The 72,089-nt window shown below is 41.3% G+C and overlaps 2 protein-coding genes and 1 long non-coding RNA gene across 52 annotated transcripts; 2 read left to right on the top strand and 1 right to left on the bottom strand.

Annotated features, from left to right (window-relative positions):
• The first annotated feature begins 14,614 nt into the window (after positions 1-14,614).
• LOC112187712 (putative disease resistance protein RGA3) lies at positions 14,615-28,470 on the top strand. Of its 50 annotated transcripts, none has more exons than XM_040514407.1 (21): positions 14,676-14,977; positions 15,331-15,476; positions 15,589-15,655; positions 15,753-16,552; positions 16,815-16,915; positions 17,012-17,632; positions 17,786-17,869; positions 18,030-18,105; positions 18,195-18,318; positions 18,826-19,012; positions 19,188-23,659; positions 24,545-24,788; positions 25,024-25,117; positions 25,464-25,908; positions 25,992-26,107; positions 26,488-26,668; positions 26,801-26,888; positions 27,053-27,137; positions 27,226-27,348; positions 27,546-27,677; positions 27,938-28,470. In XM_040514407.1, exon 11 carries the CDS (start codon positions 20,715-20,717, stop codon positions 23,604-23,606), a length of 2,892 nt encoding a protein of 963 aa, XP_040370341.1. In that variant the 5' UTR covers positions 14,676-14,977; positions 15,331-15,476; positions 15,589-15,655; positions 15,753-16,552; positions 16,815-16,915; positions 17,012-17,632; positions 17,786-17,869; positions 18,030-18,105; positions 18,195-18,318; positions 18,826-19,012; positions 19,188-20,714; the 3' UTR covers positions 23,607-23,659; positions 24,545-24,788; positions 25,024-25,117; positions 25,464-25,908; positions 25,992-26,107; positions 26,488-26,668; positions 26,801-26,888; positions 27,053-27,137; positions 27,226-27,348; positions 27,546-27,677; positions 27,938-28,470. The 50 variants fall into 50 exon arrangements, with proteins under 50 accessions (XP_040370330.1, XP_040370341.1, XP_040370340.1 ...); XM_040514406.1 differs by having other exon boundaries at positions 17,777-17,869; XM_040514417.1 differs by having other exon boundaries at positions 17,012-18,318; positions 19,188-19,305; positions 19,418-19,452; positions 19,581-19,634; positions 19,769-23,659.
• Positions 28,471-29,642: 1,172 nt separating this feature from the next.
• LOC112187711 lies at positions 29,643-32,668 on the top strand. Its single transcript, XR_005806358.1, has 3 exons — positions 29,643-30,547; positions 31,696-31,850; positions 32,105-32,668. It is a non-coding gene; the product is annotated as an uncharacterized LOC112187711 (long non-coding RNA).
• Positions 32,669-33,092: 424 nt separating this feature from the next.
• On the bottom strand, positions 33,093-38,636 carry LOC112187710 (ubiquitin receptor RAD23b). The gene is made up of 12 exons (XM_024326601.2): positions 38,444-38,636; positions 38,066-38,227; positions 35,910-35,948; positions 35,733-35,809; positions 35,617-35,655; positions 35,065-35,242; positions 34,859-34,993; positions 34,711-34,782; positions 34,255-34,302; positions 34,070-34,179; positions 33,549-33,627; positions 33,093-33,465 (listed from the first exon to the last, which is right to left on the bottom strand). Exons 1-12 carry the CDS (start codon positions 38,507-38,509, stop codon positions 33,349-33,351), a joined length of 1,122 nt encoding a protein of 373 aa, XP_024182369.1. The 5' UTR covers positions 38,510-38,636; the 3' UTR covers positions 33,093-33,348.
• Positions 38,637-72,089: the final 33,453 nt, after the last annotated feature.

Below are 72,089 nucleotides of genomic sequence, written 5' to 3'. Positions count from 1 at the left end.
ATCTCTTCCCCCACACTTAAATATTGCATTATCCTCAATGTAATCAATTAAAAGCATGCAATGTAATAAGTAAGCATAGATAGAAGACATTTACGAAAACAAATCCTAAAATAAAAACTAAAGAGAAAAATTGAAAAATAAAAAGAAATAGGGAAAGAGAAAGCAAATCTGATTATATTCTGAATTGGGTTGCCTCCCAAGTAGCGCTTGTATTTTACGTCTTGCAACCAGACGGTACCTACATTAAATAAAGTCAGTAACTATAATTAACAAAGAAATACAAAATAAAAACAAGTATAACTATTAATTACAAACTACAAGTATAATTAACAAGTATATTGTACATAAGACACAAGTTAAGTACACAAGTGAGTATAAAACGTGAAAAGTATTTTTACAAGTTTAAAGTGTGAAACAACAAAATAATTTACACGTATAGAGTATTCACAAGTATTTCTTTTGTTATAAACATTATTGATATCGAATCAAATTCCAAGCGGTAAATCAAGTGAACGTGCGGCCCAAGTATAGTCGCCTAGACACAAACTCCCTTTCAAATCGTTTGGGCAACCTTACTGAAATGGCCAGGTGGGGGAGGACGAACACGAGAGGAAAAATCCATTTTGGCATGAGCTACTCCCACATAGTGGTTTAGGCCCATTTGCAAGCACTTTTGGATTCAAAAACCCGTCATGAACGTTGTCCCCTTCCTAGACACCATTTCACATAGGCTTTCTTACTAAGATGAGAAAGTTCATAAGTGTGAAGACAGTTCAACAAGTGTTAATAAAGGCCGCCCTCAACCTCAAGGGACCTAGCTAGGTACCAATAAGGGGTTTAGGCCAATATTAACAAAAGAGACTTCACCTATTCCTCTCAATTTACAACCTACAATTAAAATTCGTGTTCAATAATATAAATAACATCCTAGTTAATTTAAACTAAGTTTCAAACAATTTATATACAACAAATATATACAATAAATGACACAATTTAGCAAGTGATTTTTCAATCCCCGGCAACGGCGCCAAAAATTGATGTCGCTCAAAGCAAGCGCATAATTTAACCCTAAAAATATCGTTAGTAGTATAAGTAAGTAGGGATCGTTCTATTCCGGGGATTGAGGGTACACCTGTAATTGTGTAACAAATAAAGAAAAGTATTATTTACAAAAATAAAATAAAGAATAAATATATACAAGTGAACAAAAATAAGGGGGGAGGGTTTTAAGAATTATAGAATTGAAAATTAAAATAAACAAAATAAAGAAAATATAAAAACACATGTACAAGAATGAAACATAAGAAACAAAGATTAAAACCACATCCATATGCAAGAAATCCAATTACAATTCCTATAGTTGATTTTAAATGTCATGAGAGAGGAGTTGATCATGTGAAACATTCGAAAGCAAATGATTTCCCATATTTTACTTTTCAATGCTAATTAACCTAAGCGAAAGCACCTAGATTAATCCTATCAAACATGCAATCAAGCCCTAGAAAGCTAGTCAATCATGACATGTTCAACGCATTAGACATAGAGAAAGGCTATCAACTCAAGTGTATAACTTAGTATGGAAAAGTCCACCTAATTGCAATCCTCTTTAATTAAATTCGGTCTTTGCACAAAACCTTTACTACTTTGATTCAAGTTTACACAAAACGAAAAGTCGATTTCATGTTCTTAAACCTAGCACCAATTATATCAAAACCCTAAGTGTTTGCAACCACATAAGATTAAAATACAAAAGTTTTCTATCATGCAAATTTAATTAAACAAACCCACATAAGCAACATAAAAATCAACATATAGAAATCACAACTTTATCTCAAAACATATAAACGGGCTTTAAACTTTGCCCTTAACATTATTTGTTAACTAGAATTCATAGTTCTACAAATCTAAACGAAGAAAACAAAAGATCATTATAAGGAAAAAGAATGAATTACACCGTGAGGGGAGATGGAGATGGAGAGCTTGAACGTTGGAATCTTGAATCTTGGAAGCAAGTCTTCAAGGTGGACGATGGAGGCTATGTCCTCACGGCTTCTTCTTCTTCTCTTTACTTGAAAATGCAAAACTAAGAACTAGAGAATGGAAAAGGAAAATGGAAAGGAAATGGAGAGACAAAGAAGATGAGATGGATGAAGGAATTTGTCTCTAAGGAAAATGGAGAGGAAATGGTGAGACAAGGAGATGAAATGGATGAAGGAATTGGTGATTGAGAGTGAGAAGAGAAGGTGTTTAAATAGGGAGGAAAAAGAAGAGTGAAATGATGAGATGAAGAAAAATAATGAAAGTGGAGTATGAGAGTGGTTTGTAAAATATGTAAAAGATGAGGTAATGATGAAAGCAAAGCATGAAGGTGAAGAAATGTGGAAGTGATGATGATCTTTTAGAGTAGAAAAATGTATCAAAGGAAAAAGAAATGCTTTCTTCATGTGGGTGGGAAACATGAATATGTGGTGTTGAGCTGTTTTCAAGTCAGTTTCTGCCCCTTTATTCCTTCAATTATTTCTCCAACAAGACTTCATTATATGCCTTCGACTTCTTCATATGAAATTATCCACCATGAGTGTAGATTACTGTGGTAAAATTTCAGAATTTCTTGCCATGTGGTTGGGCCGGAAATGCTGCTGGACCTCTTACAGGTCCAGTTTTCCGGTTTTGCTTCTGTAGAGAATTGGGCTGATTGTTTGAAGGCCTTCCACTCATATTTTTCTCTGGCACTCTTCATAAGAAATGATCATTTGGGTGTCTAGAATGGATCTGGAAGGTTTCAGCTCATTTGAAGTTCATTTGGTCAGGCGGCCGCTCCTTCTTCTTTGCTTGGCTTGGTTTCTCCTAGCCGGAGTAGGAATATGTGTAAAATTGATCTTTTAGTACATTTCCATTTTTCTCCATCATTTCCAGGTAATTATGGACCTAACACTCATTTCACTTTCATTTACTCCAATGTACCTAAAAATAGAAATTGAATTAAAAATCGATTCAGTTAAGGAATTAACTAAGCAAAATGTGAGGAATTAACTATTAAAATATCACATTAAAATGCTCCTATCACTCAGCGGAGAGCTCGTCACTTGGAAGATGACAAGGGAGAAGTTCCGCTGGCGGGGTTTCGCTCAGCTGAGACTTCGTCTCCTGGAGGATGACAAGGGAGAAGTTCCGCTGGCGGGGTTTCGCTCAGCAGAGACTTCGTCACTTGGACAAGGGAGGAGTTCCGCTGGCGGTGTTTCGCTCAGCGGAGACCTCGTCACTTGGAAGATGACAAGGGAGAGGTTCCGCTGGCGGGGTTTCGCTCAGCGGAGACTTCGTCACTTGGACAAGGGAGGAGTTCCGTTGGCGGTGTTTCGCTCAGCGGAGACTTCGTCACTTGGACAAGGGAGGAGTTCCGCTGGCGGTGTTTCGCTCAGCAGAGACCTCGTCATTTGGACAAGGGAGGAGTTCTGCTGGCGGTGTTTCGCTCAGCGGAGACCTCGTCACTTGGAAGATGACAAGGGAGAAGTTCCGCTGGCGGGGTTTCCGAAGTTGCCCCTTCGGTGGTTAACACGTGTCGAGCCTATAGCGGGTTAGCGTTATAGAGATTTCGAGCAGTGAGGATTCCGGGTCTGACGTGTCGTTCAGCGCGGCGGATAGGATTTTTATTGATTCGTTGCGTCCGTCTGCCCCTGCAGGAACCTCACTGCCAGAAGCGTTAGACATTGAGCCGCTACAGACCATCCCCTGGGAAGTAGTTATGGGTCGTGGTTCGCGTCCGGAGAGTTCTAAGGCGGGTGAGGCCGCTGCTGCCAAAGCTAGGCGCGACGAGCGTTTGGCGAGCAATAGTGCTGTTAGCAGCTCTGCTGGGGAAGAAGACGTAGCGGGGCAGAATGCGGAATCGGCGTGGTTCCTCTCAGATGGCACCGCCGTCGACGAGGCAGGTGGGCGGATGACAGCCGCTGCGGTTAACCGACTGAAACAGACGTTTCGGTTGCCGGGGTCGGTGAAGTTGCGTCCGCCGACAGCGGATGAGAAGGCGTCGATTCTCCCGGCGGGATCTGCTGCCGTTCACGAGGCGATATTCCGCCAAGGAGTGACATTCCTGCTGGTGCCCAACCTCCAGATCCTGGTGTGCGAATTTGGCCTTGCGTTGGGTCAGATTTGCCCCAATATGTGGCGGTTGTTGCTCGCCGTGAACTCCCTTTGGCGGTTATCCGGGTGCGAGGGGCCTACCGTGGCGGAAATGCTTCACTTCTACGAGTTGGTGTACGTGAAGCGCCGAGGCTGCCAAGGGCAAGTGAACTTGAGTCGCCGGCAAGGAGCGCCCAAGCTGATCGAGAATCTAAGGGACTCAATGTCCTACTGGCGGGGGACCTTCTGCGTGGCTACCGACGGTTGGGAGTACCACGCCAGATCGAATGCGGAAGGGCCGACATTTAGGATTAAGTCTGAGTTCCAACCTATTCGAGGTTGGTGTCCGGTTTCCGCTGAAAGTACTTGGCGTGCCCACGTGCTTGCACTTGTATTCCGACTAACGATGTGTTTTTTTTTTTTTTTTTGTGCAGCGGGACTTCGGTACACGCTAACGCGCGAAGAAGAGTGCCGCGTGGCGAGGATCAGGGGTTGCTGGCGGAACCGAAACTTGCTTGATTTCCGCCTGCTGACTGGTTGGGAGTTGCTGGTCGACCTGCGACTAACACGCTCCGTTGGTGAGGAGTCTACCCTGTCGTTTCGTATTATACTTTTGAATTGTGTCTGACTGGTGGCTGTCGTTTTTTTTTTTTTTAGAAACTCCGCCGGGCAACAAATCGAGTCGCGACGCATTTGAGAAGGCGATGGATCGGGCGGAGATAGAAAATTTTTTGGAGGCCATGTACGCCGAGGGTCTAGCGGCCCAGCAAACTGTAGTGAACCCCGAGACGTTGGCGCTGAGCCCGTCCGAGGTTCCGGTGGTGATGCCGATGCCGCACCAGTCTCATCTTGGTGAGGATGGTCTGCCCACAGTGCAGGCGGGGACTCAGACGGCCGGCGGGGATCAGAGGGGAAGCGCTGCGGTCGGGCCACAGAAGGAGCGGATGCCTGCCCAGAGGCGCGGTCCTCAAAAGGTGGTTCAACCGGCGGAAGAAGTCATTGTGACCAGGGAGGAACCGCCAGTAAGGGAGACGAGGACCGCCGCTGGGAGCCAGAGGGCGCTGGAGAGAAAGCGCCGGACGGCTGAGTCTCCTGACGAGGAAGAGGGAGATGAGGTGGAGGTGGTCGGGGCCCGCCGACAGAAGAAGGCCCGCCAGGCTCCTGCGAAAACTGCGGCGGTGGAGGGAGAGGCGCCCGCCGTCAGTGATCTGGACTCTTTCGCCGAGTATGCGCCATTCATGACAGAAGGGGAGCGGGAGTTCCTTTTCCATCTGTGCGAGCGGCTGGGGTTCGGCGGTCTGGCGGGCATATCGCGCCCGACGGCAATTGACCAATCGCCCTTCAGCTCGGCGTTTGGTCAAATATCGGCGGGATTACACGATATGTTCGTGGCGGCGTCGAAGCAGCCCCGGGTTGAGGAAGAGCTCAGGGGAGAAATCGGAGGTCTCCAGAGGGAGTTGGCGGAGGCAAAGGAGAGACTGGCGGAGGTCGAGCGGGGGCTGGTCAAGGCGGAGTGTGATTATGCGGACGCCCGCGGCAAACTTAATGCGGCCATCCGGCGGGACCTGGAGAGGAATGAGCACGTCTCCAAGTTGGAGCAGGAGATCGCGCTGCTGCAGGAGCGGATAGCCGCCAAAGATAAGAAGCTCATTATAGTGCAGCGGGAGTCCGCCGACAGGATGGCCGAAATGAAGCGGCTGGGGGGTGAGGTTACCCGCCTGAGAGCTGAGGGGAGTACCGTTGCGGCCGCTGCTGTTGAAGCGTTCAAGCAGTCGGCGGAGTTTAAGAAGACATTGACCGAAGCGGCGAAGTCTGGGGCCCGGGCCAATATAGACATGTTGAAGCGGAAGGGTGCCATTGACTTTGTAAAGGCGTCACAGCCTGACGTGCCGCCGGTCGAGAGTGTCCCGGCGGAGACAGAAGTCGTGCCTGCCCCAACTGTAGGTACTCATTCGGGCAGCGGGGAAAGTGGCCCACATCCGACGGAAGGGTCCCAACAAACTCCCCAGCAGACCCCGTCGGAGGTGTCACGTGCCGGATTTCTGGAGGCACACACCCGGGCGGACGGCACCATAGAGACCCCCAGTCCGACAGCTCGAGGGTCCGATCAAGCGAGCCGATCGGTCGCGCCGCCGCCTGTTGAAGCAGCAGAGGTCGAAGCCAACCGCTGAAGCTATCTGAGACCTCCATGGTTTTTTTTTTTTTTTGTAGCCGCTGAGGCACATTAGTTTGTAAAGAATTTTGGGGAGTAAAATAAATTTCTGACTTGGTTTGCCATGATGTGTGTGTAGTATTTTTGAGTTATATTTTTTCTTTTGTCGATCAATGGAACATTAAAGGAATTAAGATTGGTCCAAGTGCACCACGTAGCGGACGGGGTCCGCCGACGATTGCTGGCGTTGCCAGTTGCCCTCAGTGCTAGACTTGGTAACAATGGTTTGAATAATTCCTCGTTTCATTGATGGCTGACTGATCAGCGTACAAAAGTGGGGTAGTACCCGTTGGGTAGCTTCCCTTAGCTAAACATTTGAACAAAAATTTAGCTAAGTCAAGATGCGCATGGGTAGCGGTCTGACTATTTGTAATAATACCGAAGGTGTTCAGTATTCCACGGGCGGGGCGTCGTGACGCCGTCCTTGTCCATTAAGTAGAAGGTGCCTGGGCTAACGACTTCCACAATTTTGTATGGGCCTTCCCAAGTTGGGCGGAGTTTTGTCGGTGGCGGGATGACTTCCCTCATGACCGAGTCCCCCAACTGGAGGTTCCAGGCCTTGACTCTGGCGTTGTAGAAACGTGATACCCGTTGTTTGTTTTGTAGATTGTGTAAATGGGCCTTGCGTCTTTTCTCTTCTAAGAGGTCCTTGTCCAAGTTGACGCCGGCGCTGTTGGTCTCTGGGCGGTAGCCTTCGACTCTAGCGGTAGGTTGAGTAACCTCAATGGGTAAGACAGCTTCTGTGCCGAACATCATACAAAAAGGAGTTTCTCCGGTGGCGGAGGTCGGAGTTGTTCGGATGGCCCACAGGACCTCTGGGAGCCTCTCCGCCCATAAACCCTTGGCGTTGTCGAGCTTCTTTTTTAACAACTTTTTGATTATCTTATTTGCCGCCTCGACCTGGCCGTTGGTCTGGGGGTGGGCGACAGACGCAAACCTCAACTTGGTGCCTAAGTTGGTGGTGAAGGAGATGAGCTCGTCATTGTTGAACTGTGTACCGTTGTCTGTGATGATTGTGTGTGGGACACCGTAGCGGCAGTAGATATTCTTCCAAAGGAAGCGAATTACCTTGGCGGTGGTTATTGCCGTCAGTGGTTCCGCCTCTATCCACTTGTTGTTGTAATCGATGGCAACAATGATGTATTTGAACTGACCCTTGGCAGTTTGGAATTTTCCCATCAGATCAAGGCCCCACGTGGAATGAATCCATGGGCCCACGATGATTGACAATGGTTCCGCTGGTGCGTGTGGGAGATCTGCAAACTGTTGGCATTTGTGGCAAGACCTCGAGATCCGCCGGGCGTCATCACCCAGTGTGGGCCAGAAGTACCCTTGGCGCATTGTGCGGTTGGCCAGGGATCTGGCACCCGAGTGGTTTCCGCATTCCCCGCCATGGATTTCCGCTAAGACAACCCTTCCTTCCTCTGGGGTTAGACAGCGGAGGTTAGGATGGGTGAATCCCTGGCGGTAAAGCTTGCCGTGCTGGATGTTGTAGCGGGTTGCTCTTCGCTGGAGCTGCCTTGCCTGGACCTTATCTTCTGGCAATGTTCCGTTGCGTTTATATGTAATGATCTCGTCCATCCAGCTGGTGTTGACTTGAACGTTGAAAATTTCCGCCAGGGTTTTTGTGATACTTGGCCTGTCAAGATACTCCACCCTTGTGTCCGCTGGACTCTGATGTGGTTGGGCGGTTGCCAGTCTCGCTAGTGAATCAGCCTTGGCGTTCTTTTCCCTGGGGATTTGTGTGATTGTGTGAAACTTGAACTTCTTTAGCAACGTTTTTACGTACCCCAAATATGCCGCTAGCTGCTGGTCCTTCGCTTGGAAGCTGTCATTGACCTGATTGACGACTAGTTGGGAGTCGCTGAATATGTTGACGTTGTCAGCTCCGGAGTCAATGGCGAGGAGTAGACCGGCAATGAGCGCCTCGTACTCCGCCATATTGTTTGAAGCTTTGAAGTTGAATTTCAGCGCTTACTCTGCGTTCAGTCCCCCGGGTCCGGTTAAGATGATTCCGGCGCCGCTGGCCTTAGCACAGGCGGAGCAGTCTACGTGCAGGTTCCAATCAGACTGTGGGAGAGTTGTCTCTGCACTGGCTACTATTTCTGTTGCGGACTTTGTTTGAGTACTGGGTTCCGGCTGACGCTCAGTAAGTTCAGCGATGAAGTCCGCTACTGCCTGGCCCTTCATGGCGGTTCTTGGCTTGTATTCTATGTCAAATTCGCTGAGCTCAATCGCCCACTTACTGAGGCGCCCCGAGTGTTCAGGGTTTTGCATCACCTGCCTCAGCGGTTGATTGGTTAGCACATGGATCGTGTGAGCCTGGAAATATTGCCGGAGGCGTCTGGCGGCAACGATAAGTGCGAGGGCCAGCTGTTCCAATGGTGAGTACCTTGTTTCTGCTCCGTTCATACCTCTGCCGGCGTAGAACACCGGGAGTTCATCCTGGCCTTCCCGCCGAACGATGGCGCAACTTATTGCCGTTGCCGAGACCGCCAGATATATGAATAGTATTTCTCCTTGGACAGGGACAGAAAGGAGAGGGACTGCCGCCAGATATTCCTTTAGGCCCTGGAACGCCGCCTGACATTCTGGGTTCCAGTCAATGACCTTCTTGTGAGTTGTTTTGAGAAGTTTGAAGAATGGGGCGCACTTGTCAGTAAGTCGAGAGATGAATCGAGAAAGGGCGGTCAATTTGCCCTGGAGGCACTGGACGTCCGCCTTATACTTGGGGTCCGACAGGTTAAGGATGGCCTGTACCTTATTTGGGTTAGCCTCGATTCCTCGCTCGCTGACGATGTAACCCAGGAATTTGCTAGCGGTGACTGCAAAAAAACATTTTTCTGGGTTGAGGCGCATACCATAGGCCAGGAGGATGGTTACTATGATCCTGAGGTTTGCCACATGTCCACTGGCTTTTATGCTTTTGACTAGCATGTCATCCACATAGACCTCGATGATTTTTCCCAGGTGCTCGGCGAACCTGGCGTTCATCAACCGCTGATAAGTTGCTCCGGCTTTCTTTAGACCAAAAGGCATGACATTGTAGCAGTAGAGGCCTTTGTCGGTGGTGAAGGTGGTGCATTCTTGGTCGCTGGGGTGCATCTTGATCTGATTGTACCCGGAGAAGGCATCCATCATGCTGAAGAGTTCGTCTCCGGCAGTTGCATCGACCAACTGGTCGATACGAGGTAGTGGGAAACTATCCTTTGGGCATGCCTTGTTGAGATTTTTGAAGTCGACGCACATCCGCCACTTGCCGCTGGGCTTTTTTACCATTACCAGATTTGAGATCCACTGGGGGTAGATGACTTGGCGGATGAATCCAATGTCCCGTAGTTTGGCGACCTCCTGTCCGATTGCCTGGTACTTTTCCTCGTCAAAAGCCCTCCGCTTCTGCTTGATGGGATAAAAGGAAGGTTTGATGGTCAACTTATGAGTGATTATTTCAGTAGAGATGCCTGGCATGTCCGCATAGGACCATGCAAAGACGGCTACGTTATCACGTAAGAATTGAGTGAGCTCTGCCTCCACTTCTGGATCTAGTTGGGTGCCTATGCGGACTGTCCTCTCAGGATGCTCGTCTGAGATGCAGACGACCTTCAGCGACGTGTCCGGGTTGACCGACTCCTTCTTTACATATTTCTTCTCCTCATCTCTAGGATCCTCAAAGATATTCGGTGGTGGTGGGTCACTACCCACTGTCAGGATTTCATGGCGGCGCGTTGACCGTGCCATAGTCGTTGAATAACATTCTCGTGCCAGCTGTTGGCTTCCCCTTACACAGCCTGTGCCGTTGGGCGTGGGGAACTTCATGAGGAGCATGTATCCGGCAATGATGCACTTGAGCTTATTGAGCGCTGGTCGACCAATGATGGCGTTGTACGAACTGAAACAGTCGACAATAATGAACTCCGTGTGCACCTCCGCCATACAGGGACTAGTGCCAATAACCAGTCGCATGTAATCCGACCCTAGTGGTTGTGTGACGTCACCGGAGAAGCTGAGCAATGGTTCGTGATCCTGGAGTAGTTTCTTGTTCCGCTTGAGATGGTCGTAGCAACCGCTGAAGATGACGTTGACAGCGGACCCGCTGTCCACCAAGATTCTCCCCACCGAGAATTTGCCAAGAATGGCATCGACTAAGAATAGGTCGTCATGGGGTAAATGTACTCCACGCTCCTCCTCCTCCGAAAAGGTAATAGGCTCCCATCCTGATCTTGGGAGTTTGGCAGATCTTTCGTAGCGGATGTTGCAAACTTCCTTTGGGTGGTTGGCGCGTTGATAGCGCTTTCTTGCCCTGTGAGACATGTTGGTGATTGGAGCACCGCCATCGATGGTGTTGATGCAGCCCAAGGTCTCAACGTTGGCCATCACTGGCGGTGGTTGGCTTACCTTGAACTGCTCCAGCTTGCCGTCGCGGTACAAAGTCTCAATGGCCGTTTTGAGAGCATTGCAGCTGTTTGTATTGTGGCCGGTGTCCGCGTGGTATTTGCACCACTTGCCAGTGTTCCTGGGTTTGCCTGTTTTTGGGTACTTTGGGGGGGTGGCGGTGGGATCTGATCTTTACACTGATTATAGATATCTTCATATGAGGCCTTTAGGACCGTGAAAACTGCGTACCGCTGCGAGGACTCCGCCTGCTTGTTGTGGTTATCCCCATGAGTTGGGCGGTTTCCTTTGTAATAATGCTGCCCCTTCTGCCGCTTGGTTTGGTGGTGGCCCTGCTGCCACTCCCTTTTCTTGTCAGTTGGCGGTGCTGAGGGGGGCTTGTCAGCGGTTTCCTGGTGGCTGGAAGATGGTTGGGTTGACCTTGCTGGCGTTGCTGGTGGTGGGGTCTCTCCATAGGTGATGAATTCCGCCTGGGCATGAATGACCGCCTCACTCATGACGTGGTCGTACGTCGCATTGGGATGATTGTAATTGAGGTGATAGAGGAACGGTCCCCTGAGGAGTCCTTTCCTGAAGGCCGCCGATGCCATGGTCTTGTCTAGGTGGCGGCATTGAGATGCTGCCGCCCGCCACCTTGTGACAAAGGCCTTCAGTGATTCGTCCTCCCCCTGTTTAACGCCGAAAAGCTGACTTGTATTGTGATGTCCGGCGGACAGTAAGATGAAGCGGGAGAGGAAAGCATGCGACAGTGCATGGAATGAGCCGACAGATCCTGGCGGACATTCAAAAAACCAGTTCATTGCCTCGCCGTCCAGCGTTTCGCTGAACAGATGGCATAAGGTGGCGTCGTCGAACCCCTTGTTGTTGGTGACCTTCTTGAAGGTGTCCATGTGGACAAAGGGATCGGTCATTCCGCCATACTGTGACATCTTTGGGGTTTTTGCATATGTCGGTCTGACAGCCTGCAGGATTGCGGCGGAAAAGGGGCCGGGTCTGGAAGTGAATAGTGGGTTCCGAGTTGACGTCGGGACGCCCGTCTCCGCCCGGTTCAACCTCTGCTCCAGTTGGTGCATCCTTTCCAATAGCTGGGCTGTTGTATCGCCGGCGGAATCGGCCTGACTGACCTGCCGAGTTGGCTTGCGCCTAGGTATGGGCGGAGCACCCTCAGTCCTCGCCCTGACATTCAAGCGGTTGGCGTGCGGAAGGGATTCCGCCACCTGTTCTAACATTGATTGGGGTATGGGCGGTGGTCCCATTCCCGACAACCCAGGTGGGTTCAGCGGTACGTGCATTTGTATGACCGGCCCTGGCGCCATTGTGCCGGCGCTGGGTCGACTACGCCTGGTGCTGCGTGACTGCTCGCTTTGTGCCGGGCGGTTGGTGGCCGCCAAGGTGTTTTTTAGTTCCTCGAAACGTGCCATGAGCGCAGCCATCTGTCCTTGGGCTTCAGCCTTCTCCTTGCGCTCCTCCTCACGCTCTCTGTTTGCCTTATGAAGATCCGCCAGTGCTATCTCGTACATGGTGACGAGATCCTGGCCTGACGGGCGGCTGCCGCCTGGATTTGCCTCACCGCTGGATTGGCCGGGGTTGTGAATAGTGCGCGGTTAACGCCGATCGCGGGGTCGGAGGGTTGGGGAATGGCGGGGAGCTCCGCCTGCTCTTCAGCGTTTCCCCCGCTACCGTTAGTCATGGTGATTGTAGTGGGATGATCTTTAGTTCAAGAATTCCCACAGACGGCGCCAATGTTAATGTCTGAAAGTCTAGCGGTAGCTAGACTTTAGTTAACGCTGATCCGGTGGGCGGATCGATACTTGTGTTGTTATTGTAATTCCCGTTACCTGTCAAATAAAATACAATGGGCGTCAGAGGGAGACCGCGTTGGGCGGTCTTCAACTCTCCGATGCCTAAGTTAATCAATGTATTTATGTTGACAAAGTAACAGTAGGTAAGTATTGAATGCGTAATTAATGAGGAGAGAGGAGAGAACCTTTTATAGGTGAGGAAGAGACTGATCTTGTCTTTGTTTTCGATGTGGGACTGATCTGCTTCAGTTCCCAGCTTCAGAAGCTTCTGATGCTATTTTGGCGCGGCGCGTGGCGGCGCGTCGATGGCGATCGGGCGGTGGTCCGATGCTGAGGTTGTAACCTGTCTGGCGGTGTGTCTGCATGTCATTCCTTTGGTTGGAATTAGTACCTTTGGCGGTACAATGAGCATGGCTCATTATAGCTAATTATGCTTGCAAATGTACATGTATGTACACTGATATATGTACTGTGGTAAGCTACACAGATCTAAATCTCTAATCATAACTTTTCCTTGGTTTCTAATTTTGATTGTCATGTGGATGGAGTAGTGGAACTGCATTTTTTGAGGTAAATTTAAAATTGGAAGCAGCTTATTTTTTTGAAGATGTATGTATTCAAGACTATTTGTTCTTTTATATACATCCACTATCTTTTACCATACTAGATAAGGACTTCTTCATATTCTTGTTTTAATAGTGGGTTTATATTGTATTCAAATGGTTAACTTTCAAGTTTCAAGCACTCTATACATTGTTTATAGGTAAATTAGATATTGTCTGTCTTCGAAGAGTTAATATCACATAATTCCTTATTCTTCAAAAAAAAAAAAAGGAAAAAAAGGTACTCTATGTATAGTTAGACGGTGAAGAAAAAATACATATACTGAGATATACACATTTCAGATTATGAAATATATTCAAAAATTGAGAGCAATTAATAACCTCACTACTAATCCAACAAAAACTATAAAATTATGAAACTAAAACTTCAAGATAAGATCTTGATAATTTTTCATCGATCACTCTACCCATAACCCACACCTGCATTCATGGCGGTGGGGAAATTACCGGCACTAAAAGTCAAACATGTGTGTGTGTGTGTGTGTGTGTACAGACGACAAGTAAACAAACAAACGAACAAAAAACTAGGACCAAAAGACGAAACCTTTAAAGCTAAGTAGTTTAATTTTGATTTAATGGATTTTGTACAAAAAGACGAGATCTTTCAAATTTAAGTAGCTGACTAATCCACATGGGGGCATGAGGTGAAGACCTAAATCATGATCCTTTTCTAAAAACAAGCACGCTTTAGTTGCTTTCATGGCCGTGTGATTAGATCTCATCGTCCGCCGCTTCGTCTACTCTATCCTCCACAAAGCCATCGACGGTCTTCTTTTGTTCAAGAGCCTTGTTACTCCTTGGGCTTCTGTAGCCTTTGGTGCTGGATTGGGGATTGGATATGCGTAAACAAATTGTTCTCGTTTATCTGAGCGATCTCCTGGAAGTGCAAAGTTGGCATCTTGTAAGAGTGTTGAGACTCCTGTTTCTCAGGATGGACATGATTGAGGTTATGCGAGTGAAGCTAACACACTTTTGGGATTCAAACCAGTGTGTTCCTTTTAAGATTGTTCAACAAAGATTTAACCTGATCTACTATGAAGGAGATATAGAAGACAGAGAAGTGAGAATATATTGAAGACGAAGATGAGAGAGAAACCGAGGTAGAAGAGGTGGAGAGAATCAATTTTTTTTTTTTTTTTTGAAATTTTACTTTCCATATAGACCCCCACATGTATTGAGTTGGCATGACAGGTTAGCTGCTTAATCGCTCAATTTAACGGAAATTATGACGGAGTGATCTATAGGATGAAAAATGATAGTGTGAGGGTGTTTTTGATGAAATTAAAAATACAGAAACTAATTGATTTTAGATCCAAACCACAAAGATAAAAAACCGTATTTAGCTATTGTCTCTTCTTTTTTCTCTTTTCGACACCCAGATTTGTCATGGGTAACCATAAGAAGCCTTCTTGGAGGCCCAGAACTGATAAGGACACCCGGCTGCAATTTTAATTTTTTTTTCACTTTTACTTTTCCTTTGTTTCTTATTCTCTTTTGTCTCCCAGCTGTTGTGCTTCGTTTTATCCCAAACCAGGTACAGCACGACTACACGAGCTCGGCTTTGATCTTCTGTCAGGTCGAATTACAGAAAAATTTTGTGTAAGACCTTTCTTCACTTAGCTCTTGCTTACCTCATTCGGAAACTCCTTTAATCTGTGGGTGAGCCCAAATTTACTTCAATCAAGCTTTGTGTGCTGCACTCTGAATTTATTGTCTTGATGTTCTTCCTCTCTGTGTTCACAAGCCCACTACGAAAGCATTTTGCTTTTGTCAATTTCTGGGATTGGCTTAATCTCATTTGTTTAATATAGAGCCACCACCAAATGATCAAGGTGAGGGAAGAGAACAAGGCTTAATTAAACTTTAGCACCTGGGCAATTTTGGTTCCGATATATGCTTTGATAATACTGTGCTCCAACAAAGGTGTGCCATTGCACACTAGATTGTCAAAGATTAAACTTTTATGATTGAATTAGAATGCCACCGTCAACACTTTCTCCTTTGATCTTTCTATGTCTGGCACCTCTTCAAAGCGTTGTCTTTTGTTGGCCACGCTTTGATACCAAGCACATATTCATAATTAAGTTTCCTTCAATCTACGACACTAGCACCGCATTCACTTTTTCTTTGTGCTTTGTCAACTCCTACCGCTGCAACTTTAATTTTGGTGAACCCTTTTGTGCAGGTATAAGGCAAGGACAGCAGCAGCTGCAGTCAAAAGTTCCAGAGTTCCAATTTGAGAGTGAGCCTCTGGTTCGGTCTTTGTTGTGGGGTTGTGTACAAGGTTTATGTTTGGTTCCGGCAACTTTCGGATGGTCATGTTGTAACAAGGTAACCAGAAGTAACCATAGTAACCAGTAATCAAAGTAAACATAGTATTTGTTCTACTGCGACTTGTCTGCTTTGTAATTTTATTTATTTATTTATTTTTTTAATCAAACAGCTACATGTACAGGCTCAAATAATGCAGCTTAAAGCATTTCAAATGGAAGCTGATGTGATTCACTCTGGTAAGCTACATATATCTGTAATAACTAAACTCTTATTTTATTATGTAGTATGTTGATTGATCTGTTTATCTCTTACTCGTATCTTCTAATTTTACAGTCACTACTAGCTGGGCGTGATGTTACCAAGGAAGTAATCCAAGAGGTGATCTGCAAAGTTGCAAGGCAGGCAGCGTACTTACTTTCTGTATTATTTATCCTCTTTGAAATCTTCTATGGATATTAAAGGGTATTTGCTTTCACTGCATTAATGGTCATCTGCAGTTTGTGATCATATTTCCCAGTTTAACTTGCTATTATGAATTTATTTTAGAATTTTGCAATGAGATTGAAAGCACACCTCTCGCAGGGATTGGGGAGGTCAACCCTCGAAGTTTTATTCATTCCCTGCAAATTCTTCTATGACATTAAAGGGCATTTGCTTTCAATTTTTACTTAATCTGGATGTGTAATATTTCATTTATAATTATTTCAATTATTCCGGGCTCCTTTTTTCAATTCTCTTGGAACAAGAGAAATATGCCAAGAAGATGGGCCTAGTGGACAGCTCATGGTAATACAACTCATTTTGTAACATGATGAGCTTAATGTATAAGAGCTTCTTAAGTACTTTTCAAAATTAAAAATTATGGAACTTTATTTGTCTACCTAATTAGATACTTGCAGGTTATATATCCTAGGGAATAGGGATGCATATCTTCTATCATGAACATTTGGTTTTTTTCATGGCTTCAGGCTGAGTCCTTGCAGAATATTTTTGTCTCTTTCCGCAGAATTGATATAATAATCGATGCAGTTACTGCAGGCTCAAAGATCCCATGCTTCCTCTGATGCTGGAACCCAGCTCCCTATCTAGTGGAGATGTCTTCACTCTGTTGGCTTTATTTCTTCAAAATTTGGGTAAGTACAAATCAGTGTAATTATAAGAACTAGGAAATTCAATGATAACTATAGTACCTTTTCCAACATCTAATTCTTTCAACCATTCACTTGAAATACTTGAAGTTCAAAAAGGAGGTTCTGTGAATAGTAAAATTATGCAAGTCTGTAGTGGGTTTAGTGTCTCTATTGTTTAAAGCTATTAACAAAATGAAGTTGCTTGCATGAGATGAGATTGAGAATTAAATGCAATATATGATAATATTTGGTTATGGAAATGCAGAAAGGATTCCAAGCAAAGTCTTATGTGGAGGGACTAGGGAGGTCAGGTCCTTTAAGTTCTGATAATTCGAGCCCACAGACAAGATGACCCCCGACCCTCAGGTACTGGTTGTTCTATACTAAATAAAACTGACTGTCTTCATTTAATACAGCTTATAGACTATAATTCTTCACAGTACCTCCTACTCTGCTGCTCAGATTTAATCTAAAAGCATTTACAATGGCATTGGGATTTTCAAGCTGACGGGTGGGATATATGCTTTGGTAAGCTGCACAGATCTTTTCATAACTTGAAGTTTCTTGGTTTGTAATTGTGGCATGAATTGGAGTGGAAGTACATTTTGCTAGTTAAATTTGAAATTGCAAGTAACTTATTTTCTGAAGATGTATTCAAGTTTATTTCTTCATATATATGTTCCTCTATATAAACAGCCCTTTATTATATTATATTTAGATTCTTAACATTCAAATACTCTATGCATAGTTAGACAGCGAGGAAAAAAAATAGATATTTAGAGTTACATAATTAAGATTTTGCAATTGCAAATATTGATTGGTTTAACTGTACATGTTCGATCAATCTGTGACTTGATATTGCATATATTAATCCTTATACATGTCAAACTGAAGTCATTTGCAGTTTTCTATCGCAATCCATTTAATTTCAGATGATGTCATCATAAGTTCATTCAACTATAGTCCAGCTAGAGAAATTGAACCATTTGCAGAACAGCATTCTATGTCAGAGGATTATCTAACAATGAGAATGCATCATCAAGAAGACTCTGCACCCATTGTCATGATGTTTTACCAAGCTGGGTACTTTCTCTTCACTTATCTCTAGTAGATTCTCATAAGTTGACCTTTGTAATCTTTGAGGAGCATGATTATTCGCTTGCTAGTTTGGCCACATTATACTTTGGCATGGGAGACTATTATCTTAATGACTTAATCATTTTTGAGGTATGAAAGAGAAGTTAAGAGTGGACGTGACCCTGAGTTCCATTCCATGGAAACACTGGAAATGACTCTGAATGGCTTGTAAACATCGAACTGGTAAATTTTGACTTTTGTAAAACTTAGATTAGCAGTTAGTTGAAAGCTTCATAATTATTGCTTTTAACTTTCTTGGTTTGTCTAATATACTAAGGTCGTTGCCTAGTAAAGCAGTTGAGTCATCTCTTTGAGTGTCTGGACTTGATCAAATGTATTTTAGGAAGCTATGAGAGTTGTGACCATGAGCTGTAACGTGAGGAAGTTCCACACCACATTTTGTCTTTGGTTGTACCTAGGTTGTGCTTTTGTCGGTTAAACTGATTCAACTTATGTCTTCATCGGATATACAGCTATATCACTCTCTTTGTTTTTCCTCCTTTTGTAGGATGGTTGTGGTGTATTTCAGGTGATTAATTGGTGGTGGAATTGATACTAACATCATTCATCATGTGGATTGTGATAATTCTTGTGGCTTGCATCGAACACTGTTCTGTTATGCCATCTAGAAAGTAAGAACTAATGGTCTCATTTTTGTATTACTGTTAAATCTGTCAGAGTTAATAGTTAACATGAAGAGTCTGTTGCATAGTTTATTGGTTGTACCTATTGCTGTGTTGGCAGTGTCGCTGATATTTTTGTTGTTTTACATGGACAGTAAATTTGCCATGTCAGCACTTACCAATTGAGTGAGTGTTCAATGGTATTAGACAGCCGGTTTATGTTAACTTTCAAGTTTCAAGTAATTTATGCATAGTTTATGAGTAAATTAGATGTTCTCTACCTCCGAGGAGCTAATATCGCCTAATCTCTTATTCTTAACAAAAAAAAAAAAAAGGTACTCTATGCATAGTTAGGCGGTGACAAATATATATATACTGAGATACACATTTCAGATTTTGCAGTTGCAAATGTTGGTAGTTTAAATTGTGTTCTACCATTCTGTGTCTTGATCATAGGCACCTTGTCAAAGTGTTTTAAGTCATTGCATCTTACTGTCGCAGTCCAATCAATTTCAGGTTCTGTCATGAAAAGTCCATGAAGAGAAATTGAACCTTCTGCAAAACAGCACTCTATGCCAGAGGATTATCGAGAAATGATAATGCACCATCAAGAAACCTCCAGCAGACATTGAACATCTGCAAAACAGCACTCTATGTCAGAGGATTATCGAGCAATGATAATGCACCCTCTTACCAAAACTAGGTACTCTTCACCTATCTCATGTAGTTTCTCATCAGTGGTTCTTTGTAATCTTTTAGAGGGACGTGTTTATTCACTTGCTAGTTTGCCCAAATGTAATTTTACTAGACAGATACATGATCTCTGCTGGCATAAACTACTCTAATTTTAATTGCTTAATCTGTTCGAGGTATGACAGAGAATTTAAAGGTGGATGTGACCCTGAATTCCATTCCATGGAAACACTCTGGGGATGATTCTTAATGGCAACATCAAACAAGTAACTTTGGACATAACAAAGACAATGCAGATTAGCAGTTAGTTGAATGCACCATAATATATTGCTTCTAGCTTTCTTCATTTGTTGAATGTATTAAGATGAAGCAGCCGTGACATCTCTTTAATTGTCTGCACTTAAATTTATTTCAGGAAGCTATGGAAGGTTTGTGACCATGAGCTATCATGTGAGCAAGTTTGACTCCAGATTTTTTGTTGTTGTACCTATCTAGGTTGTGCTTTTGTTGGTTCAACTTCTGTCTTCATTGTTTATATAGATGTCACTGTGCCTTTTTTTTTTCTTTTTTCTTTTCAGAGGAATGTTACAATGCACTTGAGATGATTAGGTGATTAGTTGGTTGTGAAATTGGTACTGCCATCTAGCTAGAGTCTATCTTATATATTATAGCTAGAACATTACTTCCATTTCTATATAAAGTGTTTCTAGCTTCTTGGTTGCAAACTTGCAACTAATACTGTGTCATTGATGTTTTTGTGTTTTAGATGGACAGAAAAATTGCAGTGCCAGCTCTTGCGGTTGAACCAATTGAGTGCAAGTGCAGTCGTCCTCAGGGACACTTGAAAGCTGTTCTTTCGATGGTCTTCACAGCACTTGCAACAATTTTTGGTTTTCCTTTTTGAACAATTTGTCCTTAATTTTTGTTTGCTCGAAAAACTTTTGAAAGGGAATATGTTAACAACTTAACATTGAATGACTATCATGCATGTTTGCTATGCAAGATGCCGAGTTCCTTTCTAAAATCTTTCTTGTTCTTTATATAAATCAATTGCACGATACAAGAGTAGAAGAAAAACTAGAAGGGAAAGCAAAGCTACATCTCAAATGCCAATCTCACTCTAGCATAAACCATCTAATATGGCGTTCAACCATGATCAACTACAGAGAAGCAACTAATGTTGGCTCCAAATTAGACAGAGTTGCTACACGACCTTGGTCTCTGTAGTTGATTGTGTCTCTATGGAATCAAAGGCATCGGTCCATTGGATCCATTATTGATCATGCGCTTAGGTCTTCGTCAAGCTTTACTCAAGTGGCTCTGGACAGAGAGACATGAATCATTGATCTGTGGGTCACGTGGGAACCACGAAGTCAAACTTGGCGCGCATCAGCAGTCGGCCACATGCAGCAAGGACAATAGCACATGACCAATAATTTATAATTGTTGCTTTTCTGCATTGTTGCTTTCTCGTTTCTCACATTGCTCTTTTTATAATGCCAGTGCTGACCAGAAAAAAATAAAGTTGTGGCTATAAAGGAAATTGTCGTGATTGAAGATATTTGCCCACCAATAATTCTTCAAATCACATCATATAAACCTGGTTCAGGGGAGTAGCATATCGCCACACCAGAAAACCTTGTTACTTGAAGCAAGTCCATTTTCTCATTTCTCTTTTTCTTTCCTCTGACAATCAATTTCAGAACACCACAATGGCTGAAGCACTTGTGTCCTTCCTTGTAGAGCAGTTGGGTTCCTTCACCTTCCAACATGTGGAACAACATGTGAAACTTGTTGTGAATGTCGAAAAGGAAGTAGCAACTCTTACTCTCAACCTCGATGCTATTCAAGCTGTGCTAGCGGATGCAGAGAGGAGGCAAGTCAAGGAGGACAGCGTGAGACGCTGGCTCAACAATCTGAAAGAAGTGTCGTACGAGGTAGACGATGTGGTGGACGAGTGGAGCACTGAAATCATGAAACAACAAATCGAGAACGAAGGTGACAATGCTATTGTACCTAAGAAGAAGGTATGTTTCTCTATTCCGTTCCGTTGTCTTTGTACTGGCCAAGTCACTCGGATAATTTCTCGTCATGACATTGCTGTGAAGATAAAAGAGTTGAATGAGAAGTTAGCATTGATTCACAGACAGCAAAAATTTTATAAGTTTCTTCAAAATGAAATAGAATTTGAGCAACCTGAACGATTGAAAAGTTTCTCAATTGTCGATAAATCTGGGACATTTGGTAGAGACAACGAAAGGAATAAACTAGTAAGCGAGTTAGTGAGTGAGAATAGTGAAGAAAGGAAGACGCCTCTTGTCAAATCTATTGTAGGTATGGGGGGGATAGGCAAAACAACTCTTGCCCAACTAGCCTATAATGATGAAAAAGTAAAGGCTTGTTTTCATACAAGAATATGGGTTTGTGTCTCAGAACCCTTTGTACAAATTGCGGTTGCCAAAGCCATCCTTGAGGGTCTTGAAGTCAAAGACTCACAGTCAAATGAGTTAGGAACTTATCTTCAACACATATCTAAGTCCATTGAGGGCAAGAAGTTCCTTCTTGTCCTAGATGATGTTTGGGACTCAAACCATAGAAAGTGGGAGCCTTTCTTGACAACATTACAGTGTGGTGGCTTAGGGAGTAGAATTTTGGTTACAACGCGAATAACGCAAGTTGCTAGTACACTGGGAGCAACTAGCGACCACACAATCCATTTGAAGGAGTTGGGTGAAGAAACTTGTAGGTCATTGTTCTATCACATTGCATTTTTTGACGGTGAAAGAAAAGAGTCTAAAAAGTTTGAAGATATTGGTAATGAAATCGTGAAAAAGTGCAAAGGCTTGCCTCTTGCTGCTAAGACTTTGGGTAGTCTAATGCGGTGTAAGAAAACACTGCAACAATGGGTAGAGGTTTTGAATAGTAAGATATGGGAATTACAAGAGTTTGAACAGCAAGTTTTCCAACCGTTATTACTAAGTTACTATGATTTGAAACCATTGTCCAAACGTTGTCTTTTGTATTGTGCTACATTTCCTAAAGATATTGTGATTGTTAAGGATAAGTTGATTGAGTTGTGGATGTCACAAGATTATCTTGAAGTCAAAGGGGGAAATAAAGAAAAGACAACAGTAGGTCAATGGTGTTTTGAGAACTTAGTAACGCGGTCTTTCTTTCAAGATATTGAGGAAGATTATGAGGGGAACATTAACAGTTGTAAAATGCATGACATCGTGCATGACTTTGTGCAATATTTGACCAAGGATGAATGCTTTAGTATGGTGGTTAAGGGTGCTAATGAGAGAATGGAGTTACCGAGTGATGAGGTCAGTCATTTGTCTTTAATGTTTGCACCCGAGGGTCCATTTCCTGTTTCTTCTCTCAACTGTAAGAGTTTGCGCACTCTCACAGCTTTTGAATCGAAACTTACTAGCATTGGCGTAGAGTTAATTTCGCAATCAAAAAGCCTTAGGACTTTGAATTTGAGTGAAAACTCGATTCTAGAAGTTCCAAAGGAGATTGGTGGATTGATACATTTGAGATATCTGGACTTGTCTCAAAACCGTGAACTGAAGGAATTGCCCGACAGTTTATGTGATTTATACAATCTGCAAACGTTGCGGCTTGTCAACTGCAGTCAACTAGGCAAATTTCCCGATGAAGAGGCAATGAGAAAGCTAACCAAGTTAAAGCATCTTTATGTCGATCGGTGCTGTCGTCTAAAATCAAAAGGGATAGGGAGGTTAACCGGTCTGCAAAAGCTAGATGTGTTTCATCTAAATGGTTATAGGGGTGAGGACAAAGAAGGGACGTTGAAGTTGCAAGATTTGGAAAACTTGAAGCAACTTGAAGGGAGTCTTTACATTGCACACTTGGAGTCTGTGGAAGATGCGAGTGAGGGTGTAAAGGCATGTTTGAGTGAGAAACATCTCCTTCATCTGCATCTAGATTTCGTATGTCGCAAGGCATGTGATAAGTGGGGGAGAGAAGAAGGGAGGGGCCAAAATGATAGAGAAATACTGAATGGGCTGCAACCACATGGAGATTTGGAATTATTGATCATCTGGAACTGTCAGCTGGCTACTTCTCCGTGTCCCAATTGGATCTTGTCTTTACATAATCTGACAAGGCTTGAGCTTGGGTACTTCCGTAATTGTGAGCTGCTTTCGGGTCCATTTGGGAGATTGCCGTCGCTTGAATCACTTGTATTTTGGGAGATGGAGAAAGTGAAAAAGGTGGGAGTGGAGTTTTTGGGAATTGAAGAAAGTGAATTACAATCATCCTCCTCCTCCTCCTCGTCTTCTCTTATTTTATTCCCCAAATTGAAAAGCCTCCAGTTCTGGAATATGTACTTGTGGGAAGAGTGGGAAGGAGTGGGAGGGGAAGGAGTCCCTCCCCAGAATAATATTACCATAATGCCCTCCCTATCTCGCTTGGAATTTCACTATTGCTCCAAACTTGGTACGCTGCCCGACTTCCTGCGCAAGACACCACTACAGAGTGTGCAAGTCGTGTTTTCTCCAAATCTGGGTGATGAAGTCAGGGACAAAACAAGTGAGGAGTGGGCCAAGATTTCTCACGTCCCAGACATCCAAGTGATTTGACAAGCTGTGGCGATTTCAGGCGGCGAGTTGTTGAGTGGTCTTGTCTTCTAAAAGTAAGATTTCAATTCAATGTTTCCATTAACTTTATATATATATGAATCGTATCGTATGGTTTTTTCTCAAGGGATATCCAATAATATAATCATAATCACCTTTTTTTTTATTTGTTTCATCAATCCCATATATTACGAATTAGTCGTCAACCCAGTCTTCTGAATCGTGTTTTGAGTAGAATTTTCTGCATTTTTGGCAATTTCTGCATTTTGGAATAAAAAAGAATTCTAGTTGGTTTGGATTTCAAAGTTTCAGAATCTGCTTTGGACCGTATAATGAGCAATTGATTCAAATATCCTATAAACTTAATTCCATCAATATATGTTTGCATCACTAAAGCAGGGGGTTAAATAAGGGGATTGTTTGTTTACTTGCATATACTAGTTGTTGCATTTTGGTAGCCAATTTCTGATTCATTGAAACTGGAAAACATGAAATTGTTCTGTTGGAGTGGGAGGGTAGTATTTTTGCTACTTGCTAGGCATCTATGGACTTACTAAAGACTTAATCATACATTAACTAGCAGTAATGGTCATCTGCAATTCTGTGATTCTTTTTTATTTATTTATTTCAATTTAACTTGCTTTCATGTTTTGCATTGAGATTGAAAGCACACCTCTTTGCAGGGATTATGAGGGTCAATTGGACATAAATCATACATTAAATCTTTATCTTGCATGCTTCTACTTGGACATACTTGCATTTTATGCCTAGTAAAATTTTTCTCAAGGGTTAGTGCTAATGAGAAATGAGTTGGTATAATACATTGGCAAAAGAATTGTTGCAGTCTGCTAAAAGCTACTGGATTTTATGTATAACTTATATAAATTTATCTGCAAATATATGTTTTCGTAGTTTGGCCTTATTCTCTTCTATTAATTCAGGCAGGCGACAAATCAAGCTGCAGGCTGTGAGCTTTCTTACTTCCTGGGCGTTACACTTGACATGAGGTCACTTGAGCTTCTACCTCCTTTAGGGACAATGATAATGACATTGCCATACCAACTGGCCCTGACTAATGAGGAATTTAGAAATCTTTCTTACATCCCAAACATCCAAATTGATAATGACCTCTGACTATTGAGTGAGGAGCCCGCTTCCACCAATCACATCCACTCTTATATTCAGGTAATTAAGCTCTTATTCATTAATCCTATGTATATTGATCTAGTGTAGTGCAATGTTGCTCTTGTACTTTAACTTTCTACTGCTACTTGCTAGGCATCTATGGACTTACTAAAGACTTAATCATACATTAACTAGCAGTAATGGTCATCTGCAATTCTGTGATTCTTTCTTTTTTTTTTTCAATTTAACTTGCTTTCATGTTTTTCATTGAGATTGAAAGCACACCTCTTTGCAGGGATTATGAGGGTCAAGCCTCCAAGTTGTAATGGCTGGATTCCCTAAGACCGAATGCCCCCATCCTCAGGCACTCCTTAATGTAATGCCTCAAGGTTGTAATGGCTTTCAATTTTTTACTTCAGCTGGTGTAATTTTTCATTTACAATTATGTCAAACAGTTGGGCCTCTTTTTCCAATTCTCTTGGAACAAGCAGAGATTTTGCCAAGAGAATAGCCCTAGTGTACAGCTCATTGTTGTACAACTCTTATTGTAACATGATGAGCTTAATGCAGAGGAGCTTCTTATGTACTTTTCAAATTACAAAATATGGAACTATATTTGTCTAGGGTTTAGGGTTTAATATGGAACTAAATGTTAGAGATGCATATCTGCTTATGGAACTGTATTTGTTTGGAACTGACCATCTTCAATTAGCTGACAATGTATCTATTGTACAGGAAATTACTTTGGCTCCCACAGCAAGCTAAAAGCATTTACAATGGCATTAGAATTTCAAGCTGATGGTTGATATATCAAGTAGTTTACAATCAGTTCTTTCTGTGGTTTGTTTCTGTCCTTGCCGGATCCTCTTCCTCTCTTCTATCCCCCAAGTTCACTTGGTAAGTCTTGACGATACTTGTAGAACTTTTGACTTGTTTAATTGGAGATGAGAAATTTGCACGTCTACATGCTGGCAGGGAATATGTGCTTTGAAATTAAACTCACCTACAAGAACTTTGGTTTTCCATTTAATTCAAAACAGTTTTTCCTCAATGTTCTTTTGCTCAAGAAACTAATTACTACCAAGAAAGGCTTGCAAGCAAACTCTTATGTGGAGGGAATAGGGAGGTCAGGTCTTTTTAGTTCTGATGATTGGAGTCCACTACAAGATGATCCCCAACCGTCAGTATTCTTTGTGCTATATTGAATAAAATTTCCAGTCCACCTTTGGGTAGTTTGGAACTGACTGTCTTCATTTAATACAGCTTATAAACTACAGAGGAATTCTTCACACTATCTCGTACTGTACTGCTTAGATTTAATCTAAAAGCGTTTACAATGGCATTGGGATTTTCAAGCTGACGACTGGATATATGCTTTGGTAAGCTGCACAGATCATAACTTTAGTTTTTTGGTTAGTAATTATGGCAAGAATTGGTGTGGAAGTACATTTTGCGAGTTAAATTTGAAATTGCAAGTGACTTATCTTCTGAAGATGTATTCAAGTCTATTTCTTCATACATATTCCTCTATATAAACAACCGCTTATTATATTATATTAAGATTGTTGACTTTCGAATACTCTATGCATTGTTAGACAGTGAGGAAATAAAAAACAGATAGTTAGAGATAAACATTTAAGATTTTGCAATTGCAAACATTGGTAATTTCAACTGTATCAATTGCAAATATTAGTATATTCTTATCCATGTCAAACTGAAGTCATTTGCATTTTTCTATTACAATCCAATCAATTTCAAGGGATGTCATCATAAGATCATTCAACTGTAGTCCAGCTAGAGAAATTGAACCATCTGCAAAACAGCATTTTATGTCAGAGGTTTATCTAACAATGAGAATGCACCATCAAGAAAACTCTGCACACATTGATGGATTGATGAGGTTCTTACTAAAGCAAGGCATTTTGCTTCACGTATCTCAGGTAGTTTCTCATTATTTGACCTTTGTAATCTTTTGGAGGGGCTTGATTATTCGCTTGCTTGCTAGTTTGCGCAGCTGTAACTTTGGCACATACATTATTTTCTTAATGACTTAATCTTTTCGAGGTATAAAGAGAAGTTAATTAAGAGTGGACGTGTCCCTGAATTCCATTCCATGGAAACACTGGGGATGACCCTAAATGGCTTGTAAACATTGAACAGGTAAACTCCTGACATATGTAAGACTTGAAGATTAGCAGTTAGTTCAAAGCTCCATATATATTGCTTTTAACTTTCTGGGTCCGTTGAATGTACTAAGGTCGTTGCCTAGTAAAGCAGACGAGGCATATCTTCTAGTGTCTGGACTTAAATCAATTGTATTTCAGGAAGCTATGGGAGTTTGTGATCATGAGCCGTCACGCGAGGAAGTTTGACACCAGATTGTTTCGTTGGTTATATATTTGTACCTAGGTTGTGCTTTTGTCAGTTAAGCTGGTTCAACTTGCCTTCATCATGTATACTTGTACGGCTATATCACTCTCTTTTTCTCCTTTTGTAGGAAGGAAAATATTTAAGGCAACTAAATAGTGGTGAAATTGATACTTACATCATTCATCATCAGGATTGTGATGATAGTGTTTGTGGCTAGTACCCAAGACTGTTCTGTTATGCCATCTAGAAAGTAAGAACAAATGGTCTCATTTTTGCGATGATGTTAAATCTGTCAGAGTCCATCCTAATAAATTCAGCTAGAACATTATTTCCATTTCTTTTGACAGTCGAACTACTTAATAGTTAAAGCTTCTTTTGACAGTCGAACAAATTGTTGTGTCGCTGATGTTCTATTGTTTTACATGGACCGTAAATTTTCCGCACCAGCACTTTCCACTGAACTAAGTGAATGTGCAATGATCTTCAGAGACATTTGAAAGCTGTTCTTTCTGTGATTCATCTTGCTGTCCCTACCGGATCCTCCTCTGCTCTTCTATCCCCAAAGTTCACTTGGTGATGGTAAGTCTTGACCAAACGTGTAAAACTTTTATCTTGTTTAATAGGTGATGAGAAATTTGCAAGTCTACAGGCTACCAAGAAAAAAAAATGCTTTGAAAATAAACTTACCTATAATAATTTTTGGTTTTCTGTCGAAAACAATTTGTTCTCAATTTTTTTTTGCTCAAGAAACTTTTGAAAGGGAATATGTTAACATTGAGCAACTATCCTGCTTTTCTATGCAAGACACTGAGTTGATTTTTGAAATCTGTCCTTTGTAGTGGTGCTGAAAACCTATACAGCAATTGCACAATACATGAGCAGAGGTGAAACTAAATTGGAAAGCAAAGCTACATCTTCGTTTGGGAATTCTTTTTATGCCTATCTCACTCTAGTATGGTGGTAAAACCTCAAACTGCAGAAAACCAAAGTTGTTCTGCCAGACTCCTTTATGAGTAAACTGATCTCTTCTCTTGAGGCTTCTGTTGTTTTCCTAGAGAGGAAATTATGAACCCAGCTATCACTCAATTAGACATAAAATTAGGCAAAGTTGCTGGCTACGTCTCATCTCATAGTCTGTAGTTTGCTGTGGAATTTCTGCGTTGGTTCAGCTTGTGAACCATTAATTATTTGCTTAGGTCGTCAAATGCTTTGTAAATAGATGATTTTGTGATGTGGATGAAGAGCGTCCTGATTGATTTGCTTGACCACCCACAGGTCCAGGCTGATTATTTCTGTTGTACATCTTATGAATAACTTAATAAAGTTTGAGGTATTTCGTGAAAAAATGAAAAGAAGGCTTTTTCTTTACTTATTGATCCAAGTTGTACTGGAAATGTTGCATCATATATACTTTATTTTCCTCTCTAATATTGTTGGGTTTGAATTTGCTATATCAAACTGGTAACTTTTGACTTTTGTTAAACTTAGATTTGCAGTTAGTTTAAAGTTCCATAATATATTGCTTTTAACTTTCTACTGAAGTTGCTTGGTTTACATATCTTCTGAATAACAATGGTTTTTCAGGAAAAAATGAAAACAATGGTTTTTCACTTTTTCTTGACTTATTGATCCAAATTGTACTGGAAAAAAAATGTTACATCATATATAATGAAACAAACAACTGGGATATTCTTCCAACCTTGTAGTCCTATGGAGATCTGGAAGATGAGAGCGTCATCTGTCCACCTTTCACCTTTGGTTATATTGGGTTCAGTGTTGAAACAGCTTATGCAGGTGCAAATATAATCTTTTTCTTTGCTTCTAGCAACCTCCAATTTTAGATGTGCACGGAGTAATTCATATTATCGACCTAGTCAGGGGTGGAGCTAGTATGGCTGCACACCCTCACTCTTTAGTTTGTTTCATTACTTTACATGTCTCATGTTTTAACAGTTTACTCCTTCAGTTTTGTTTTTTGTTTAATTCTACTTTTGCAACAAGGAGCTCTACTGCTCTGTTTTCTTTCTTGTTGGTTTTCTAATTATTTCTCGGTATCAAATTGATTTTGACACCTTTCTCTTCTCTCTTTGGTTTCTATTGGTGCTTCATCTGGTCTAATTAACATAATACATTTCTCTACAAAAATGCTAATTTTATTTTGTTTCTGCTTCTGCTTTCATTTTCCTATCAGCATTGTGTCATTGGGATTTTGCTTGGTTTGAGCTGTTTAGCTCAAAAATTTGGGAACTTCAGGAGTATTATGACTAATGGAAAAAAAAAATTAGGATTTCGCACCCCTTGGTATGAAATCCTAACTCCGCCACTGGACCCTGTTTATGCACATTGTGACATTGATATCTATGAGGCCTGGATCGTTGTATATTTATTAAAAAGTACACTAGTGGCTTTATTCTATCATTTTGAAGTTCCCTGAGCTCTGCATGTCATACAGATAAATACTGGAAGCATTAGTTTCTTTATTCTGCTGTCAAGGATGCGGCTGCTTACAGCTCCTCTCCCCAAGTTCATTTGGTGCGGGTAAGTCTTGTCAGATCAAATCTGTAGGCGCTTTTGCTTGTTTTTAAATTGAAGTTAACAATTTTCATGTATGAACACTACCAAGAAAAGATGGCTCAGGAGAAGCCTGTTGGTAATGAGTTCATCATCTATCCATTAATTAAAATGATAGAAAAAAAGTTGAAAATATAGATTGGTTGTGCTAACTGGGGAAACTGAAACGCGCCTGAGCTTAATAAATTATCACTGGCCGGCTGCCAACCATATTCATCGGATTTATATATACTTCAACGGGTGCATTATTCTTGATGATACAAATTATCTGTTAGGTTAAGTGCATTGTTTTGTGTTGGTCAGCTATATTATTAAACAAATTATGGAGTTAGGTAGTTGAAGCCTTGAAGATATATATCAAGCCAGATGTGCATTATGGTAAAATACACCAGGCAAATACCCCACTTGAAGGGCCTAAGATAATCAAGTCACTATATAAACTATAAAGTGGTACAGCAAAGACCATAGTGTGCCCCATTCTGCATTTCATACTTCAATTCTCCCTTTTCTCTGCTCACTCTAATTCTGTTATCAAATTTGATTGCATTAAGAACATGGCTGAAGCTCTATACAGTTGGCATTCCCCTGCAGCGTTTGGCTTCCATCACCCTTGATAATGTTGAAAGAGATCTGAGACCAGTCATAGGTGTTGACACAGAAGCTGCAAACATCACCCGCAATCTTGAAGCTGTTCAAGCTGTGCTTGAGGATGCTGAGAGCAGACAACTGAAGGAGGACACTGTGAGGCTTTGGCTGAATGATATTACACACCTTTGCTATGAGATGGAAGATGTGTAAGATGAGAAAACTGAAGTTCAAAAAGACGAATGGAGAAACAAGAAAATGGAGGTGAAGATGGCATTGTTGCCAAGAAGAAGGTATGTTTCTCCATTCCTTCCTCTTGCTTCTCTTTTGGCCAAGTCAATCGAGTAGTTCATCGCCGTATGGATATTGCTGTCAGGATAAAAGAACTAAATGAGGAGTTCATTTTGATTGCTAGTCAAAAACAAAATTATAGCTTTCAAAACCTGAAAAGAGACTTGGAACAACTTGAACCAAAACTTTCTTCCCCTGTTGATATAGTATTTGGTCGAGATTACGAAAAGAATATTTTACTACATAAGTTGTTGACTGCAATTGTCATGAACTTAGGGTCCCCTTATGATCCCTATGATAGGGATGCGAGGAATTGGAAAGACAACTCTTTCCAAACTAGTCTATAATGATGAAAAGGTCAAGGCTCATTTTGACTAGAGAGTATGGGTCTCTGTCTCAGACCCTCTTGGTGAGATCAAAGTTGCCAAAGCCATCATTGAAGGACTTGGTAGTACTAGTACCCCAAATTCAACTGAGTTGCAAACTCTTCTACAATGCATACATCAATTGTTTGAGGAAAAGAAATTCCTCCTTGTTTTAGATCATGTGTGGAATCCAAATCTTAGTGGGTGGAAACAATTAAGCAGATCATTATTTAACGGGGATATAGGCAGTATAATATTGGTGACATCACAAAATGAGGAGGTTGCTATCATGATGGGAGCAGTCGATCCCATGATCCATTTGAAGGAGTTTAAGTGAAGAAAATTGTCGGTCATTGTTCTATCACTTTGCATTCACTGATAGGGAAAGAAACGAGTCTGGAATGTTTGAAGTTGTTGCTAATTATATTGTCAAATTATGCAAAGGTTTCCACTTGCTGCAAAGACTCTAGGTAGCCTAATGCGCAATAAGAAAACATCACTTCTTTTTCTCTCTTTTTTTATAGGAAGGTTATTTTGTATTTGGCAAAGTTCTTGAAGAGATTGCTTGTGGCTTGTTACCCTGTTCCCAGGACATCACTATTCTGGCATCATAAGTATGAAGCATTGTGTCTATGTTTTGGTGATCCAATTTTTTATCTCACATATATCAGTAGCCATCCTAAATCCTGTGATAGTTAGCGTAAAAGCTTTTGGTTGCACATAAAGTCAAACTTGATAAATCTTGTTACAGTGTCACTGATGTTTTTGTTGTTTTACGTGGAAAGCATTTTGCTGCATTTGGTTACTTACCAGTGAACCAATGGATTACGAGTGCAAAGGGTTCACAAACATTTCACAAGCTGTTCTTCCTTTGGTTTACTTTGCTATCTGTGCTGGATCTTCTATCACTCTTATAGCCCCTCAAGTTCATTTGGCAATGGTAAGTCTTGACTGTAGGAGTGAATTGTATAATTGGAAATGAGCAATTTCTATGTCTACACAGTACCAACAAAAATGTGCTTTGGAACTAGACTGTCCTACAATAATATGTTTTTGGTTTCTGAACAATTATCCTCAGTTTTACACTTGCACTCCAGAAAAATTTGAAAGGGAATATGTTAACATGTATCGGCTATCCTGTTTTACTATGCAAGGCACATCATTCTCTTTTTTCTTTTCATTTCCATGGAGAAGGTGCGGCAAAGCGGGCAAACACCCCTATGTCAATTACAGCAGACAAAAGATCAGCTGATCAGGAGGGAGACTAAAAGAGGAAAGCAAAGCCTGTAACATCTGCATTGTCCTTAAAAAGTTCTCTGCGGTATGCCTCCGGCAATGCTTCTGAGACGGCGGTGAATCTGAACTGGGGAGACGAAGTTTGTCAATGTCGGGCGAGCCCTCTGTGTGATTTAGTGTTCTCTTGAGGCTTCGATTTTGAGAGAGCTCTATGTCCAGCCATCACTGAGATAGAGTTGCTGCCTGTGTCTTGTGTCATTCCTGTGGATTGTAGCTTCTTTTGTGTCAATGTGAAGTCAAACCCACAAGCTTTGGTTCCTCCTATGGAGCATTATTTATGTATTGAATTGGATGTTATTTGGTTCCTTAGATTCTCGTGGTCTGTATTTCAATTATGTAGTGATTTGGATGAAGAACATCCTAAATAGGCTTGCTTGACCCACTTGTCCAGGCTGATATCTTCTGAATAACTTGATAAAGCATAGGTATTTTCATGTAAAAAAATGAAAAGAACTGACCGGATTGTACATAGAACGGTATCTATCGACCTTTGGAATGTAAATTGTGCTGGAAAAGCCGCATTATACTAGACGAAACCACAGGGAAAATTATTTCAACCCTGTGGTCCTATGGAGACCTGGAAGCTGGAAGCTCTGAGCTTCGGTTGCTGACTTCAGTAGTACTGGGTTCAATGAGCGACTCAAACGTCAAACAGACCCCTGCGTGGAAACATAGCCCTCTGAAGCGAAATTAGTGCTCAGATTGATTGTTGTAGCTCATACCGTTGGTCATTCTCAAGTCGGGACTCCTTCAGCAGCTCTATACAAAATCGCATTGTATCGTGCGATGGGTTCCGTTTGATAAAGACTACTGGTATGTTAGTTTGTCAGGTTGGTTTGCAAAGTTTCAGTGCAATAAGCTAAACAAAACCAGATGAAACAAAAACTGGAACTGAAAACTTTTCCTTTAGCAGCAAACTCTCCCCAAAAAGTCACAAGAAATAAGCCTTAGCAAAGTAGAAAGGTGTCACACACTTCAAATGAACTTTTAGGAAAAGCAATCAATTAAATTCATTAATATCTGGGCACACAAGTTACTCCATACACTACCAGAGTGAAGATACTGCAAGTGTCAAGAATGAGGATCCAAAAGAAAAACTATGAATCCAATGGGGTATCCGTTAACTGGGGAAGAACAGTCATTCAATCTTCGAAATCTCCAGCATTCTCCAATAGATAGTTGGCTGCCAGCTCTTCATTACGGTCACATGCCAAAAAGGCCTCAATCACCAAGGCTCTATCAAATCCCATTGCCTCAAGCTACAGGGAAAATTACACAACTAATGAGCCAATATAAATAGATTACACAAATGATTCTCTCAAAGAATAAGAAGAATACATACTCGTTCAATGGCCTCCTGTTCCGCTGGAGTTACATTGATAGCATGTGGCATTTCTTGATCAGGCTGTTCAAACATGTCACTGGAGGAGGAGAGTAATTTTGTGTAAATGAAATGTCAGGATTATAACAAGTTCTATGTGTGAAAAACATATACCAGGACATGCATCTTCAACAAATACAAAAGAGAATCCTTCCTAGGCTTTGGCTCTGTTGATAAGTGGGGTGGGAAGTGGGACAGTGTATCTTATGCCACAGTTTTGCCAAAAAAAAAAAAAACAAATGCCGCAGAAGGGGCAAAAGAAACTAGAATCCAGCAAAACAATGGAAGATAAATGGAAATTAATAGATCGATTCTCGGAGATGCTCATATGACTCATGCTGACCAGGTTTCTCAGTGAGATTAACTTGTAGCACTTCCTTCTTTTTAATTTTTTTTCTTTTTGAGGTCTGCTAAGTTTTTTTAGGATTAATTACGCATTTTGATAACTATGGTTTAAGAAATTCGCATGTATAAATGCTCACCCTTCAGAACCCTCAAGAGGTTCATTTATTAATTGAAGGAACTCGGCATGGTGCTCCTGAATTAATCTTAAAAGCTGGGGGTTTTGCTTTCCAAGTTCCTGCAGCATGGGCTGTAACAAAAGCAGAATGCTTAAAAAGAAACCATCGCATTTACTAATGTGAAAAGATGCAATTCATATGCATACCTGTAAAATTTGTGGGTTGGCTTGTACCATTGAGCGCAACGTTTGGAACTGTAATGGAAACAAAATAAGTAAATCAAAATCCTCATCATGAACAACTTAATAAAGCAAACAAACATCTAAAACAGACATGATCTCCCACATTTCCCATTCTAAAGACCAGCATACAGTTGACTTTAGTGAAACGTATCTCTACAGTGGTGATAATATGTGCTCAACCTTTTTCATTGGCTTCTATACTTCCACAAAAAAAATAATAATAAATAAATAAATAAATAAGAAAGTGAAAATAGCACACGACATCAAAATGTCAAATAAAATCATACTATGCAGATTGTGATGGTTCGTAACTTCACACAATATATTTGCAAAAATTTGATATGATCCAATCATGTCAATTTAATGATTTGTACAACAATGATAAGAACATGTTAGAAAGTACTGTAACAGGATGCTTACCTGATGATTGTTTCTAAGGAAGTCGAGGGATCCAAGTGCACCAGCACCAGCACCAGCACCGGACAGTGCTTCCTGGAGAATTCCAACTTAGATAAACATACAGCCACATAAAATTAAAAGAAAGTCCTTGCACAATCATAAGACTTACCTGCGGAAACATATTCAGGGGAGCTGAATTAGGTGCTCCGGAGACAGGTGGAGCATTGGCTACGCCTGTTTCAGTTGCCTGACTTGCAGGGAAATGAGCCACAGGCACTGCAACTTCCGCTGTTTCTGGAATACTCTGAACAACACTATGTCAACAGCTGAATACATCAATATAATAGCTAAGAGTTAAAAGAAATGTAGACATACAGAATACAAGTAGTCCACTGCTCGCTCTGGGTTGTTATAAGCCGCTCGAAGTGCACGTGTAACTGTTTCTCTGTCCCAATTTCCACCACCCATATCCATTATCTGTTGAATAGTCTCATCAAGATTAGTTCCAGCAACTAAATTTGACGCAGCTTGACCATAGGTATCAGTATGCACACTGCAATTGAAACACAAGAGTTAACATCATTAGGTTCTATACCAAATAAGTAACATATTAAGGCAAGCAGAATCCAACGGTGTTATTTAAATTGTATAGAACAAAGCAGAAGCTCCACACCTCCCCCCCCCCCAAAAAAAAGTGTTATATATAGGGCACATATAGGATGTCAAGATAACTGCACCTAACTAAGGTCACAACATGGATAGCACACATCCACCATATTATTGTATATTCACATAAAGTACCACATCCCAGCTACATTAACTGATTCAACATGGAACACACAAACCAAATCTAACTCAGGAACTTTTCTTCTGGGCTCAAATCACATGCATCAAATATCATTATAGGATCTGCAGAAAGAAGCATACTTAGCAGTGTCTGAAGCAGGAGTGGTACTCTCTGAAGGCCTGCAAAGCAGAATAGGAAAAATATATTAGAGTAATGTAAATACTAGTTCAAAAGGCTTCTTGTCATGTAAACTCACGGTGCTTGTATGGGAGCTTCGGCTCTGGTAGTAGAATTTGTGATTGGTGCAGTTGTAGGTGGAATTGTAGAAGCAGGCTGTGACACAGATATACAGAATAGCTTATACATGATTAAGACAACATAAAAACTGGACATACGCCCAGTAAAACTTTAAAAGAAAGTGCAAGTATAGTACCTGAGCAGATGAAGCCCCTGCTAAGCCTGTAGTTTTACTCTGTCAAAATAACAAAACAAGAAATGGAACAGGGTACAGCAGTAAGAACGAGGGCTTATGCAAACAAAGTAAACCATAAAACAAAGGGTTCCCACAACTGCTGCCTATCTGGGTTATGTTTAATACATAGATATCATCTTGGACCAATGTTTTATTAGTGCAAAAACACACTAAATAGATGTCGGCTTTAGCAAAATACAGGTATACAACTGAACCAAACCAATAGCAGCATACAAAGAGATAACACCAGAGACCATGTCCCATGCAAAATTCAAATTGAGTGAGCCAATAACTAAAAAGATCAAAAAGAAAAAGAAAAAAAAGCATGTGTCTACACACACACACACACGCGCATACATATATATATATATATATAGAGAGAGAGAGAGGGAGAGAGAGAGAGAGAGAGAGAGAATTTAAAACACCTTAATAAGGGATACAACCACCAGTCTTAGAACAAAAATGTAAATGTGCCAAAAGAAAATAGACATTGTTTCTCATGAGAGATATGAGTAGCTACTTTCCTTGCATAACATAGCAGCTGAAAAGATTAACGTATGCAAAAACTTACCTTAATACAATCTGGCCCTGTCTAATTTCTATTTCCCCTTCTCGTAGTAGTAATAATATCTTATGTGGTTCAGTTTTAAAAAGGTACTATTTCTCTCTAATTTTTTACATTTTTTATATTGAAGCAAGCAGCAAAATGAGTTGATGCCCTGCAATGTGTTTCCAAAGACTTCACCGTGAACCTCAACCTCAAAGCACTGTATTAGAATCCCAGGCATTTGTATTCAGCCCATATTTGAAGAATCATGGTCGTCTCGCTTGTGGTCTTGTTCAGACACCCTTAGGATACCTTCCTAGCTATTGTTAGTTTCCTGTCCCCTAATGATTGTAGGGTTCAGCAGGACCACCACAGTTTCGAGCTCGGTCCGCAAGGTGAGTTTGGGGGATTCTGGGTATCGAAAAGAAGAAATATATATATATATATATATATATATATAATACTAAAAGAAAACGATAACTTTCCTTATGCAATCCGCATAACCATTACCTAATAGACCTTTTTTTTTTTACCAGATTCCCACCCCAAAAACACCTTGCGCCAATTCCCATTTGATTAACTGGTCTCTATTCCTTCCTCCACCCCTTCCCATGAAGACACTATCATTCTCAGTATCCTCTTTGCCACACTGGAAAGGATCTAAAAAGAAAACAGTAAATAATGGTAAGCAGCGCGAGACCAACTGAACCACAGTTAATCTTCTTCTCTTGATAAAAAGGCTTCCATCCAACCTTTAACTTCCTCTCCATTTCTTCCACCACCAGATCCCAAGCTCACTGTCCTAAGAGGCAGCCTCCATGTTCCATTGTCCACCTCGATATCCACATCCTAAAATTGCAGATAACCCCTCCAATCTACTCCTCTGAGTAGTACCCAGTTGCAGCACTTACCGAATCGTTAAAAGACACGGGTACCTCCAGCTTCAAAATAAGAGCCATATAAGTTCTCTTTTAGGCACACATACATGAAAGTTCTGCTAACCCTAATTATTGTAAGCTTTACACTCCAATACGTACCTCAAAATATTATTCACAAGTATCATCGTATTATGATAAAATCACTTTTGTATCCTCAGCATTATCAGACTAGCCAGGTTAATGAAACCATAATATCTACATATAACAATATTATCATCCTAAACAGGCAGTGGGTAGCTACTAAATTATAGAAGAATATAACCACAAAAAAGTCGTTGGCAAACTCATAGTGTACGTAAGTTCAATTAAAAACTTAAAAAATAAAACAAAGCATTCCCTTTACCAAGTGAGGTTATATGCAAGTTGAAAACTTCATAAGAAGGAAAATAAGGGTACAACAAAGTTACACTATCGAAGCATACAAAAGCGCTAGTCACAAAATCTCCATACTTATAGTCTTCCCTAACACTCGAGTTAGGCCGACAGCACATAATAAGACACTTATTCACCTACTACCCAACATTACCAAAAATCCAATCACAATTGATCAAAACATTGAACAACATAAATCGTTTCCATATTCAAACAAGACCAATCGTCAGCACATTTCCAAGAGAGAGAAAGAGGTATACCTTACTAAGCATGACAACAAGAAAACCATCTTCAGTGACCTTGTTGTCGGCCAAGGTAGTTTCGTCTTTCAAGACTTTGCCATTGTGTATCAGTAACTGCTGCCCACACGGGTAATTATCTTTCCCTTGTATATCCTCAATGTTCTTCTTAACACCCATCACCTTCATTTTCCAAAAAAAACCAACATTTTTTCCACATCAAATTTCAATTCAAAACTTGTCTGTAACTAAACCAACTCTTCTACATCACAACATTTCCATCATTCCTAATTGGGCATTGTGCTCAATTACTTGACTCACGATTACAAAGAAACAACGCGAAATTTCAAAATTTGAATTGAAAAAAAAAAAAAAAAAAAAAAGGAGAAAGGTGCTCACGGTGTCAGTGGGCTGAACCCTAATTTCGAAATGGCTGCCCTTGAGGGTCTTTACAGTGAGCTTCATGCCGGCGCGTGGGGGCGATTGGGCGAGAGGAGAGGGGGGGGAAACCCTAGAAAAGAATCGAAGGCCGAAGCCTCTAAGGGAGGAAGGAGTGCAGGGAAGGAGCGAGAGCACAACTTTAGTCACTTTTCCATTTCCTTTCCTAATAAATAGTCCACCGCACGAGGGTGGCACGTGACTTCTATGGATCCCATTGAGGTGAAAATACCACTAATATAAACTCAAACTCAAGCTCGACTCGGCTTTGCTTAATTGTGTAACTAGAAACTGCTCACACCCTCTGGGTGTGGAAAAGTGGGTGGTTATCAATTTAAAAATGGGTAGTTAATATATTTTTTTTATTGTTTTAGTGTTTTGACGATTATGTCCTGTAGAATGAAAATTGTGCTTTGTTTTTTAATATTTTAAGGGTATTTTAGTACATTTTTTTAGTTTTGGCTAACAAAGCCTGTTCTATTAATATTAGTATAGATAATGAGTTTAAATCTTTAACTAGTTTAACTTGATTTGTATTACTCGATCAGGTGTGTTTAAGAAAAGGATGTTGAGAAAGATGAAACAGAAAATATAAAGAGATGTGATCAATTATTGTAGAACTAATTATTATATAACAAGAAAAAACACAAAATAATCGCGTCATTTGACAATCTATTCTATTAGGCATTAATCTTTCTTTTAAAGAGAGAAGGAGGTCATTAGTTCAATTCACGGGCAACTAGTTGTTGTATAATCAAACAGACGTAACAATTGTCTTTTCTTTTTTTGAGAAATGACGATAAACTTTATTATCAATAATTGCAATATCATAAAGAAACTGTCATATAAAACGATAATGGCGTGCCATGACAGCATAATAGATGATACATTACCTATTGATCAATAATGACGTGGTAGATGATACATCACCATGTCTGAAACTATTGGAGTAGAACTGTAGAAGTGAGGACTGGGATCCCAAACAACTTCTTTAAGTTGTTTAACTAACATTGTCAATTGAGCTTTAAAAACAAACTAATCACATAACAGTAGCCAATTGTCAATGATGTACAAGTTCAAAACATGTACTAGTTTATATTTATCTTATAATTCATATTTCAAATATAATGTGAGGATTTTACTCCTTTTTTTTATTTTTTTTTGAAAACGGGCATGGGTCTCCCGCTAGGTTGGAGTAATGGCCCCCTCCCTAAATTATTATTAATAAGAGTTTGAGAATAGAACGAGGGGGAGGATTTTACTCTAAAATCACTATAAGAAAAAGACACACACAAAAAAAAAAAACGTAACCCCTGTTATTTATTAACTTTACAAAATTAGCTGGTAGTTTATTGAAAAAGACGAACTTACAGAATGAAATTAATGTTCCCTTCCCCAACCAGCGAAAATACAATCGTGAATCTGATAAAACTTGAGGTGGACCGATACTAAATTCACTTCAAGGAGTTAAGATCCAATTCTGACTAGGGCATGGAAAGGGTCCCAGCAACCTCCATCTTAGTAATCCCCGATACCAAGTGTCATGCAAGGATGACAAAATACCTTCTCCCCTCCCCATAATAAACAAAGACGCAACAACTCATTTTCGAGGCCTTAAATGCCAAAATTTAAACGCCAAAAGGGCATCCAAGACTTCAGAGGCTCGGGGCCCATCACAACCTTCAACCTACAAAGATGCATCTTGATGAGGAATAGTTAGCAAAGATTCTAGCGGATAGTCATGGTGCTAACCTTTAAAAAGCTCTAGCACCGTCGTAAATCTCCAAGCAAAGCAACTATGATGTAGATAAGATATCAAGGGGAAAGAAAAAACGTCGTCATATTAAGAAGAATGGTTTAAATATTAAAAATTTATATTCAAATGGTGGAATTGCTTGTAAATAACTCTTTTGGATATATCACGTTTCTTAAGTGAAAATTTAGTTGAGATTACAAATATGGGGCTGTGACCATTTACCCAATTTCAACTTGAAAATTGCTCACTCACTCCACTGACAGTTTTTTAACCCATTTATCCAATCTAATATTTATTGACAGTTTTGTCCCTATTAATTAAATTGAAACCTCTCAACTGAAACTGAATGATCTCTCTCCTTTCAGACTCTCTCTCTCTCTCTCAACTGAAACTGAATGATCTCTCTCCTTTCAGACTCTCTCATATTCAAAGCTCCCTTCTCACGGCCTTCATCCGCGACGATTCTCTCTCCTCACAGCCAGAGCCGGCCCTGGGATTTCCGGGGCTCTAGGCGGAAAAAAAAAATTGGGGCTCCCTACCTTTAAATATATTTTATATAAAAAAAAAAATCTCTTATGTGTTGTCATTCACATTATCATTCTCATTCTCTTGTACTTGTTCATCATTTGCGTTGAAGTACATCCTGCTTGAAGCTTAACCAATGCCTGCCTCTCTCTTTTGCTTCTCTTTTCTTTTTTTTAACCCCAGAAGGATACTTCCTAATCGGAGCCATCATAACCTATAAAAGATAAAACAGAACAAAAATATATCAAACCAACAATGAGAAAATAATAAACATATAATGAAGGTACAGAACAATGATCATAACTAGACAACCTAGAAATGAACTACAGAACATTATTCTTATTAAGATTAGATCAGCACAAATGAACCAAGAGATACGAAGCACAGTAGTAGCACAAACAATCAATTTGAAATTAAAGAATAAACCAGAGGCTTTCATCTCTTACATTCCTACAAACCCACTCACCAACCCAGTACCCAAATGCAAACCATCATCACCCAGTACCCAAACACAAATCATCATCACCCAGAATCCCAGATCTCGACCTTTCGTTTCTACCCAATTGAAGAACTAGAAAAGACATGGAATTTGAGCAAGAGAGAATTACCTGGAGAAATTTCTGGACGAATTTCGTGACTTTCGTCTGAAAGTGAGGAGAGAGATTTGGGAGAACACTTAGAGCAACAGTCGGCGGAAGGACAAAAGTCAGGAACAACCAATCTTTTTTTTTTGTTTTTTTTTTTTTTTTCAGAACAAAATAAAGATTATGGACTTTTTTTTAACATATATATAAAGGGGTTATATTTTTTTTGGGGGGCCCATGAAACTGGGGGCCCTAGGCCTGCGCCTATTGGGCCTATGCCCAGGGCCGGCTCTGCTCACAGCCTTTATCCGCGATGAACATGGAGGCGAAGTGTTGAGACCAAAATTTTCGATGAATTCCCACAAGTGGTTGTGGTTTCAATAAAAGTTTGGAGTCCAAAGGAAAAAATATATACAAATTCATTTGGCCACTAGATCAGCAAAAAGATTTCATTGATTGATCAAAGGAGTTCAAAGCAAAACGAGATAAATATGGAGGTAGTTCAAACAAAATTACACCTCTTGGTGTGATTGGTTATTTGGACTCTGTGAGCCAACAAGAAGTTCAGTTTAGCTTTGACTATAAATTCTTTTGAACTTGCAAACTTATCAACAAGTATTCATGAGTTGGTCAATGAAAGAAGAAAAAAACAGTCAGCCAAACGTGAACAAAAGGCAACAAATTTTGGATAATATCCACCTCTTTCAAACTGGAGACTGAGTCAAGGTGAAAGATATTTGCACCTATCCAAAGTTTGAATAAACAAAGAAGCTACTGGTTCAAGCTTCAAACGTGAAAATTGGAGTTTTGTTGCTGCTGTGATCATCTTCAGGGTGACAAATTTTGAATTCAAATTGCAAGTTATCCTTATCTTCAGCCAACCATTTGGGTTCCTAGCTGCCTATAAAAAGGCTCGACTTCAAGAGCAAAGGAGGGGGCCGGAAGCAACAAACAGACACACCAAAAGAGGGGGAGAGAAGCAAAACAAAAAAAGAGGGCAGAGAGGCAACGAAAGCAGAAAAAAAAAAAAAAAAGAGACAGAGAGCAGAGGGGAAAAACGCAGGAGCAGAGAAAGAAGAGGAAGGGAAGAAGAGAAGAATAATTTGAAGCTAAGAAGAGACCACGAGAAGCTACAAACATAGAGTAGTGGGTATAATTTCTTCTATATGCTGTCAATTATCATTTTCACTCAAGTGTTCTCTTTGTTCTACATTATATGATTACAGAAAGCTAAATAGATGATCATGTAAGACTATGAGCACTCCAAACAAGAAGTTGATGGTCTATCCTCTCTCCAAGAGTCCCTCATTGCTGTCATCCTCACAAATCTCACCAACGGCTTCCCGGCAAGACACAAAGTCGACATCAAGCCCTCATTCACAGCCGTGGTGTCACTTCATGTTGCACTTGCTTTCGATGCCTATACTGCGGTGCGTCCTGCGTATAGGTGGCGGAAGCAAGCTTCAAGTTCAAGGGGGTTCACCATACTTGTTTTTGATGCCTGTATCGCGGTGCGTCCTGCATATGGGTGGCAAAAATGAGTATGTTAGGTGAATGCTTGGTGGCTGTTGGTTCACGCCAAGGATAAATCTGCATAGTTCTGTTCACAATAGTGGGGAAGCTGCTCCAAGATGATCCCCGTGCAGAGTTTCAGCCCCAAGTTATCCACCTGCATCAAAGTCATCATCAAAATGCTGCCTTGAAAGTGAAGTGGCCATCTCCCTATAAAAGGGTGCCTACCTCCAGCTCACCCTCGATCACTAAATTGCAGCCACAAAATACAACAGAGATGGAAGTCGTCTGGTTCCTGTTACTTGGCACAAGATAGTAGCAGAAATGTTTATTAACTCCTAGAAAAGATGTGGTCAAGCTGCAGCGTCTTCCTTCAAAATTATGTTTGCTGCAATGGTTTGAACACCGCCTGCAATGCTTTCCTTCAAAATTATGTCTGCAAGATGGAAAAACAATCTCATGATCAGCAAGAAAGAAGAATGAAGTCCTTGCTTTTGATTCCATGGTCACGGCTACACAAAGAGAAAATGGAAGCTAAATTCCACTTATTTGCAGCAGAGCAGAAGCTTCAGAATATGCTGCATGTCTTTTTCAGAACAAGCTAAAATAAAAAGATCAAGAAGCAAGCAATTACACTTAATTAAAGAAGCAGAGGTCGCTTCTCAAGTAGCTACGAAGCTTGGCGGTGGAGAAATGTCAAAAACCTGCAGACAATTACAAATAGCATTGTCAAAGTCAAAAGCTTGTGATTGAACACGTTTGCTACAAGTCAGAGCAATATATATATATCGGTTTTTTTAATCAAACTTTCCACCTTAATCATAAAGCGGTGGCATAAGTGATATTGCAAGAAGACAAAATGGTGACCAACTAGCAGCCATGAGCCCTTCTCTTTGTGGAAAACTGATCAGCACATTTCAAGACAACAAATTCATGTTCATAATTAAACCATGAACTAAAGACAAAAGCTTTGGAAACATGCATTTGAACATTAACAAAGTTTAGCTACGTGTTTCCTTATCAATCAAAAGAGAATCATGCAAAGAATTAATATTCAAGATGAGGCACATGATAATCAAATCTTGGCAGACAAAGCAATTAAGTCGCGGTGGACATCGGTGGAAAAGAAATCGGTGACATCATTTAAATAAAGCATGAATTAGAGTGTTCTGCCCAGCAATTCAATTGGGTCGAAAGAATGTCCTCACCGGTTCTGGGTTCGACACCAACTGTGATAGATGCGTTTCACGAACAGGGGTAAGAAATCAAGGCCTCTGATGAGAAGAAAACAAGAAACATTGATTAGCATAAATGCTTCCAACTATGGGGAAAAAGAAGAAGAAGGTGAACTGGTACCTGATTTGGTACGTGAAAGAGAACGAATGGGGAATCTAGGCACTTGAGCCAACCCATTTATATGGACTTCAGCGATATGACTCCCTCTCCAGATCGGATTAAAATAGTTAATCCTCATCTTGTTGAAATTGATCTATGTCTGATGATTACGCCAAAGAGGTCTCCTAGAGGATCTGAAGCTTGTCGAATGGAGATGATGTCTTCTTTTTAGGATCAGAACCTTGAAGACGTGAGTTGGGCTCAATGGAGCTGTATTAATGGGTGTCCAAATCAGTTTATGCATTGCAAGCTCATGGGCTCTTCCGAATCACTTGTATACGAGTTTTGAAGCTCTGCAAGGCCCACTCCAAGTCGGTCTATTTCAGAAATACGGGTCAGCTGAGTTATTCATCGACAAGTAAAAAAGTTGCACAAAGCCCATTGCAAAATCCAGGGCCCATTACGAAGCTCGGCACATTCAGGTGCCCATTTCAAATCAGTGGACGCTCTACTAAAATGGGGTGCTCACCAAAATATGCTTTCTTGACGAGTTCAAAATACATACTCGTCGAGTAAAAATTGGTACAAAATCGAAAAAACCAAAATGTTGAACTACAGTGGTTTGATCCCTTCACGAGGTATGTAGGCAGTCTAGCGACCCACTAGATGCAACCGCAACGCCAAACAGAATCCCTGACTCCGCCAGTCAAATTCAACCAGTCCCAAATGAATCGCTGATTCCAGTCAAATCCTCCCAACACCACAAAAATCAAATCCATTCCAAATCACACAAATAAAGTCCAAACCAAATTCAAGGGCTTTAAACCTTTCCCCAAACACAAATTCAAAATAAATGGGTCATCTACCCATTTAAATCTCAAAAGCCGGAACTACATGTGGTTTGATCCCGCAAAGGGTGTGTAGGCAATCTAGAAACAAACTAACCTAGATACAACCGCGTCCTAAACACAAAATCGAATCCCTGGTTCACTTACACCAAATTCATCCCAAACACTACTCTCATTCCAAAAATCAAAGCCCTCCAATGAGTCATTCACCCGTTGGAACTCTTGAACTACTAGTGGCTTGATCCCTCTCCAAGGGTACGTAGGCAACCCATTCAAATATCCGGGTGCAGCCGCAAAAACAAACAAACACACATCCCATCAATTGGTTTCTTCATAAATGGAATCAAATGGTGTTTCCCTGTAACAAGGGATCATAATTAAGAGACACATTCTGTCTTGAATGGGTCGAACCCAAAATAATAAAAACTCTATTCACTAAATGAATACGAGTGAAATTATGTTGGGTGACAATTTTCTCTCAACACGAAGATGGCTCTAATGTCAATTCCGGCGCGGAGGTCGAAGAAATCCTCTCTCTCTCTCTCTCTCTCTCTCAGCCTTCATTTGCGACCAGTTCTCCGTCGTTGGCCAGGTTCAGCCTGAAGATCCAGTGCGCCGATCAGAGCTTCCTCTAACTCAATTTGGTTCTCCGTCAAAGAGGGGTCGATTTGGGTCTGATATGCAGGTAAAAAAGAGATCTTGAAGAAGAGAGGTTGAAGAAATAGAAGGTGTGTGGCTGTAGGTCTACAACTTGCTGGCATATGGTGGGATAATTATGGTGGTGTGGTTCGGTGGGTGAGTAAAATAGAATAGAAATGGATTGAGTGGAGTGCTGGCGGTGATTGCAAGAAAAATAAAATAAAATAGATGGATGGAGTCGCTGGGGGTGAGGAAGAGAGAGCTGAGAGTGAGGTGAGGTCGTGGTGTTCAGTGTGTGTATACTGTGAGCTCCGAGAATGAGGAAGGAAAAAAAAAATTACTTGTACAATTGAACATATAAATTGATCAATTGTGTCTGTAGTGTATTCATTTTGGTTCATTTGAGGGCAATAATATGATTATTGGGGCAATAATATGATTATTAGGAGGCAATAATATAATTATAAATTGATCAATTGTGTCTGTAGTGTATTCATTTTGGTTTTGGGAGTTTATACAATTCACTAGATGACAATAATATGATTATTGGAGGCAATAATATGATTTTTGGGAGGCAATAATATGAGTATTGAGGGGCAATAATATGATTACTAGGTATTATTGGGGGGTAATAAAATCAGACGCCGGAATCAGGTCACCGGTCCGGTAGTTGGATTAGGGATTCCGGTCACCAATCCCCGGATTCCGGTAATCGATTGCTGGATTTCTATCACCGGTCTTCGGATTCCGGTCACCGGTCGCCGGAGTCCGCTGCCGGCCACTTGTCACCGGAGCACAGCAAGGTGGAAGATGACTTTTCTCTCTAAGTGATAAAGAATGAGAGGGCAAAAAAGTCCCAAAAATAAATAAAAAGAATAAAAAAATAATTAATTGGGTAATATGGAAATAATCCCTTAGAGTGTTTTGGGTAAATGGGGTTAAAAAACTGTTACTGGAGCAAGTGGGCAATTTTGTTGTTGAAATTGGATAAATGATCATTTCCCCTACAAATATAGTTTGGCGTAATTTGGGTAAAATTATCTAATTTAGGCAAGTTTGATATTTTTCTAGTATCTATAATTATATTTTTCTTTTAGTTAAATTAGATTTTCTTGTCGTAGTCTACAAGGAATAGATATTTACTTTAGAGTTTATCATATCAAATTCAATAAAATCAAAGAATTTATAAGCACCAGACATGTGTTGTTTTTTTTTTTTTTTCCTTTTCTTAAAAAGATGATCAAAAGATTTCACTCATACCCCCATGGTGACTCGAACCCATGACTTCGTACATAGGCAGTGGGTGCTCGAACCGCTGAGCTAACACCACTTCGTCACCAGACATGTGTTGTATTATGGAATAGTTTATCATATCAAATTCAATTAAATCAACGAATTTTCTGTTGTTAAAAAAAGAAGTTAGAGCACTCGTCTCTCTCCTCTGGTTCATGCTGCCGCCTCGGGTTTGGCCTGGGCTCGGCCTTGATTTCTCGACAGATCGGTCACAATTCTTTTCTGAGAGGCGGCTCTGTTAGTGCTTTGGCATGCAGGCGCTTTGACTTCCTGTTTTCATTGGCGTCTTCTTCTTCTGGAGGAGGAGGGCTACTAGGTTGGTGGTACGGTGCTGAGCAGCATGGTTCCGCTGCAGCAACCTTCGGGCATTTGCCAGTAAGCTAGCACTGGTCCAGGCATGGGCGGCGTGATGATCCAGACTTCTTTCATCTGGTGGAGGCGGACTGAATGAGGGACAAGCCTAGGTATTGTTCAAAGGTGGTCAATGATGTCGGGGATGATGGATGGATCATGATGGCATTGTGGCTAGTAGTTGTTGCTTCCAGGTGGGTGGTCGATCGTGGTGCAGGTGTCAGGGCTGACGGCGGGGAAGCTAGGGCTTGGGCTTCCGGGTTGGTTTCCTATGTGATTGGGCTTGGGCCATGTGATGTTGGGCCTAGGCTCGCTGCTGATGGGTTGTGGTTCTTCCCAATCTAGCTAGGTTCTTTTATTTTTCAAGAATATTGTAGGGTGCATTGTCTTCGGATTGCAACCCTACTCGTCTGGTTACTTTATCAGTGCTTATTCTTATAGCGACATTCATCTAGGCTAGCTTTTAGTCTAGGCAGTGATTCAATATTGACGTAGCCCTACTGGGGTGGGTCATTGTGTAATGTTGCTTACTGTTTCATTATAATGGATTGATCCCTCTCAAAAAAATCAAAGAATTGTCTCTATTTTCGCTGGTTTTTTTACTTGTATTTACCTTCGAAACTTTTAATGCTTGTTTAGCCTATTTTATCAAGTGACTACTGTTGTCACTCCTCGAATTTTGAATAATTAAATTCAAATCTGAAACGCGAGAACAAACACAAGAAAACACACATAGAAAATTTTTTATTAAAACTAAGCAACAAACAAACTGAACTCACAATGTCAACACCGACTCGTTCTTTAGAATCAAATATCACATCACCAAGTGTTTACAAATTAAACCGAATAATAATTCAATAAGTAAACACACCCACCACAACTCACTACCCAGCGGAAGACTTAAAACAAAGAGCACCCTTCCACGTCCACGCCATCGAACGTACACCTCAACTTTGATAATGATCACTTGATATTCTAACCTGCACAAAAACCCCTACACCATAGAATAGTGCACCGAGAATGAACAAAACAAACCCGGTAAGCTTTTCAGCCCGAATGAGTAAACTCAATTAAAGTGACTCACGTCACTCATGCTTATAATTTCTCAACTCGTGAGATAAATTAAAGCAACAGCATTTAATTCCACAACACAACCAAACATCAAGTTCATATCATATCATCTCAACGACAAATCACACTCACTTCCCTTCAACATAAAGCATTTGTCAAAACGATGACCTCACAACTCATTCACAACTCACTACAAGTCTCAAACAACAACCGCACTTACAATTGAATTAAGTAAAATCAGTAATCCCTGCATGGAAACTTAGTTCAGGAGATTACATAAAATTCAACAATTAGAAGGAAAAGGAAAATAAATGAAGAAGTCAAACAACTCACACTAAAGTCAATGATCACCCATCAACTCCAAACTAAAGTCAATGATCACCCATCAACTCCAAACTAAAGTCAATAGTCGATGTTCACCCATCGACTTTGACTAAAGTAGATGATCACCCATCAACTCCAAATACTATTTTAATACAATTTCATCAATCACTCACATGATGAATTGTATACCGCTACACACATACAATTACATCAATCACTTACATGATGAATTGTATGCCACTACACTCATACAATTACATCAATCACACACATGATGAATTGTAGACCGCTACACTCATACAATTACATCAATCACTCACATGATGAATTGTAAACCGCTCAGTCATACAATTACATCAATCACACACATGATGAATTGTATACCGCTACACTCATACAATTACATCAATCACTCACATGATGAATTGTAAACCGCTCACTCATACAATTACATCAATCACACAGATGATGAATTGTATTCCCGAAAAGAGTAAATGCTTGCAATAATAAATTAATCAAATCACCATCATTACTTCACCAATGTCACACCATCCAAAATATATATTCCACGTAAATATATATATACGTAGTCATTCACGCAGGAATGACCACTAATACCAACTATAGTTTTATAAGTTATTCCTTTCGAAAATCATTTTATATCAAAACATTGTTTTAACTTACCCATGAACCGTTGTCGATCAAGTTCATATATTTAAAAACAAATAATTTGTTTCGCAAATGATTTAACAATTAAACAAGTAATTCCGAGTAATAAATGAATCCGTTCATAAATGAACCACATGAGATTTACTCACATCAATCCAGCTGCGTCTTCAATATAGCCCAAAATCACAATCACAACCGTCCGCCCAACCAAAACCGTCAGTCACCTAATCAAAATACGATCCTAACTTAGCAATTGATTCATAACACACTTAAACGACAATCCAACGGTCAAATTCTCACGGATTGCCCTTGGGATCATCCTATCCAAATTATTTAAAGATCCAACGGTCAGATCCTCGCGGATTGCAAACCGAAGATAATGCGTAAAACCGAAACCCTAGCATGCATCAACTTTCTCTAAAATAACCTTATAATATATCAAAACAATCGTATCGATGCGTAGATGAATAAACTGAAAACATAACACAAAAAGGAAGCTGGACGCACCACCACGCGCCGTCGGCAGTGGGCGGTCAACGCCCGGTCAATGGCGGTCAACACCGACCAACCACCTCCGATGGCAAAGTGACCAATAACAAACTTGTTCAAAATGAAGAGATGAGAAACTTTCATACCTGGAGCTAAGTCTGGATCGGCCTAGATCGTCCTAGATCAAGCCTGAAAGTTGGATTAATCTCAGCCCTCTGATCAGATTCCAGATTCGACCAGAACTGTCGATTTATTCAAACCTTGATCTTTTGCTCCACACTCCAAATCGTGATGCAAGGGCTATATTTTAATACCCCGAAAAATCCAAATTAAATTCCGTGGATTTTTAGAAATGATTTCGCGGTATTAGGAGCGAGTACGAAGCTTGGAGGAGTTGTGGAAGTAGTTCGATCGATTTTATTTTCGAAAACGAACGTTATATAGGGGGTCTCAAAAAGTGACTTTTTATACGTATGGAATTTGGGAAAATTTCCTTCATGAAAGTTGTAGAGCTCGTCAATATGATCTCGTGCATATGTGGAACGCAATATTCGGAGTTCGTATGAATAAGTTATGAATATTTGAAAATTGGGAATTTTCTATAAATATGAAAATTTCTGATTTTTTTCATTAAGGACGAAACGTTTTCCTTTTTGCTGAACAGTCCCCTCCCCCGCTCTCTCTCTCTCTCTCTCGCTCGAAACCCTTCCCAGGCAGGCCGACCCGCCGACCCGACCCGGCCACCTTCAGCCCCGGACCCGGCCCTCACCTGACTCGCCGTGCCCCGCCCAGCCGCTCTCTGCCGTCGCCTTGCCCCGCCGCTGTCCCCAGACCCGGATCGAAGAAGCCCAGCTCCATGCGATCGGACCCGACCGGAAAACTACTTTTCCGGCGTGGCATGGACCGATCCTTCCCACTTTTGTGATCTCCTCCTCCCCATGATCATCCTCATATCCTCCTTGCACGACGATTTTGAGTGTGGAGTGAAAGATCACGAGTTGAAGATTTTGACGTCCCTGATTCAATCTGGAAACTGATCGTGCGTCCGAGATTAATCCAACTTTCAAAGCTTGATCTAGGAAGATCTAGGCCGAACCAGACTTAGCTCCAAGTATGAAAGTTCATCAACCCTTCATTTTGAAGAAGTTTGTAGTTGACAACTTTTGCATCGGAGGTGGTTGACCGCCTCGTTGACCGCCGCGTTGACCACCCACTGACCACCGCTTGTGGCGGCGCGTCGGACCATATTTTGAGTTTATATTATCTGGACGATGATCTATGCATCCATACGAGCGTTTTGATATATTACAAGGTTATTTTAGAAAAAATGGATAAATAGTGGATTTACGTTTTGACGTTACTATTTAACGTTTTTACGTTTTATCTTCGGTTTACGATCTGTGAAGATCAGACCGTCAGATTTACTTCAAATTTTAATATGTTGATCGTATGACTGTCCCGATGACTTTATGACGTCACGGGCGAAGATCCGACCGTTGGATCTTCGTATAATTGTAAAACAGAAATTCGGAAGGCAATTCGTGAGAACTGACCGTCGGATTTTCGTATAATTTTGAGGAGATGTTTGTTAGAGTGATTCAAGAAGATCTGACCGTTGGATCTTCGTGATAGTTTTGGAGGATGTTCCTAAGGGCGATCCGTGAGGATCCGACCGTTGGATCATCATATAATTTCAATCCGACCGTTGGATCATCATATAATTAGAATCCGACCGTTGGATAGTCTTTATTTTAGAATCCGACCGTTGGATCGTCTTTATTTTAGAATCTGACCCTTGGATCGTCGTTTTAGTTTATTTCATGTTTCGTTTACTAAGCAAAGACAGTACTTGATTAGGTACTTGACGGTTTGAGTTGACGAGCATTTGGAATATTGTTATATTTGACTTTTTAGAAGACGCAGCTGGATTAGAGGTGAGTAAACCTCACGTGGTTCATATTACGAACCGAATAAATTTAATTACTTTATTTTTGTCGTAATTGTGTGAAAATATTTGTGGAATAAATATTTGTTTTAAATCATATGGACTTGATCAACTACGGTCCATAGGTAAGTAAAATGATTTTATTATACAAATGAATTTCACGGTTTTTATGCTTGAACTATAGTTGGTATTAGTGGTCATTCCTGAGCGGATGATTACGTATATATATATTTACGTGGAATATATATTTTGGTTGACGTGTGATTGGAATGATGAAATGATTGAGAATAGATTGGATATTATTCAAGCTATTAATCTCCCATTTAATTGTTGAATAATGAAATGTTGATCATGTGGTGTGAAAGCTATTTTATATGCCAATTGTGAATATGTGAAAATTATTTTAAGAAGTAAAGATTTGTCTTGAAATAATATGTCTCTTTATGTGGGTGTACATATACATATATACGATCTATAATTTATAAAGATTGTATGTTGTGAATTTGATTATGTCTGAAAAGTACAATTGTGAAGCCGGGTGATTACAACAACCCCGTGCTTAAGTGAATTACTGGTAAATGTGTTTTGGCCGGTGTTTAAGCTGTGGGCTTTAGTCCCTTCAGATAGTGCACTATTATACTCTTAGGAAGGGTGCTTACTTTGAGTATACATACTTTGGTGTGTCCTTGGTATGCTGCGGCTTACCCGTACTTTGGGTATAGTACGTCGGACCCTAGTACGTGGATTTATGATTTGTTACCAGTTAACCTGGTTTTCCCGTGTTTTGGGTATAGTACGTCGGACTCTAACACGTGGATTTGTGATTTGTTACCAGTTAATCTGAAAATTTACTAAAAAGAAAATCAAGCATGTGTTGCTTTAATGATCAAGCATGTGTTGCTTTAATGATCCAGCATGTGTTGCTTTAATGATATTTCACATATTAATGTTACAATATTTGTTGGTTGTGATCCGTATTTTTAATATGTGAAGGTGTTACTAAAAAGAAAATCAAGCATGTGTTGCTTTAATGTTATTTCACATATTAATGTTACAATATTTGTTGGTTGTGATCAGTATTTTTAATATGTGAAGGTGTTAGTAAAAAGAGAATCAAGCATGTATTGCTTTAATGTTATTTTACATATTAATGTTGCAATATTTGTTGATTGTTTACTTGCGTTATAAGAATTGAAATTTAATAAATCAACAGTTCTTTCTTGTTTACTCATACGGGCTGTCAAAAGCTTACCGGGTTTTGTGTTGTTGCAATTCCTGGTACACTATTCAATTGTGTAGCGGGTAATCTCACAGGTCAGGAGAATCAGGGCAGTGATCGTGCAGTTTAGAGTATTAGTATTAGATTTACAGCATTTGTTTTTGTGAGGAGAATTATATTCATTTTAGCATTATAATTTGATTTGGTGAGAGTGTGCTGTAATAAGTAACTTGAGGATTTGGTTTATGTAATATTAAGAGGTGTAAGGTGTGGTTGTTTCTGAGAGAAAAATTCAGAACGTTATTTGTATTGTTATTAGTCATGTTCCGGATTTGAATCCTTATTTCAAAATTCAGGGCGTGACATATATAGGGATGATCAGCAGGAAGAGCCGATCCTAGAACAGTGAAGAAATCGGCCGGGAAGTCGCCGGAAACTGGGAAATCCAACCGGGTCGGTCCGTTGTCACTGTTCACGTCTCTGATCTCCTTATGGGGTGCTCCACCTGTGAAACCAACACCAAGGGTCGACGACGGAAGCTGAGGCGAGTCAGTTTAGTCGGGTCCTTGGCCGCAGGCAGCCGGGAAGGCTGGTTTCCAGCCTGGTCGGGTCGAGCGCGACCCGTCGGTCTGAGGGGAGAGAACGGAGAGAATTTGGGGAGGAAAATGGGATTTTGGGAACTTTTGGGATTTATGAAAAAACATCCGGAATTTTCTTATATTTATAGAAATTTCCCCAAATTTCAATCACTCATAACTTTCTCATACGAACTTCGATTCTTGCGTTCCACTTGTCCACGAACTCGTATCTACGCGCTCTATGACTTTCGTGAAGGAAGTTTTCAGAGAAACCCAACGTATAAAAAGTCAACCTCTGCGCCCCCCCTAAAGTCATACTTTCCGAATAAAAATTCGTCCGAAACACTTCCGCTCCACCCTCGAATCACGAACTCGTACAAACGAACACTTTATTAATTCCAGGAAACATTTAGGAATTAATAACAAATTTCCGGAGTCTTACACTGTTGCGTCAAACTAGCTAATGAATAACTTAGACTTTACACTACAGCTAAGAGCAGCACAATACTCATCATCCCATTAAGATGGAGAATCCATTATGGCTCTGCAAACCTATGTTTCCAACCATATATTTAACTGATCAACCCCATATAAAATTCTACAAAAAATTTAGGTTTCTAAAACCCAAAATGTAAGTCTTCAAAACATACAAATATTTTTTACTATAAGTTTTAGATTAAAATGCATGGTTACTCAAAGTTCTAAATGACCTTTTATCAATTTATACTAATTGCAGAATCTGAACCTTAAAATTTTAAACAACATGGTCTCAGCGGTTCCAATCGTGTAAGGCCCCTAGTTTGGCATAACTTATACTGTGTAAAAACAACTAATTTTAAAAGTTACACTATTAAGCTGCTTATAGAAATGGGTAAAATGTAGTTTTCTAAATCAAAAGCTATATCTGTTTGCGATTTAAGTTCAGCTCCCATATTTGGCCTAAGTTTGTGGCCAAATAAGAACTTGAATCTGGTCTCTATTCTACCTATAATAAGGTGAACAACACATTCCTCCCCCCCCCCCTTCTTTTTTAGCAATCCTCATTATTACAGTGGAGTGCCTAATTGAACAAAGTCAACAGTGGGATGGCTAAAAATCTATAAGGTTGATGTGTTGCGAATACTTTTTGTAACCTATTGTCCCTTTGAGAAGATGTAACCATTATGCTTCTTCTATGTGCTTCACACATTTATGTCATTCTTAAAAGGGTATATCATTCATAGTTAAAATCAAGTGACGATTTCCAAATTCCCTTTGTGTTATTGTGATATTCAGTAATCAAAACTTACATTGAGCTTTAAAAAAAAAAAAGAGGTAATGGAGGTGTTTTCATTTTATTTTTATTTTCTCTCTTATTAAAGGAATAAAAAGTGATGTGTGTTGAAAGAAAGAAAGAAAAACTAGAATTTGTTCAAGTAAATCCAGAATATGTGTCTGGCCCAAACTCGAGGTTACTTGCTCTAGTTAAAATAGGGTTTATATTAGAGATATTCTCGGAGAATCTTAGGAGATATCCAATCAAGGTACGATTATGTTTCCATGTACAACTCTATCTCTATGCTTGTAATCCTCTATATAAAGAGCCCTATATTATCAATGAAAGTACGACTCAATTCTCTCCCAATTCAGTTTTCCTAAAACACGTTATCAGCACGAAGCCCTAACCTTGAAACAAATAGCCAAACCTTGATTCAAGAAGCTAAAAACCATGAATCCTAATACAAAACCTTGAAGCCTTTTCTGCCTCCACCTCACACATTGAAGAACTCGATCCCCGGAGTCCAGAGCAGGCAGCCCCACCCCAAGAACCGGTCGGAAACCCACCAAACCGGCCACCGGAAGCTCCATACAACTCGTAGCAAATATTCCACTGGTTCATCATCTTCCGGACCTCCAATTTCCACCAAATTTTGGTAGCAGAAGCCCCTTGATCTTATGTTTCAGGAACCGGAAGAAAAACTCCAAAAACCTGCCTAAAAAGTTGTGAACCAGTCACCTGAGCAGCTACACCTTGAACCGGCAGAAAAGAAAGAAGAAGAAAAGAAAAGAAGAAGAAAGAGAGAAGAAAAGAAGGCCCAGCCCAGAAGAAAAAGGAGCAGGCCCAAAAGCTCACTGACCCAAGCCCAGAGCCCACTGACATCAGCCCTAGGACCCGCGCCACGTCAGTAACAGGACCCACTGCCACGTCAGCATCCGTGCCACGTCAGCCCTCCGGCCAACGACTTTTCCGACCACTTTTCTGGAGACTTTTCTTGCCATTTTCCGACGACTTTTTCCTGTCAAATTTTCCGGCGACCTTTTTCGAGGTATTTTTTACTAAACGTTCTAGTTTTTTTAGAGTTTTTAAATTTAATTTCTCTTCTTTTTCGAGCACTTGCAACCTCTCTTCCTCTACCCCCCTTTCTTTATCATAGGGGAGACTAAATTAAGCCGAACTGTGGGGGTTCGTGCTCACTCCGAGCTTGGAGCTTGTAGAGTTCTCCAAACTTAGAGTTTGTTGAGATAAAACGATCGACCGCAAACATCATCGTTTCGATCTAATCCAACCCCTCTTGGAATCGAATTTCTTGAAAGCGACTACGCTCAGAAATTCCTAATTTCTTGGAAGCGACTATGCTCAGAAATTTTATTTGTTTTCGGGGTAGCCTTTTACGCTCCGAAACTAACCCTAATTTCTTGTTCTCTTTCAGCATGAGTAACCTGAACAAATTGGACTTTACTCCATTGGGAACAACTGACTCTGAATATCACGGGTGGGTTCGTGATATCTGCCAGTATATCAAGGTCGATGGAATCTTGGATACCACTCTCGAGCCTAGCTAGGACGTGCTAACTGTTGAGCAAGCTCAAGCTTTGGAAGTAAATAGAGCAGCCTTAGAGCCAAATAAGGCGAAAGCCATCATCCTAATGACTCGTCATATGGATGATTCGCTCCAGTACGAGTGTATGAATGAAGAAGAGCCCAGAAGGCTGTGGGTCTCACTCAAAGATAGATTTGGCAACGTTCGTGACTCCTTGCTTCTTGACCTAGAAGTGAGATGGCATAGCCTCCGCTTCTGTGATTTCAAGTCAGTTCTTGACTACAACTCGGAAGCACTTCGCATTAAATCCTTAATGGAATTCTGTGGTAAAGAGATCAAAAATGTGATGTTGATTGAGAAGACTCTCTCTACTTTCCCCATCTCTGCATTGATGGTTGCTAAGAACTATCGAATCGATGTTACTGCAAGACGAATCACAAGGTTTCATGAGCTCATTGGAGCTATGAATGTAGTTGAAAAGCATGACAACATCCTTGTGAAGAACTATAATTCAATATCCGTGGGAACAGAGCATATTTCGGAATCCAATTATAGTCGCGCCCCTAAGAGAAGGCGCCAAGAGCGAAACCCTAACCTTAGGGATACTTCTGGACTTTCTGGTCCATATAATCGCTCTACTTGGGAAGGTAATAGCCAAAATTGGCGAATACGGAACCGAAGAGGTCAATATGGAAAGAGAGAATGAGGCAAAGCCTCTGGCCATGTTGGTGGCGCCACCAATACTAAGAGCCGTCTGAATGACGCTTTCAAAGCGCCTCAATCAATGGAGTTTGAGAAAAGAGATGCATGTTCTCGATATGGAGTGTCTGATCATTGGGCACACATTTGTAGAGCTCGTGAGGAAATTGTCACCGCCTACAAAGCATATTGTGAAGCAAGAGAAGCTCACTATATGGAACAAGAAGATTAAGAAGATGATCTAGAGTGAAGGGTTGAAGACTACAAATCTGGCTGAGATCAATAGATCGCCAATTCTGTTTATGTCTTTATTTTTCCAAGAGATGTAATAGGCAATTGCCATATATTTTTGTAGTAAATGCCAATGGTTTAATTTTTCTTCAAAGTAGGCTCACTCAAAGTAAGTGTGATGTCTAGGAAGGTTCTGAGATTAGTGGTACTTAAGCGAGCCTTGCTCCACCGACATCTCTCTACTCACCTGGTCACATTTATTTTGGAATTACCGAAAGAAGTTAGACGACTACAACTGTTTTGCATTAGCTATCATTTTGGATTAGATTTTGTTCAGTCAAATGGCATCTTAATTACTGTCACAACAACTCTCTACGCTCCTAAGGCCAATCGCACCTATGAATAGCCAACGGATTCCATGCGAAAACGCATGTAGAGAACGGAAATGAGTTCCTTTGCAATACCTCTAGTGATTGCGAACAAAGACGCATCTTAGAGAAGTTTATGTGTCTCTCTAGTAGATTCTATGTCACTATTCGAGCTATTAATCCAATAAAGTTATGAGAGAAGATCTCTTGGATTTAGACACATATTGGCTTTGTCACGACAGGATAGATCATCCTAGTCATGATATGATGATCCGTCTACTAAAGACTTCACATGGACATCATTCCTTTCGAGCGAAACAAAACATGAATCAAAAGTTGATTTCTGGACTAAGTGTGACCGACGCAGCTGCCTAGGGCACCGCCTTCGTCCACCACCAGCCTAGGGCTGGCGCAATCCCTATCCATGACACCGTGGATGGCGTCCATCATGGTGATGGCGCCCTAGGTGATGCTGTAATCACCAACTTGCTTCAAATAGCGTTTCAGATGCTCAGCCCCAACCAAAATTCTCATTGGTTGCTTCTAAAGACTCTCGCTCTTTTTACAAAGCCCGTTCCATAGGGAAATTAGGACTAAGACCATCCCATGCAAAGGATATGAAAATACTCATTATGTTCTTACATAGAATCCCCAATCCATGGGGATTCTATGGACTGATTCAACCAACTTGCGGACGTTTAAATATCTCATGATATTAGTTGATACGCAAACACGCCGGTCACGTGTTTTTCCATTGTCCACTTGTAATGCTACTTATGCTACACTCCTAGCAAATATCATATGACAACGGGCTCACTCCCCGAATCATCTTATTCCGTCAATTGGACTTGACGATGCCAGCGAGTTTACATTGAAGACTTTCGATGGTTTTTGCATTGGGACTGATGTTGGACATCACATTCCCATGAACACACCAAAATGGTCTCGCGGAAATGTTTACGATGGTAGTCCGGACATTGGTAATGCGCACCAATCTCCTTATATCCGCTTGGGGTGATGAAATATCGCATGCATCTATGTTAATTCGTCTACGACCCATAGCCACTCAATCTACCTTTGCGTTACAGCTAGTGACTGGGTACAAGTATCGTACTTACGCATTTTTGAGTGTGCCATTTATGTGCCAATTGCTCCGCCACAGCACTCTATGATGGATCCGTACAGACGAATGGGCAACTAAGTTGGATTTGAGACTCCAATAATCGTCCAAAACTTAATACCCTTGTAAGGCGATCTCCTTATAGCTAGATTTGCAGGTTGTCACTTTGATGAGACAGTCTTCCCGTCGTTAGGGGGAGATAAGAAGACGGATGTTAAGCAGGAACGATAGGAATTGTCGTGGCCTGTCCCCACTATGTCTCATCTTGATCCCTACCAAAGTGACGAGATCACACATCTGCTGCAAATATGCTTGCAAGGAAGTGCATCCCTACAAGAGGATGTAGCGCCACCCTACACGGAGGTAGGCATGGCGCCAACTCCAAAGAGAGTGGCACTCTGGCGTTACAGGCCATGGCCCCAGCTAGGATGCATGAGAGGCCCGTGGGTTCAAATGATGCTTTGGCATACTCCAATCCTTTGATCATAAACACTCAAAATCCGTCTCATGAGAATCTTCCAGGTTATGGTTATAGTTGGGAGACGCCTCAATGTCAGAACCTATTCCTGAGAATATAGAGCTCTATGAAAATTACACTAGTGTACATGAGACGTGGGATAGGAACTCCATCATAATTAATGATGTAGTTGCGCATTTCGTTGCGCATGAGTTTGTTGAGTCAGATGATATCGAACCACATTCCATTGATGAATGAATGCCAACGTAGAGAGATTTGGCCTAAATGGAAAGATGCGTTCCAGGTTAAGTTGGATTCTCTAACGAAGAGGAAGGTTTTCGAGCCAGTGATGCCAACACCTCCTAACATAAAACCTATTGACTAATGGGTCTTCGTTAGAAAGCGTGATGAGAAAAAGAGATGGCAATATCGCCTTATGGCGTAAGGCTTCTCACAAAACACCCTGGAATCGATTACGATAAGACATATTCTCTCATAATGGATGTCATTGCACTCCACTACCTTGTCAGTTTGGTAGTTTCCGAATAACTGAACATGCAGCTTACAAATGTGGTGACTACATATCTATATGGGGATCTAAATACGAAATATACATGAAGGTTCATGGTGAACTTCATCTACCCAAGTCAAGTGGCTCTACACCACGGAGCGCGTTTACAATAAGATTGAAACGCTCACTAAAGTGACTACTTGATTGGGAAGGGATATGCCCACGCGTTTCTATAACAAGTTTCGGATTCTAACGCGGTTCATGTTGGACATGATCTTCATTGGAAGCTCTTGAAGAGTTAAGGGAAACCGCTGAACATTTGAAATCCGAATTTGAGATGAAGGATTTTGGGAGAACACGATTATGTCTCGGTTTGGAACTTGAGCATCTTGTCGATAGATGCTTAGGCATTTTGACAAGGTCAAACCTTCAAGCACCCCCATGATCGTCCGTAGTCTTGATCCTGAAAAGGATCCTCTTCGTCGAAAGGATGATGACGAAGATGTGCTAGAGGCAGAAGTGCCTTATTTAGTACAATAGGAGCATTATTGTACTTAGCTAAATGCACAAGACCGGACATCTCATTTGCAGTAAGCTTGTTAGCTAAGACATTGCTCTGCGCCAACGCAACGCCATTAGGATTGATGTAGAAGATATCTTTCAGTACTTGAGGTGTACGATTGATATGGGCTTGTTCTATTCCTACAGAGAGATGATGGATTCGGACCCATCACACACCAGGAATGCCGCCAACACTGGCCTGCGTCCACTATCCCCATCCCAAAATGACATAAGTATTTTGGAAGGTTTTGCTGATGTTGGGTATCTCTCTGACCCATACAAAGGTCATTCCCAAACTGGTTAAGTGTTCACCATAGGAAAAGACCGTGATATCTTGGAGGTCTACAGAACAGACCGTAGTCGCTATATCTTCGAATAATGCAGAAATTCTTGCTCTTCATGAAGTGGTTTATGAATGTATATGAATTGGATCCATAATTACGCATGTTCGAACAATTGTGGTTTGAAGTTTACCACATATGAGCCTACGAGCATGTAGGACAATGCTGTTTGTTTTGAAGCAAGGCTACATCAAAAGCGACCATACCAAGTATAATCAGCAACAACAAACTCTCCTCAAGATCAAAGTGAACTAGGTTCCATCTGAGGACAGTGCGGCAGGCTTGCTCACTAAGTCATTGCCTAAATTCCACTTTCGAGAAACATGTTGGTATCATCTTTTGCGGAAGTTATCCGAACTCCAATGACCGTAGTCGTCAGGGGGAGATGCAGACATCAGGGGGAGGTGTCTACATGTATGGTCTCGAAACTTGAAGGGTGTGTTGTGCTCTTTTTCCCCTTCAACTGAGGTTATTTTTGTCCCACTGGGTTTTTGTTACTCAGCAAGGTTTTTAATGAGGCAACGAGAAGAGCACCACGTTTGGAATACATAAGGGGGAGTGTTCAAGTAAATTCAGAATATGTGTCTGGCCCAAACTCAAGGTTACTTGCTCTAGTTGAAATAGGGTTTATATTAGAGATATTCTCGGAGAATCTTAGGAGTTATCCAATCAATGTACGATTATGTTTCCATGTACAACTCTATCTCTATGCTTGTAATCCTCTATATAAAGAGGCCCCTATTATCAATGAAAGTACGACTCAATTCTCTCCCAATTCAGTTTTCCTAAAACAGAATTGTGATTTTCTGTTCTATTTTTATAAATAAAATAGAGGATAAGGTGATATCAGCCGCTCACTAGTGATTTTTGTTCAATGCGCGTACCTTCTCCTTTTTTGGAGAGAACCACTACTCCCAGAAACTCACCACCCTTCCCTATATCTAAAAATTTATTAATAAAAGAGGAATAAATAAAATAAGAGAAACCAAAACTTTTCCCTAAAATTGATACAAAAAAAAAATAAAAATGAAACACTGGAAAAATAAATAAACTACTAGAAGTTGTGGGTGGCCTTAGAGACAAATGCACCTTCTGCTAACTTGGTCGTAGGCCTAGCAAGGTGTGGGTATAGTGCGGGTACCGTGCGGGTTCTTAACAGGTCGACCCGGTAAGAACCCGTTAGCTTAACGGGTTTCGCGGGCTAAACCCGGCGGGTTTGCGGGTTATCCGTTGGAACCCGTTAAGACCCGTAAACTTTTTTTTAATTTTATTTTTATAACTTTTTATAAAAGCAACTAAAACCAATTAAGACTTATGTATATAAACCCCGCATTTGCCATTTTCTCTATATGAACTTTTTTGGTTTTCTATTTTGAAATTTTTTATTTTCTATCTTTTTAGATTTTTTTTCCTTTCCTTTTTTGACAAAAAATAATTCACAAATCACAATTATACGACTATCCAACGGTCGGATCCTCATAGATCACCTAGAGGATCATCTTTACCTATTTATACGATGATCCAACGGTCGGATCCTCACGGATCGCTTGTAGGTTCATCCTCTCAAAATTATACAAAGATCCAACGGTCAGATCCTCACAGATCACCGAGAGGATCATCTTTACCGATTTATACGATGATCCAACGGTCAGATCCTCACGGATCGCCCTTAGAATCATCCTCACAAAATTATATGACAATCCAACGGTCGGATCCTAACGGATCGCCCTTAGGATCATCCTCTTAAAATTATGTGAAGATCCAAGGTTGGATCTTCCCAGATCTCCTTTAGAATCATTCTCACAAAATTGTACAACGATCCAACGGTCGAATCCTCGCGGATCTCCTTTTGAATCGTCTTTTCACAATTATACGAAGATCCAACTGTCGGATCCTCATGGGGAATAAGAAAAATTATAAAAATGCCTTGGTTGAAAAAAAAAAATCAAAAATCCTAAAAGTTTGCTAGAAATGGGTTTTTTGGAAGTATTTTGAGTTAACGGATTCCAACGAATTTAGCCCGCAAAACCCGTTAATTTGCAGGTTTTTTGCGTGCGGGCTTTTTTTAGCCCGGATTAATAAACGGGTGGGTTTGTGCGGGTTTTTAGCGTGTGGGTATCTTGCGGGTTTGAGGGTTACGGGTTTAAATGTCAGGCCTACTAGTTGGCAGTTATGGTGGCTAACTAATGGCAGTGCGACTCGTTGGCAACAACGTTTATCTGGTGGTCTTGGGTGCAAGCTGCTTGGCGTGCAGCCGCAATGCTAATGAAAACAATCTGGTTGACTAGTGGTTGGGACTGCTTAGTTGGTGGTATGGTCCTGGGGATGATGTTAGTATCGAAGGCTACAAGCCTACAAGCTATGCAGGTGGCAGCAAGTTGATGGCTATCAAGTGGGCTAGGGTTTTTTTCTAGGTCGAGAGCCTCAACATATATGCAGTTGGGCTTGGATTATTTTGCTTGGGCTTTACTTTTTAATTTTTCTTTTGATTATGTAAAAATTCCTCCTCTTAAGAGGAATGAGTTGGTTTGAGATATGTCGCTAAGGGTATAGACATTTCTTGTGCCTCTTTTTATTATTCCATGGGTGATATAGTGTAGTTTTAGGTGCGTTTAATTTCCCCCTAAAAAAAATGAATTACATAATTACACTTTTGATAGCCCCATTGATCGAGCAGGTCGCTATGTGTAATCTTGATGGTCAATAAATGAGTGGACATTAATCCTAATAAATAAAAATTTGATTGGCTTTATCAATTTTGAAGCACAGCTACATATTAAAACCAGCCAAGATTGTGAATTGGAGCTCCTAGGGTTTTCGAAAAAGGTTTGGGGAGGCAATTTTCTTCTTGGTGGCGCTTGTCCGGCCGGTAGCGCCCCAATGTCGGTGAGGGCCTACGGCTTCGCCGATGATTGGAGGCTGCTACTGGACAGGAGTGTGATGGGTTGGTGGTGGAGGATGTGATGCGGATGATATTTATTAACCCTGCTTTGGGTGGAGGAGGCTGTGCTCCTTAGGATGTTTCATGCCGGATCTGGAATCGGGCTTAGTGATCTCTGTATTGAATCTGGGCGGCTATGGTTGTGTTATACGGGGTGTGGCTGTGCAGGTGGTTGTTGGAAGGTGGTTTGATGGTGAAGGTTGGGTGGTAGCAGCTTTGGTGCTTCTCGATTTTGATATTAGTGCATTGGTACTGGCGCCAATCCGACAGGGAATGATCTTGGTAGTACGGCGGCGGTTCATCTCGGCCGATCTATGGATTCTGGTGGTATCTATTTGCTTTTTAGAGCTGTTTAGTTTTTGGTTTAGTTTTTTGGCTTAGTCTAGTAAGTCTCTACTCTTTCATGCTAGGGTTTTAGAGTCTTGGTATTGTAGTAGCGTCGTGTCATTCTTAGAAATTCAATTTACCTTCTTATGGTCAAAGTAATGGGGAAAAGCTCTTACACGTGGTCTGGTGGTTTTGGGTCATGGTGTCAAAGGGAGTATTTTTCTTCTTGAGGTTGGCTGTGAGGATGTACTTTGACTCCTGGGTATGTGTGGATGAAGTGATGTTGATGTGGCGTTATTTCTGGAGATGTTAACGTTAGTGATTCGTGGGATCTCTAGTTAGCTTTAGAGAGAGAGAGAGAGAGAGAGAGAGAGTGACACGAGATGTATAGTGGTTCGTCTCCCGCCTTAGCAGGAAACTACGTCCACTTGAATGTTATACTAGTGTGTTGAGCCTTGCGGCCCAAAGGAGGATTACAAAAGATGTAATGGGATTGGATTGGAATGGTGTTTAAGTGGGAGGAGAGTTCCTTTTATAGGGGAAGGAAGCCATCTCCTTTACATTTTCTTAGATGTGGGATGCAAAACCACTATTCTAGTCTAGAAAGCCTATTTGTGAGGGCATGTTGGCAAGTCCGGAAAGGTGGCTTCCCGGCGACGGACTTGTGACTTCCGGATACCGTAGCGTAGCTTGAACATAGGGCTACAAGATGCAAGTAGCGGTTGGGCCTCACCATGTCTCGTGGATGTCCCAAAGTGGGTGTTACTTATGCTTGGTGACACTACTACAAATTTGCCCAAACCCCACTGATTTGAATTAGTCCCTATTGGGACAAAGCATACTGATAATAGTGGCTGATGGCATTAGCCACTATGCAGCCACTAATGGGAAATCAGTCCCCTCTATTGTAGGTGCTAATGGGGCTAAGCACACTGTTAAATTATCAGTGTGATGCCTTTAACCAAAGCAAAATTACATCCAAATCAGTGCCAAAGCAACTGATACTAATAGCAGTGGCTTCGGAATCCACTGATATCAGTGGCAAAATCATTAAACTGGAATAAAAAAAATAGGTGCCAAATACTAGCTAATACTAATATTTGGCACCTCTACATTTCATGTACTGTATACTATAATAAAAAAATGCATCATACAACAAATTTGCCAACTAAAAATAATTCATTACATCTTGAGACAACAAAATTTCTTCTCCACAACTGCAACCCTTATTTGATATGGACAAACTCTTTCAAAGCAAATGGCAACATGCTCACAGTACCTGAAGTTCCAGAAAAGAAGAATTAAATTTTGCACTGTGAAGTTTTATCTAGCAAGTAGCAACACATGCATTCAATTCTGTAAGAAATCCAAACATGACATTTACAAAATAATGTGTAGAAAAATACCTCATCCATAATACCATTCGGCAAATCGTCAAGCGTCATATGATGTAACCTGACCCCAAAAATCAACTCCATTCATTAAAAGTATAAAATGAAATAGGAACCACAAAAAGAAACAGAAAAAAAAATGATGTAGAAACAGATGGTTAAAATCAAGATTATATTTCCGCATATAAATGTATAAGATGTAGAAATATATTTGCGCAGTTTAATCAAGATTAACTTTCACTCTGGCAATTTATTTCTACATCTCAGATAATCAAGATTAACTTTCACTCTCAGATGTAGAAATATATTTCTATATATATGCGGAAATATATATATATATATATATATATATATGATGTAGAAATATATATATATACTTTCAGTCTCAGATTTTAACACAGGGTCATAAGTCAGTCTGACCCCAAATCTTCAAGCATCATATGATGTAACCTGACCCCAAAAAGAAACTTTTCATTAAAAAATATATATATATATATATATATATATATATTTCCGCATTCAAAGTATAAAATGAAATAGGAACCACAAAAAGAAACAGAAAAAAAAATGATGTAGAAACCAAGATTACTAAATTAATGTAACTGATTGTACTGAAAATGTATACATAAGTAACTATACATGTGGTCAGACTCAAGAAAGGACTAAACTATGGATCTGCTAATCAACATGAATGAAGCCAAGAACATTGAAAAAAAAAAATACACATTCATCTGCATAGATGCTATTGAATGTTAAATTGCTTGACATATGATTCCATCTTGCAAAGAAGGTTCAGAATAAACATGTTTACCCAAGATTTTCTTTTAAGTTCAAGTATAACCTGCCTAGCGTAAGAAACCTCTATATATATTGTGCTTTAGATTTGAAACAGGGGAACAAAAAGAAAGACTAAGCACAGTTTCTTTCTTTTCCTACTCAAAGCAAACCACTTGACTATTTATTTATCAAATACTTGGCTAACCCAGCAATTCTTTCTTGTGCAGTTTTATATATATTCAATTTTCATATGACTAAAGCCATTCAATCAAAACGTCTATTTCACATTTTCACATAAATCTTTATAACTGACATACATAACTCCCAAAGTTCATAAATTTAGACCCGAAATTACATAACTCTCATTCCAAACCAATCGCACAACCAAAATTACAAATCTTATCATGAAAAGTGGGGAAGAATAATATATATGAAGTGCTTACCAATTGTAAAGCTCCATGCCTTCAATTTTCCATATCGCCAAGGAACAGACAACATGAGCTCCTCATTCAAGACTGGATTCAAGTTACTCCTTACTACAGTTGTCTGAATAGTATGCATCATCACCAACAAATAGAAATACATCGGGGATATTCATCGGGGATGTGAAACACAGTTTAAATAATTTGATAAATAGAAAAAGAGAGTACCTTTCTACGAAGATATTCATCGGGGATGCCGTACTCTTCCGATCTCGTCGGCCCTATACCCGATCTAAGCTTCGGCCGAGAATGGTCTGGATCCAGAAGACGGTGTTGACAAACCCATCACTTGTTGATAGCGCCGGTGATGACGACTTCCATATAGAACCATTTGGTGTCTTGATCGGTGTCTGATCTGGTCATATTGGAGTTTGATCTTTATGCGATGTGCCTGTGTGAGAGCGTGATGGAAGAAGAGAGGAGGAAGAGAGGCGGAAGAGAGAGAAAGAGTCTGATCTGGTCATATTGGAGTTTGATCTTTGTGCGATGTGCCTGTGTGAGAGCGTGATGGAGGAAGAGAGGAGGAAGAGAGGCGGAAGAGAGAGAAAGAGGAATTGACGAAGGGAAAGGGTGAGGATCAGAAACTATTTATATGAACAAACTTGTTAGGGTTTCTGACTTATAGCCAAAACGACGTCGTTTTGGTATCTTCGTCTTTTTTTTGTTCAATTCAGTTTTTGACACTGATGATAGTTGGAACAATAATATGTTAGGGTCACTATTGTTTGACAAATTCACACTGATCTTTGATTGGTTGCTCCCAAAATCACAAAACTAAACTATTCCATTTCTGTTGACACTGTTAACAGTGTCATTGATATTAAACAATTAATATGTTCTATATACTGTTCATAATACACACTGATGGTCAGTGAGAGGGAAAAAAAACCCACCAATCTTTTATATCAGTGTAATACTATTCATTTTGGGACTGAAGATTTTTTGGTGGCTAAAAAAAGGGTGCTAATGGGGGAATTTGTAGTAGTGTGAGATAGCAAACTAGTCATGCTAGTAGGTATCTACAAGTCCCCGAAGTCCCCGAGTAAGAGTAGCTTCTTGGTTGGGGAGTTCAAATCATGAAGTCATCAAGCATAAGTAATATCCGAGAGGCGCACGGCCCCTACAAGTCCCCGAACTCCGTAAGCAAGAAGGGACTCGTGAACCTGCAAAACAAAGACAAAAAACAGGCATATGTAGGATTCTCGTTGCCTTGGGCAACAAATGTGAGTTGCACCTATATGCGTTGGCATATACGAACGTACGGGGTGCATGATACATGTTGATGTATACACTCGAATGGCGCCGAGTACGATCGCTTATGACGTACAAACTCGAGGACGTGTATGGGCGTGTGAGCATATGGATTGCATATGATAAATGTAAGTTGTATGAGCGTTGCGGAGGTAAGCGTTTGTAATTCGTGAGTGTTGAATGCTTGAACGCTTGTGTTTGTTTGGTTGTCGCTCGTATTAATGGAACACGAAAAGAATTTGATTTGTCGCGGTCGGTAAACGACAAATGGTAGAAAAATTCAATGTTCCATTAACGTGTGGTGTGTCGAGTAGACATGAGCGTAAAGCTCGAGGATTGCCGGGAAGGCATGAGCGGAAGCTCGGGGTGCCGGGAAGGCATGAGCGGGAAGTTCGTAAGCGGAAGCTCAAGGGTTGCAGGGAAGGCATGAGCGGGAAGCTCGTGAGCGGAAGCTCAAGGGTTGCCGGGAAGGCATGAGCGGGAAGCTCGGGGTGCCGGGAAGGCATGAGCGGAAGCTCGGGGTGCAGGGAAGGCATGAGTGGAAGCTCAAGGGTTGCCGGGAAGGCATGAGCGGGAAGCTCGGGGTGCCGGGAAGGCATGAGCGGAAGCTCGGGGTGCCGGGAAGGCATGAGCGGGAGCTCGTGGTGCCGGGAAGGCATGAACGGGAAGCTCAGGGTGCCGGGAAGGCATGAGCGGAAGCTCGGGGTGCCTGGAAGGCATGAGCGGGAAGCTCGGGGTGCCGGGAAGGCATGAGCGGAAGCTCGTGGGTTGCCGGGAAGGCATGAGCGGAAGCTCGGGGATGCCGGGAAGGCATGAGCGGAAGCTCAAGGGTGCCGTGAAGGCATGAGCGGTAAGCTCGTGAGCGGAAGCTCGGGGATGCCGGGAAGGCATGAGCGGAAGCTCGTGGGTTGCCGGGAAGGCATGAGTGGTAAGCTCGTGAGCGGAAGCTCGTGGTGCCGGGAAGGCATGAGCGGAAGCTCAAGGGTACCGCGAAGGCATGAGCGCCAAAGCTAGGCGGTGCCGCTGAGGCACGAGCGCGAAAAGGTCGGCAATGCCGCTGAGGCACGAGCGCGAAAGCGTGGCGGTGCCGCTGAGGCACTAACGGGTAGCTCGATGGTGATGCCCTGGGGCATGAGCGTGGCCGTTGCTAATTATGCTGGGCTGTATGTGCAAGTCCCCGAAGTCCCCAGTCAAGGAGGGTGGTCTTGCGGGTTGATACCAAAGCGTAGCTTTGTGCCGTATATCAAGCATAATTAGTGCGAGTGCGTCGTCCATCTAGAATTGGTTGGAGCGAACGCTTTTGCCCTTTCGGGTGGGCCCCTGCTAGGCCCTGCGAGGAGTCCCCCACTCCTGGCTATAGACCTCCGGATGGTCGGAAAATTGTTTGATGAGGGGAGCTGCGCGGAGCAGAGGGTGTTGGGTAGCGAGCCCAATCTTTGGTACCCAAGCGTCGGGGTTAACTGCCGGATCAATGGCTGCCGTAGGCTGTGTTAACTAGTCCCTTACTGTTTTCTCAAATGAGAAACTTGACTGCAATGCCGCGTAGCGGTCATTGTCATTATGAGGCGTAGCCTTACCGCTTGGCGGTTGGTTGAAAAATGATAAACACATAGAGCAAGTAATAAAATTTTGTTTGAGTTTCCCATACTTATTTAATTTTGCAATTAAAATAGAAGCATGGCATATGTGTATAGCATGTACTTGTAATGTGGATGGTAATATCATTTTTGCATTTTTGTAGATATGCTAAAGGATCACTGAGATTGGTATGTGAAGCATGGCATATCTAGTATGTGAGATCTAGAAAGTGTTGCCAAATCTACGAAATGTTGTTGGCATGCTCAAAAGTTTATGGAAGCATGTAAAAGCATACCAAGAGTGATATATTGTAGGCATGCTTAGAAGTAGTAAAAGCATGGTATTGGCATGGTAGTAGCTCTAATTGCAAGAGCGTAAAAGATATAGTTACTTATCTTATGCCGATTTGGAGCGAGTTGGAGTTGGAATCAATGTAAGTACCCAAATCATGTTGGAGTTGTCCAAGCATGACGCTCCATTGCCTTGGCGGTGATGATTTCGCTATTTTTTGAGAAGTGATCGGCGATTATGTCTCCTTGAAACAAACTATGTGATTAGTACATGAGTTTGTAAAATCAACACCAATATCTTGCACATGTACTTTGATAAAAATAGACCGTGTATATGCAATGTGGTAGTTGACTACAAACCTGTTGACTATATAAACCGAATGGTGGCATGTGCAGTATACTAGATTAATTTGAGAAATAGTATATGACATGAATTATGGTTCTTGTGTAATACACAACATGCATGTGCATAAATATGTAATAGTGAGGCTTAGTTTCACTTAGGAGTATAGCAGATCATGGCATTGGATCATGTTCACGTGTTTTGATCTGTACATGGCATTTGAATATATTATATTAAAGTATCATTGATAATATATGGTAAAATACAAAGTTTTGTCAGATGTACAGTGGCACTAGAGTAGCATATATGGTTTGGGATATGTTGCCGGTCTCAATCATATATAGTAGACCACGTATTGAAATTGTGGATGTGTGCTGCACTACTTGTACTCCTGCACGTGTATCTTTATCAGGTTTTGATAAGAGGTATCGAACACGTGGTGTCCAAAGATATATATATATATATATATATATATATATATATATATATCGGTGTGCACGATGTAGTGAGCAAGATAGGTGTTTGTAAACTAGAAGTCTGGAACTTCTAACAATTTGCTGGCATGCTTAGATAATTGACAGCATGTAGATATTTGAGATAGTTATTTAACTTATCTGTTTATTGAAACTTTGCAGCGCGATTTCCTTGCGAAGGCTAGAAGGAGAGTGGAGTGGGTTTGCAACGCTGAGTGGAGTGGAGTGGGTTTCCATATCTGTAATTCATTGCAATCGGTGATCTTGCTGTCCTTTTGTTTCTTGCTTGTTGAGAATGCAGCAGAGTTTGCAACAAGGACAGAGAGCTCCTGGCCTTGCAAAGGTAAGTGGGATGACGGCAATGGAGATCCGAGTGTTGCGGCAGGAGCTCAGCGGGGCCTGGAGCTCAGCGGAGGAATTCGGCGGACGGAGCCTGGCGGAGGTAAGCTAGCGGAGCGGAGGTTGGCTTGGGACTGTAGCTGAGCGGATGTGGGTTTCCGAGGCATGCCTTGGCTGCTGGGTTGCTGCTGATGTAGCTGAGCGGATAAGGGTTTCCGCTGACGGAGATTGGCGGAGGAAGTACCGCTGAAGGAGAGTTGAGCTGGCGGAGGGTGCCTAGCTGCTGTGGAGCTTTGCTGGCGGAGGTGATGACCAGCGGAGGTCACCAGCGGAGCAGTTGACCAGCGCTGGTGTTACCGCTGACCGAGAGCGGCGGTGCGGCTGAAGAAGTGTGGCGGTGGAGCCTTGCCGGCGGTGAAGCTCAGCGGAGCCTGCTGTCAGCGGGGTTTGTCCGCGAAGCTTTTGGTCCAGAGAGCTCTTGGTTGGTCAGCGGAGGCACGATGAAGGTGTGATGAAGTTTCACGGGCCGCCATCTATCAACACTTGGAGGAAGCTCCTGGCGGTGGTGATAGTCAGCGGAGGCCTTGAGTTCGGCGGAGCGGAGGCGCAGTCCGAAACTTGCTTGATGAGTGCAACACTGCTGCCACCACGACCGGAGCCTCTGCGGAGCGTTGTAGTTGCAGTTATAGTTCGGCGGAGCGAAGGTTCCTGGCGGAGCGGAGAAGGATAGTTGGGTGGAGCTCAGAGCTCAGCCGAGATGGAGTTCGGCGGTGCCGCTGACTAAGTTCGGCGGTGCAGCAGGTGGATGAAGCAACTTGGCCATGGCTGCTGATATATCGAGGAAGGAGGAGCTCAGCGGAGTTTGGAGGCTCAGCGGGGGATCTGCAGCGGAGATGGCTGTTGGGCGGCATTTGGAACTCAGCGGAGGGGAGAAGAAGAGTTTGGCGGAGGTGGTTGGGTGCCCAGAGCAAATCTCTGGGTGTCCAGAGAAGTTTGGCGGCAATTTTTCAGATTTTTTTTTTTTTTTTTTTTTTGTAGTTGGCATTGACCAAGTGAATAGTTCAGCGTTGACCTTTTTTGAGTTGGGCGTTGACCAAAAGTTGATCAAGCCTTGATGGGCGTTGACTTTGCCTACAGGCGTTGACCGACCCCGCCGGGCGTTGACCAGCCATGTTGGGCGTTGACCGG

Source organism: Rosa chinensis, chromosome 2 (genome assembly GCF_002994745.2).
Source record: "Rosa chinensis cultivar Old Blush chromosome 2, RchiOBHm-V2, whole genome shotgun sequence".
NCBI classification, from domain to species: domain Eukaryota; kingdom Viridiplantae; phylum Streptophyta; class Magnoliopsida; order Rosales; family Rosaceae; genus Rosa; species Rosa chinensis.
Note: the sequence above shows the minus strand (reverse complement) of the source record. Positions and strands in the feature narration are given on the sequence as shown.

Bases quoted from the DNA above. Each gene is read 5' to 3' on its own strand.
- LOC112187712 (XM_040514396.1), top strand. From the start codon at position 20,715: ATGGCTGAAGCACTTGTGTCCTTCCTTGTAGAGCAGTTGGGTTCCTTC.
- LOC112187710 (XM_024326601.2), bottom strand. From the start codon at position 38,509: ATGAAGCTCACTGTAAAGACCCTCAAGGGCAGCCATTTCGAAATTAGG. The intron at 35,656-35,732 runs GTGAGTTTACAT...TCTGCTTTGCAG, and splicing joins GAAGCTCCCATACAAGCACC to GCCTTCAGAGAGTACCACTC. The intron at 34,180-34,254 runs GTATGCATATGA...CTTTTGTTACAG, and splicing joins CCAACCCACAAATTTTACAG to CCCATGCTGCAGGAACTTGG.